The sequence below is a fragment of the Ctenopharyngodon idella genome, chromosome 21 (assembly GCF_019924925.1).
Source record: "Ctenopharyngodon idella isolate HZGC_01 chromosome 21, HZGC01, whole genome shotgun sequence".
Lineage (NCBI taxonomy): Eukaryota > Metazoa > Chordata > Actinopteri > Cypriniformes > Xenocyprididae > Ctenopharyngodon > Ctenopharyngodon idella.
In genome coordinates this window covers 18,334,599-18,390,450 of record NC_067240.1, presented here as the reverse complement: position 1 = coordinate 18,390,450, position 55,852 = coordinate 18,334,599, and the positions used below count along the sequence as shown (strand labels likewise).

The window sequence follows — 55,852 nt, the reverse complement described above, 5'->3', positions numbered from 1 at the left end:
TATGCGAATGTGAGTGCATTGCCAGGTAGTTGATGAATCGCAGGTGTTCCATATATGAGATGAGCCGTTTGAAAGTAGCCATGTATTCTGGAGTTTTCTTTTAAGTTTCTGTTGAAAAAGTGCTTGGTTTGTGTGGTTGCAATCAAGATGTAGGCTGTATCCAAAATAGCCCCTTATAGAGTGCTACAGTGATGACACATTTTTGTTGGCCAGACCAGAAGTTAGCATCACCCTGGTTGATTTTTCCATTGGATTGTAGATAATTGCAGAAAATGAGCTCTGTGACCAACAAAAATACATGATAATCTTCACAAATGAACAACTTTTATGAATTTTGAAAACTAAATACAGTTGCCAGAAGTAAAAAGCTAGGCTATAAATGAACTACACCATGGTCAAATGACTTCAGTGTCACCACCACTAAGCTTCCGACAACTCTTTCAGTCTTTATTTAAAAAGCTTTTTCCCTGAATGTTTGAGTAAGAATAGTCTGCAAGAGCGCAAGGTTTGTGAAAGCAGACTAGTGAGTATATGACTTTTACTCTTCATGGTGACGTATAACGTCTCTGACATCCACTGTTGTCCCATTTAGCCATTTGTTAAAAAATCTTTTTCAAGACAAGTAAAAGCTTTTTAAAAAATCACAAATGGGTATTATTGCTGTATTTTATGTCACAGAATAAAAATTGAAAATAACTTGAGCTTGTCTTAACCTCAGACCTTATTTCAGGCATTTAACTAAAAAAACCTATTGACTTCAGAACAATGGAACCGAAATAGTGATAAATATCACTGTTCCCTACATTATTCCACTAATATAGTCAACTATAAATGAAAATGAGTGAGTGAATTCGTGCAGGAATGTATTCTCTAGCGTCTAGCCGTTGAGTGTGCATTGGCTGTGAGTGCACTTGATAATGTTCAATACTTTGGTTTTGGACATCACTAAAAACGACTGTCTCCTCAAATAGTGCACCATATAAGGGTATAGGGGGCGATTTTGGACACAACCATAGTCATCGCCTTGGTATCTTACGTGCACTTTTTGCCAGATGTTGAATAAATGGTATCATTTCCATACAGAAACATACTGCTGTATTTTACTTTAATCCAAACAGCCATACCTTACCATACCTGAATGAGGCATTACAAGTCATGTAGAAACAAATCGAACTTTTAAGGTGAAATCCAAAATGTTTGGGGACGAGACAAATGTACGAAAAGTGACCTGTACACATTTCTCCAAGACTCAAGAAATTGAGATGCCATCCGCTGTGGCACAATCAACATTGACAGTGGTTGATTCGAAACACTATTCAGGCAATGTGCATACAAAACCGTGGCTTGGTTTAGACATTATAAACATTGATTCAAGTGTGCACAATTACAACAATCACTTTTCCAAACGGGGGGGAAGGGGAGGGGCTTGACATCATGACAACTTTTGCATTCCACTGCAATTCACTGTACACTGTCATTCCGTTTGCATCAGCCAGTGACATCATCAAAGAGGGCTGCCTAAAAACACTAAATTTTGACACTTAGAAATTAAAGGTAACATGTAAAATGACGGAGGACTGTTATGTCGCTGGATGGAGGGAGTATGTTACAAACACACGGGCTAAGGGTTAAAATGCCACATGAACATCTTCAGTCTCTTTGAGCCATCTGAACCATTTTTCATGTCTGCCTTGCCATTTTTGGTTTTGGATTGGTTGATGTTTTTCCTCGGGCGTATGTATCAGTTCAACATGCTCCTCAGTGCTACATGAAGTGCATCTGGAAAAAAGGCATCTTATTATCACAAGTCACAAGCAGAGGTACGTATAGAAAAAGGATTTAAAGGGATAGCTCACCCAAAAATGAAAATTACCCCATGATTTACTCACCCTCAAGCCATCCAAGGTGTATATGACTTTCTTCTTTCAGACGAATACAATCGGAGATATATTTAAAAATATCCTGGCTTTTCAAAGCTTTATAATGGTAGTGAATGGGGGGCCCGATTTTGAAGCCAAAAAAAGTGCATCCATCCATCATAAAAGTACTCCACGTTGCTCCGAGGAGTTAATAAAGGCCTTCTGAAGTGAAGCAATGGGTTTTTGTAAGAAAAATGTCCATATTCAAAACTTTATAATCTGAAATAACTAGCTTCCAGCTAACGACTGTACGCATACTGCGCAAGTTGACTTGCACCACAAGAGTAACCCCTGATGCGATGTATAATGTAGGATGTAGGAGTAGCGCAAGCTTAGACGTCTCTTGCTGTTCAAATAAATAGGGCTGTGCAACAAACTGAAGCTTCTCTTATTTCAAAATCATCCAACATTTTAAAGGGGTGCTTGATTATGATTTCACTTTTTTAACTATAGTTTGTGTGTAATGTTGCTGTTTGAGCATAAACAACATCTGCAAAGTGACGACGCTCAAAGTTCAATGCAAAGGGAGATATTTTCTACAACAAATGGCTGGTAGGAACTACAACAAGCTTCTTCCCAGGTTAGTGACATCACTAACCCTAAAATTTACATAAACCCTGCCCCAGGGAACACACAACAAAGGGGGTGAGGCCACGTTGGGCTGCTTTAGAGAAGAGGAAGAGTTGTTGTAGTATAGTGTTGTTGCCATGCTGTAATTTTACACCGGACTGCTTCACAAACGAGGGTCAATTCAACGCTAGATTTGCAGAAAAGATTAACATGACGCACATGCTAGTCGATAAGTTGAATCAACTCCACAGCAACTACATAAATTTATCCACTAACCGTTCAGAAAAGTCCAGTTGCATTCTTAAAGTTGTAACTTCTTCAGACTCCAGTTTGAACAATATAAGGCTGAACACCGTTACTGACAATCGTCATTTTGGCTGTGTGAGATTCTCCAGCTTTGTTGTTGTTGAGCAACTGAAGTGCAAGCTGTTAAAGCTCCGCCCTCTTCTGGAATGCAGGCTGGGAGCAGCAGCTCATTTGCATTTAAAGGGACACACACAAAAACGGCATGTTTTTGCTCACACCCAAATAGGGGCAAATTTGTCAAGCTATAATAAATGATCTGTGGGGTATTTTGAGCTTCACAGACACATTCTGGGGACACCAGAGACTTATATTACATATTGTAAAAGGGGCATTATAGGTCCCCATTGAAATTTCTAGTTTTAGACTTCTAATTCGTGACCGGTGTTTGCTCTATCCTCTGCAGCTTTCGCGTTCGTCATTATGTCATGCATCAGGTCAGGGGTTACTCTTCCACCACAAACTGATGTGTATGGCTGTTTGTCGGAAGCTAGTTATTTTAGATTATAAAGTTTTAAATATGGATATTTTTCTTACAAAAACCCATCACTTTGCTTCAGAAGGCCTTTATTAACCTCCCCGGAGCCGTGTGGAGTACTTTTACGATGGATGGATGCACTTTTTTCAGGCCCCCCATTCACTGCCATTATAAAACTTGGAAGAGCAAGGATATTTTTAAATATATCTCCGATTGTGTTCATCTGACAGAAGATAATCATATACACCTAGGATGAGACAATTTTTGAAAGAACTAACCCTTTAATGTAATCAGTTAGGACACTTTTGGGCAGGAGTACCTGAGCTCCAGGGATTGGGGTGAAAGGATTGGTGGTGCGGAGGATGGGCTGGTTATATATCACAGGCTGGGGGGCCATCAAGGGCATTGACCCCATCTGCCCCACAGGAGGAGGAATCTACAGAGAAATAGAAAGTTCAGCATTAGTGTTATACTTGTGGAGATTTTTTGGTCAGTAATATTTTTTCCTTTTCCATTCTTTCCAGAGGCTTCATGATAATCACGATATAGCTTAACATACTACAACAACTACTACTAATGATTATTCATATTTACATCAGCAAATGTGTCGCTAAATTATTTAAATATTAATTTAAAATCTCAGAAATGTTTCTTAAGCAGCAAATCATCATATTAGAAAAATTTCTAGATCATGTGACACTGAAGACTGTAGTAACGATGCTGAACATTCAGCTTTGCCGTCACAGGAATAAATGAGATTTTATTTAAAATTAAACAGTTTAAATTACAATATTTCACAATTTTGCTATTTTTTACTGTATATTTGATCAAATAAATGCAGACATTTAAAAACCGAACCCATACTTCTGATCAGTAGTGTATAAAATAGTTATGAAAATATATTGAACCCCGAACATTAAGATGCCAAGATTATCAAGCTGACATGATGATGGTGCATTCAACTTTTCAAGCACCAACGCAGGCCTCAGCCAATCAGATCGTCTTATGCAAATACCCTTGTGCAGAGCTAGCCAAATGCGTTCATGCAACACCAGCAAGTAATGTGATTGGCTGTTGTCACTATGACGGTCGCGTCAGCACCAAGCTTCAGACACACTCTCCATCTCCGACTCCCCATGTTAATGCAGTGTAAACACTTACCATCCCATACACAGGCACTTGGGGGGTTGTCATCGGAAATGCAACCGGAGCTGGTGCCTGAGACAGAAAAACATCAGAATTAAGTGTGCAGAAATATTTGTAATTAGTTTATATTGATAGTTCTTTGAATTTAGTTGATTCAATCATGTTTATGTACAAGCAGGACTTACATAGCCAGTATAAATCATTCCATTCTGTATCATTACAAAAACATGCAGAAGAGAGAAAGACAAAGACATTACTGACAATCACAGAAATTATTTTGTGTTGTATGTAGTGCACAGGCCACGTCGCTTGGATTTGGAATTGCGTTCATATTGTATTCAAACATATTGAATGAAAGAAGCTGACTGAAATTTTCTAACAGGCGCATGCCTTGAGCAATGAGTCAATTTCCATACCATCTGTGGCATCGGTATGGGAGCAGGGGCCAGGTGTGTGTGGCTCCAGGGTGCCGTCCCATTCATGGCTTTAGACTGCCAGTGGGAACCTCCAGTTGCTTTCTTTTCCAAATGAGTCCATTGAACTTCTGGCCTAAAACAAAACACGTATTCATACATCAAACTGTTACAGCTGTACTTCACATTGCAATAATGATTGTTAATGTTATCAATAAACCTAAAATATCATACACTTGCATGGTAAAAGCCTTACTTTTTGGCTGGGGGTCCTCCAAAATGTAAATCTATGAAAAATAATACACATGCATTATGAGTACAGGTATCACGGTCTGTAGTTTAATGTTTAATTGCCATAGAAACAAAGAAATGAGACGACTGAAAGACTCACTGCCCACAAGATTGGCCAAGGACGAATCCAGATCGTTAGTAAGTAATTTTCCTCCATTGTAGAGCTGTGTGCCTTGACTTTGGACCTGCGAGGAGAGGGTGGGCTTCAAAAGTCCTCCTACGGGAAAGCCAATCTGGAAGATAAAAAAGAGGAAACAAGGCAATTATTTTTCAATATCAAAGCTGACAAAATTCCAGCTCAATATGCAGAGACAAATTTAAAGGGTTGGGTATCAATTTCTCAGTTCAGATTTCGGTTTGATTTGATGCAATGTAGGAAGTATTTCAGACTGATTTAAACCGATAACTCGTCTTTTTTAACTATTCATTAAAAAAACGCATATGACTATAAGAGTCGTTCGGATTTGAAATGGGGCTAAACTGTTCGCACTGTAAGCTTTGATTCACTGATAAGAACTGGTTCATAAGAGTCATTTATCCATGAATCAGACTACACTGGTCATGCTGTATGTTTTTGATTCACTAAAAAGAACTTGTTCATAAGAGTCATTTGTTCATGAATTGGACCACACCGGTTGCGCTGTGTTTTTGATTCATTAAAAAGAACTTGTTCATAAGAGTCATTTGTTCATGAATCAGACTACACTGACTTGATGTCATTTCTAGTGAAAAATTACTATTGTAGTAATTAAATATTCACTTAGTTATCATCAAAGCCTGCACTATTTTGCTGTAGATCATTAAACCGCTACACTGCCTCAGAAGTCTGTCCGAAATCAGTTTCGTGAGGTGCCTTCATGCGCAAATGCTGCCTGCAAAGTCTGGTAGGGCAGCAAGGTAACAAGTCAGCTGCCTAGGTTTTCGAATGCAGCCATAGTTTTTGATTCACTAAAAAGAACTGGTTCATAAGAGTCATTTGTTAGAGAATCAAACTACACTGTCGCACTGTGTTTTTGATTCAATAAAAGAACTGGTTCATAATGGTTCATGTTTTTGGGGTGAAAGAATCTGTTTGAAATCAAGTATTTTTGCAATTAGTTTGATGTTGCTACAAGTCCAAAAATTACACAGTTAATGAGCTCATTATAAAAATATGTAAAATACTCACTCGGTTGAGTCCCAAACAAGTGGAGAATGTGCCATAAAATAAAGAATTTAAAAAGAGAAAGATTAAAATTGTTTTAAAGAAGAATGCCAAAACACCCAGAATATAGAAATAGTAAAATGGACAGTTTCGGCCCAGTTTATTTACCTCCCCAGCTGTTGTTAGTGGCTGGCAGGGTGGTTGTCTGAGTAGGAGTACTGGAATTGTGTTGGAGATCAAAATGGTCATTGGTGAAGTTGTGCACACTGTTCAGAATATTGGGGAAAGTACAATTAAGCCTTGTAAAGGGCACACAATTACTTCTGCAACTACTTTTAACTCATTTGTCTTTAGATAAATTAGTTTGCTAACTGAATAAATGCAAATATAGTATAATACAGAGCGATTGTATTTCATATAGAAGTGCCACTCCAGAAAAAAGGCCTCATGTACCCGTTTGTGATGGTTAGATCAGGTGGACTGGACAGAAGCTCGGTGGCACCGCTGCTGGTGCAGCTACTGTTGGCACTGCCCACAGACTGCCCGCTGGGGGATACTGTTGGGGTCTGCAAGCCAATGTCTTTGAGCTGAACAGACTGAAGAACAGAAATAACAGCATAAACCGACAACATTGATGCCGACAGTTTCAGAGAACACGTAATTGATTGGATGAACATATGCGAAAAGGTAGGATTTTAGAAATACATTTCATGCTGTTGTGAAGTCTGCGGTCATTAGCAATTTGACAGAGAAATGATGTGACAAATAAATTAGATTTCTTACCTTTGCAGGCTGTAGTCTGTCACCCTCCACCTCCCTAAGAATGCAAAAAGAGAATGATTTACTGGAACGTCTGATTGCAGCGGATACACAAACAAACAAATCAATTGTGCTATTTAGGCACGTTTCAGTGGGTACATTTTGAGGATCTGTGAAAACTTTACTGTAGGGACCACAATCGCCATGACAACATTGATTATGAGCAAAACTGTCATGCCCATTCAAACTGGCACCTGATTGTTGAGCCAAGTAGATTTTGAATGCAACTTTAAAAAAAGTTGATAAATTTGAATGATTATTGTAAGTAATAAAGAGTGCTTGTCTAAAATTCTGTGGCAGAATTTCTGTCATGACAACTCTTGGAGTGTTTGGCACGGCAATGAATATGACAATGTTGATATGTTTGGTCTTGGCGGAATAGATTTTGGTCATCATTTGTTGAAATAAACACAATAAATTTGGTGTCTGTCCGCTGAATGTGACCCTCCGATTCTCCTCTGTGGCAATATGGGAAAGTGAATATTTACAAAGACAACATTAAAACTACAGTTACTTTTACAGCCAAAGACTTCTGTCAGCTTGTTGAACACATTTTTTTATTTGGACATTTTCTACTATATGATGGCTGAAGCAGGAGCGCGTGACACTGTTTTCACGGTAACCAGATCAACATTGTGAACGGAATTCAACAAAACTCAAGTGAAAACACCAAATGATCATGCAATGGGATAAAAAAGCTTTTCTTCCCTGCAAACGATACCATGAAGAATGTGAATATTTAACCAAGTCAAAAGAAAAAAAAGGGTAAGCAGATATCCATATTAATTTCAGTAAATTTAAAAGTAAACGTAAAAGATAAAAGCTCCTTGTGGTTTCTCGGCTTGAGCAACCATAAATGACGCAAAACATAAGAGTTTTGAGTTTGTGATAGTGAATCCTATATTGAAAAATCACTTCCTGCCCTACAGCTGCATTTCGCGCCACAGCAATGACGTCATGTGCTAACAACCTATTACCCTTAGCAGATCTATACAGGTGGAGCTTGGTACAGCAAATGCTGACCAAGTATTTGCAGGTTGAGCAGCGAGCTCATTGGCTACTGATACAGCAGGAACCAATCAGCCGTGCACTATAGAGAATGATGTGATTGCAAGCAGATTGAGTTAAAAACCTATCAACCTGCGCCATCTAGAGTTCCATGAATTACATCTTCAATTTCTGATTAAAAATTTATTTTAAGATTTGTTTCTGTCTAAAATGTCTGTGGTGCTTTAATGTGGCCAGAGATTTAATTGGGAGATTTCACATATTCATTATTAACTATGACTTTTCCCTCAATAAACTCCTAATTTACTGCTTATTAATAGTTAGTAAGGTAGTTGTTAAGTTTAGGTATTGGGTAGGATTAAGAATGTAGAATAAGGTTATGTAGAATAAGGCATTAATATGTGCTTAATAAGTACTAATAAACAGCCAATATTCTAGTAATATGCAAGCTAATACGCAACTAGTTAAAAGACCCTAAAATAAAGTGTTACCAATTTTCTAAAGTTACACAAGTAGCATAAACTTTATTATTTCTTTTCTTTCTTTTTAAAAAAGCAGTAAAGCAATTTTATTTTAAGAAATAATTAAAATCATAAAAAAGAAAGGACCTTTTTAGACCCTCATGACTATGTGTCAAGGTCTGTAAATGTTAAAACTATATATATATATAAAAGATATATATATAAGATATTTTGACATCTTTATAAAAAGGCAAGTTTGGTTCATGTCAAATGGAGTACGCCAATATTAATAAATAAAATAAAATAATTAAGATGTGTAAACTGAAGTGTATTCAAGGTGTAAGGAAAGTATTTTTACACAACTTATACTAAAAGCAGTAGTTTTCAAAGAGGGGGGTTTAAGATGACTTAAAATAATTTCAATTTCAATTTTAAGTATGATTTCTAGACCTGGAAAAGTCATGTAAATTAATAAAATCTTAAGATTCCGCTGGCATTTTTATAATGAATATACATTTTTTCTAGTTGTGCTATAGGTAGAAATTTTTAAAATATTGTTGAAAATGAGAGACCATGTAATCAAAAAGATTTAGAAACACTGATTTAGAGTGATTAAAGGTGGAGTCAGAAGAATTTCAATAACACTGTTTGGAAGTTTGGAACCAACAACAAACGCGTAACTAATCAGCATTAGGGGGCGTATGAGGCACAAAGAGGCGAGGAGAGAGAACAAGAAAGAGGGAGATTTGAAAAAAAGAGAAAAAAAAACTGCAGAACGAGAGATAGGATACAATACAAAAGCTCAAAAGAATATCACTGGAATGAAGGTTTATGACTGGGCAAGCGCTTTAGGACCGCATTTATATTAGAAAAGCTTTCCTGCACTGGAGAGAACTAAGCGGGAAGGCCTGAAAACAGATGCTTTCACAGTTGAGTAAAACTGGGTTTTAATGGGCTATATGCACGGAGCGTTCTTTAGAACTTCCGCATTAATATAAGCCAGCTCGAAAACTTCCGGTGAGATGTCATTTGCTGGTGTGTTGAGCATCAGTAGTGTAATACTTAGTTTATAATCAGAATATAGTCACTTAAATAGTCAGGCATAGCATTAATTTAGTTATTCAAACGTAAGACGGCATAAAAAATAAATAAATAAAGATGTACCTCATTGTTCCTCCTCGGCTAAATTCAATTCGACCATCAGTTTTCACACTTTTATGTGAAAAAAGCTTAAAAAATTAAATATTTATTGTGCACTTTAGTTAGATTAACTGAATAAAATGTGTTTTTACAAGTGTGCTGAAATCATTGATCTTGTGCTGCACTGACTGACAGCTGCTGTGATTACAAAGGGAAAGCGCAGTGCTCGCTTTCTGTCATGAATCACAAGAAAAGTTATTGTTTTTCGTAAGATTTTTTGAGTATTTCATACTTCACATTGACAAAATGTATTTTTAAACCTATTTATTTTATAATGTTTAATATTTAGTCAAAAACAAAGTGAAAAACGATTAGAGGAAATGGCTGATATATGCGCAAATAAATGCTACTTTGTCGCCACCTGCTGGTTAAAGTGGTAATTATTGTCTTTTTTTATTTTTAAATAAGTGTTTTCTATCAAATGTTGAATTTCCTACATTTTGAAACGTTCGGTTTTACAATGAGGACAATCTCAGAAGGATGAACAAATAATGTTTGTGGTCATCACATTAAAAATAACATTTGAAGTGCTGGGGTGTCTAATTACAGACATGGCGTTTTTAAACGGTCCCAATAGCTTTGTCTTTATTGCAATCAATAAAACTGGTTTATTGTAAAATTAGGTAAATGTGATAAGTGCATTAAAATATAAATACAACATTAAAAAGTCAACCATTGATGGTTTTGTGTCGATGTACAGCGACTACGGAATGAACAGCTAACAGTTCACCGGAAATGCCCGAGCTGGCTTAACGACAACCAGGAAGTAACCGTGCATATAGCCCATTGTCTGGAGCTGCTGTGCTTTTGGCGGCTAACACCGTGTCTACACCGGACGCGAGTGGCACAACGCGACGCGTCAAAAGACATTTGAACCCATTATAATCAGTGATATTCTTTACTGGATGCGGCGCGACGCGACAAATTTCCGACAGTAAACGGATTCCCCGTTCTATTTCTGACGTAGTCCAAGTGCTTTCCAACGGTCGTCTTCTCACGATCAGTGTAATGTTAGACAGCTTTTAGCTGTTGCGGCGCGATAAAATTTCGTCTGGTGTAGACACGGTGTAACAACGAACACTTGTTTGTATTTACTCTTGTGTACTGTACGTTCATTTTTTGTGCTTCCTTGTCGTACGTTCATCAACTGCGCTTTATTTTTCGTGAAGCATTTTGTTGCGTGTCAGCTGTGATAAACAGACACTTGCATTGCATGTGTAACAGTGGCCAGATATCAGAGAACGCGGTGTTTAGCGTCATTATTAGTGCACTCGCCTGCCAGCAGCGATCGGGCCGGGGTTCAAGACCGACTCGGAGCAGGGAGGTTAGGATTGGAGGGTAAGTTTTGTTGACGGAGCAATGAAGAGAGGGGTGGGTTTCTCATTTTCATCATTCCTTACATTTGTATTTGTCATTGATCTTTATACTGAATCCCAGCATATATTCAAGTACCTGCTGACAGTAGAGACTTCTTTCATTTTCTTGCCCTCCAGAGAAGCCAGATGTTGTTCCAGAGCTTCTAAGAGACTGCTGGGAGCCTGGTGGTGAGGTCAAGAAGGGATGAGGCAACACAGGTTTTAGGCAACAATAAAATAGTTAAAAGTAGCAGCAAAAAATGATCAAAACAAAACACACACACTCAAACATTTGCACCATACTTCTGTCTATGAATCGTAAAACAAGGAATTGATGCATAAACTACATGTATATTCTACTGTTCTATCTTTTATTCTTTCTCTCACACACTCATACCTTCACACACACAAAGGCTGCGTAACTAAGAGAACCTAATAGTGGTTATGAGACTCTGAAAACAAAGGGGAAACACAACAGAAGTAATTCAAGTGAAAAGGGTTTAAGCTTAAAAGCTACACATGCAAAACAATATCTGTTTCCCATGCATGTTCTCTGACAGGCCGTTTTAGACCCGCGAGGTCAACTGAGATCACTTGAGAAGAATTAATACTATGAAAAACAGAAAGCAGACTGACCTACAAGGAGATTGTTCTAATCATGCACAGGATATAAACACACATACTGCACAGGTATCAAACAGCGGAACCTGCTAATCTTTGGATTCCACTTGGATTTCTTGGAAATAAATCAGGGGGAAAATTATAGCTATGCCGCTTTTAGTGCTGATTGCAGTGTCTGCATCGACATTTTGATAGAATCCGAAACACTTGGAAGCCAAAGCAGGTTAACCAAAGAAAGGCAAACACTGAGTGAGACCAGAACACACTGCCAGTATTTTATGCTTGTATTGCACTTTCGTCCAAAAAGAGCAACGTCAATTGAATCGAAATGCCGGCCGAAAGGATTCGGCACGCAGGCACGTGCGTCTGTTCTTATACAACGTTTGCCTTTGGGCCACGAGCTGTGTCCGGTGTGCATGCCAATTCAGAGGAGGAAATTTCATGAATAACAAAAGAGCAGATTTCTCAGACGTGTATTTGAAGGAAGACACAATAGAGGGAGCGTTCTACTGAGAAATCTGAAACATATGCAACGAAACAACACACTATTAAAGGAGAGATAAACAAGGAAGAGAAGTTAAGACAAGGGTACTACAGGAGCAGGAGTATACAAAAGGCCGTGATTGATATCTATCTTACAGACAAGAAAAGGCACTTAAATAGGACTTATGAAATAAGCCTAATCAATGGTGCTAATGATAGAGTACTTGAGAACAGAACGCAGGCCTTCTGAATACTGCTTCAGCTTAAGTAAACAAGGCACTCCTTCCAATAAAATGTTTTGTTGACATGGTTGAAGTACCACTTTGTAGTGTGCCAGCCCAACACCTTCAGGAGTCCCTGTCCAATGTAAATGAAAATGTCAAATATGCCAAATGGTGGCAAACTGAAGGGGGACGTCAATGCCCGGCACCCCGGCAGAATTGTTAAGAGACGCGGGAAAAGCAGGTCTATATTTGGCAGCGCTGCTGACTATAAAACTTCATGAGGTGCCAGGCAGAATTTAGTCCCCAGCTCCAGTTTTAAGGCATTCTTTTTATTTGTGCACATTCACTGTTCTTCCCAAGAAGCTATCCAAGCAGAATACCCTACCAGTACAGAGATATATGGCAAAGGTGAGTGCTTACATGTTAGGAGATGTCTTTATTTAGCGAGCCCATGCCCGCAACGTCAGACTGGCCACGTACAGCGTGGCAGAGATCATCGCACAAGCACCGTTTAGCCATATATCAATCAGTGTAAAAGCCACCGTTTCGCTGTCTCTGGCAAACAACAGACCGGAACTCATTCATTTCCAATGGAAAATCGCACGGGAGCTACATGTGCCAACTTTTTGGACCGGATTTGAGCTTCGGTTTCAACTTCTGCGATTAGACTGTATGCGACGGCTGTTGTGTATTCCAATCAAACTATGAGCGCGACGTTATACTGAAACTTTAAACTTCTATACTCTGCAGAATTAAGTACTATTTTATAATTGTTAAACATTGATAAGCACTGGAACAACGTTTGTCGATAAACAGTTATTCATTCCAACCATGGTGATGGTGTTGCGCTCGTGCGAAATGCGACAGTCGTGCGCGAGTGCCAGAGACGGTGAAAACGCGGCTTTTTGGAAGTACAAGCAGTCAAATTTCTCATGGGTATATGCCAGTAAGAAATAGTGGCTTGAGGGGCAAGCACTAGCTTTAATGAGACCTTAACTGACTTGTCATTACTGATCAAATGTGGCTATAATCAAGGCAATGGCTATCAGAGATAGCACCTGTAAAAATTCACATAGACTATAGCTATAGGTACCCATTTACCTCTGGCGACAACAGAAAATGCAAAACAGCACATCTGATTCCTTGGGAGTGCGCGGGTATGGAGTAAGTTTCTTGAGGCCCCTATCCTAAAAGTCTGATAGATGAGGGGGAAATCAAAAGAAATCAGGGCTGGGGATGATGGTCTATGGGGTGAGGCGTGAATGAGAGATCAGGGTGAAGCCACATGAGAGAAACTGAGATGAAATGCACCACTAACCTGTGAGAGATCTGGGATGTCAACCTGATCAATTCCAACTTGCTGTGACACAAAAGAAAAGGAAGGGAGGGAGAACGGAAAACAAAACGTGAAACCAAACGGTAAAAAGAGAAAACCGAGGCACGTGGAGAAGGGAGAAAGAAGAATTAAGAAAAAGAGCCATTACTCCATGCAGTGTATGAGAACCAAAAAAGAGAGCATGGACGACTGGATGTACACACACACACAGACATTGAGGTTCTGGAGGTGGCGTAATGATGAGTGAGAAGACACTTGTAGGTCAATGGTGAGATATTTACATGGCTAGGTGAGAAACATCCAAAAGAAACACACAACTAATGTTGACTTTGGAAAAAAGACAAGAAAAACAAATGGCATACACACATTGTTATACAAAGAAAGAAATGTGCTCTTAAAGTCAACTTTAGTCAGTTTTTGGATAGCACTTCACCCTTTTCCTGAAGAGTCATATTATTCAGCCAGAAAGCAAAAAAAATAAAGGATTTAAATAAAAGAAAGAAGAGAAGAAACCAAACAAAAAACTCAAGAAGGATGTGCTTAGCATTTTTCCCCATTGTATGCCTCCATACACATCAAAATAATGGGCTTTACAGACAAAAGTAAACAGCTAAATTCCAACCATCACACTGGCACAGTTGTCAAAAATATCAGGTGCCCGGTATTCATTCATCTCTACAGCTTTATCTTTGCAGCTTATCTTATCTTGTCATTAATGCAATTGTTCATCCAAAAGTTCCTGGGGGCCAAATTGACAACTGTGCCTGTATCCAAACTGCAAAACAAAGGTTCAGCTCAACGTTTGCACATTAAAGGACTGTCGTTGCAGTCGTGTCATAGCTCTGTTCTTGCTGTTGTTGAGAGGGACAGATAGATAGAGAGACTTTCTGCTAAGGCATGCAGTGCAGGCACCAGAACAGGCAGCATGAGGGGGGACCTCCGATACAGGTTCTTGGACCAAAAGGCAAGAGGGACACTTAGCAAAAAAGGGCCTGAATAAGATGAGCCCAACCATCCCATGCATAGATTAGATCTGGAGATGTTTTACCTCTGCCACCTTGAGAAACTCTGAGAGCTTGGTCATCCTGATAAGAAACCTCTTGTATATTTCCAGCGCCTCTTTGCATTGATTCTTCTTCATATTAAAATATTTCTCTTTGAAGTGAAGAAAAAAGTCCATTTAGCAAGTTACATTTCTCTTTGAAGTACAGAAGATATTTTTAAAACATATAATATATTCATATATACTTTTGCGCTGCACACTCACATGAGTACACAAACTACTGAATTACTGAAATCACACGGAAACAAAGGATCTTTGCTCTGAGGTGAATGTATTACCTAGCAGATTAATGACACCCTCATTGTAAGCAGCAAAGATGCGGATAGAGTCCTTGAAGAGCAGCGTGAAGGCACAGTTGATCACCCCATTGGTCAGTTCATTAGAGCTGGCCTACAGGGAAGCACAAAATCACAAATGTAATCAAAACATGAGCCTTTAAATGCCAGCTTGCTGTTTCTCTGCATTCCTACTAGGCGTCTATAAATCATCAAGCGATATCAAGCTTCCAAACTCCTGCTGTTGGTACAAAAGCCACATCTGAAGCGCCATAAGGATTGTATCTCAGTAGCTGTAAGGTTTTGATCCCAGTTGCACAAATTTGTGTTTTCTCTAGCAGGGGTTTTATAAAACCACACTGGTATACATTCAGGCAAGAGTCAACATAATGCAGGGATTCTAATTCTTCGGAGTGTCTATTTACACTAAGAGCAGTAGCGAGTAAGGCTCAAAGACCTGGCTTTTAACGTGTGTTCGAATCCGCCTTTTGCAGAGCTTACATTTATTTTTAATAAAAATGAAAATAATGTTCTAAAAGTGGAAATAAACTGCGAACGAGTGTTTAATAATATTAAAAGTGTTTATTAGCTAGGGTTAGGGGAAGGTGTAGGGAGGGTTTTTATTCTCCCAATAAGGCAGCATCCATTTAATAATTTTAATAAATATAATCATTTATACTCTATGATATTATTGCATCCTATTAATGTACAGAAACACTGAGGTGCAAATAGTATCTGCCAATATAAAGTATGGATAGCATATAATTACTATTTACTCTTATTGCAAAGAACTGATACTTTTACATGGTGTAAATAGAATCTATCGATATTTTCACCTAGTGTAAATAGCATATTGCTAAGAAAATGCTGCTATTTTCACTTAGTGTAAATAGCATCTACAGTTATTTGGACTTAGTGTAAATAGCATCTATCGCTAAGAAAATATGCTATTTTCACTTAGTGTAAACAGCCACTGCCTTAATTCTTTTCACAACAGGAATGTTTTTCATAAATGTCAGGTCAGGGAAGATTGTCTTTTCATGTGTTTTACATCTTGAAATTTATCAATTTTCTTTTTTTTATATTTGAATTTAATTAATATTTTAATATTAATTATTAATTGTATTTTTGTAAATATATGTAATACTATATTATACACACTACCGTTCAAAAGTTTGGGGTTGGTAATTTTTTTGTTTTGTCTCTTAAGTCTCTTCTGCTCATCAAGGCTGCATTTACTGTAGCAAAAATACAGTAAACAGTAATATTGTGAACTATTATTACAATTAAAAATAACTGTTTTCTATATTTATATATTTTAAAATGCCATTTATTCATGTGATGGTAAAGCTGAATTTTCAGCATCATTACTCCAGTCTTCAGGGTCACATGATCCTTCAGAAATCATTCTAATATGATGAATTGCTGCTCAAGAAACATTTCTTATTATCAATGTTCAAAACAGTTGTGCTGCTTAATATTTTTGTGGAAATCATGATACATTTTTTCAAGATTCTTTGATGAACAGTAAATTCAAAAGAACAGAATTAATTTGAAATATAGATATAGATATATTTTGTAACATTATAAATGTCTTTAGTGTCACTTTTGAGCAATTTAATGCTTTCTTGCGGGGTAAAATTATTAACTTCATAAAAATATATACAGTACTTCGCAAAAGTCTTAGGACGCCACCACCAGCTTTGTTGTTTTAGCAATGTTTTAATTACCATCGATATTTATTTTTTGGTCTTTATTATGATACAAACAGAACATACAAGAAAATATGTACACAAAATGTAAAAAAAAATTCAGAACAAAATGGCTTCTTTAAGCAAAAAATCTGTATTTAGTGTGACCTTCTGGACTTTTTTTTCTCAAAGAAGAAAATCTGAGAAACTTCTCATCATATTTTGAAAGTTTTCTTGGCCTTCCAGTCCTTATCCATTTCATTTAGGTTTAAGAGAGCCAGGTTCCTGCTATTGCTCAAGTGTAAGAGGAGGTCACTAAATACTTGCCACTTTAGCCTATAGAAGTCGTTTTTTTTCTGTTTTTTTGTTTTTTAATACTGCATAAAAAATTTCCTGCATTTTCTGGTTATATTCTAATAAAGGGACTGAGAAATAATTACATATGGTCATTATACCATTGCAAAACAACATCTAATGGTGGCCTAAGACTTTTGCACAGTACTGTATATATATTATAAAAAAAACTCTTTACAGCTAAAACATCTATAATAGGCTGTTTGATGACAATATTCCCATTGTGACATGTTACCCCATGACACTTTGACAACATGCACTGCAATTGGGAATATATGTGTTTATTTATCAGGAAAAATTAGAAAAATTACAGCCTTTTTAAATGTAGCGTGTAAAACTGCAGAAAGGGAAGAGCAGATGTGAGACAGAAGAACCGGTCCTGAAGATAGTAATCAGATGTTTCTTTAGTCATAACTACACTATTCTACCTACAATAATACTGATAAAATGTTCAATGTTCACTTTTAGATGCAGAAATTGAAACATTATGTATTCTGTACCTCAAAGTCCAGAAGAGCATCCAGCTGATTCTGAATGATAGGTAGAGTCTTCATCAGCTTTTCTATGCTCATAGTGCGCATCACTCCATCAGTCCTGTGCAGAGCATATTGATGGAGGTTGTGAGGTTACACATAGTTGAAACTGAACGGTGTGACCAGTGACCACAACTGTACACCTTTTCCTGCCATTTCAAATGTTGCCATTTGTCCTATTTGTCTCATTATGGAATATTTCCCCTGCAGAGCAGATGTCTCACCCTCTCTTCATCTTGGTGAAATCAACTGCGACGAGTCTGTAGGACAGAGCCCTCTCAGTCAGATACCTGCTGTAACGTCTAATGTAGATGGACATATCGTAACCTAGAAGAGACAATGCTTTAGACATACAGCGTAAATCTAAAAAAACTACATCTAAAGTATTAACCATAAAACATACCTTGTAATGCGCCTTTATCTACGAAGTTATTCAAGTTAAAGAGTGTGCTTCTTGATGCAAGGTACTGGATAAACCTCTGGATGATGAAATGTAAGATACATACAAGCAAGTGCAGGGTGATCAATAAAGCAAACTTAGCAGAATAATAACAATAAATACCTTACGAAAGAATATAAAAACAAGAAATGTTATGTTTCACAGCTACCCGAAAGATTTAATACTTCAAAAATCTGACAGAACGGTCCTGGCAAGTACTGTTACATTGATTTTGTGACATACTACGGTCCACTGAGAAACTGACAAGAACAAGAAGAATTCAAGCAGCGACTCTTACCTCATTGCCGTACATCATAAGGTGGTGTGTAGTAATGAGAGCTTTAAAGACCACCACCCAGCTTTGATTTGCTGTCCTCTCAAACAATGTGTCAGCCAAGTGAGGTATATTCACGTTCAGCTCATTGGTGCAGTGCATTAGATCTGTGCAAAACAGGGCAGGAACAATGACTGTACATGATCCAGGACTGTTATATTGTGGCTGAATAAGTATGTGGGCCTACTTATTAGATAATATACACTACCAGTTCAAAAGTTTGGAGTCAAAAACATTTTTTTTTTAAAATTAATACTTACATTATTCAGCAAGGACGCATTAAATTGATCAAAAGGTACAGTAAAGACTTTTCTGATTAACACAATCGGAGTTATATTAATAAATATCCTGATGCGTCCAAGCTTTATAATGGCAGTGAATAGGACCAACGAGTATGAAGCTAAAGAGAGTGCATCCATCCATTATAAATGTACTCCACACAGCTTCGGGGCGTTAATAAAGGCCTTCTGAAGCGAAGTGATGTGTTTGTGTAAGAAAAATATCCATATTTAACAAGTTATGAAGTAAAATATCTAGCTTCTGCCAGACTGCCTTCCGTATTCAACTTACGAAGAAAGTGTAACGCCTCTCGCAGTTCAAAACGTTTATGCTACATCCTACACCTTTCATATACAACTTACGGAAAAAGCTTAACTGACGTCTTTCTAAGTTGAATACGGAAGACGGTCTGGTGGAAGCTAGATATTTTATTTCATAACTTGTTAAATATGGATATTTTTATTATACAAATGCATTGCTTCGCTTCAGAAGTCCCTTATCATAACCCCCTGGAGCCGTGTGGAGTATGTTTATGATGGATGGAAGCACTTTCTTCAGCTTCATACTCTTTGTTTCCCGTTCACTGCCATTTTAAAGCTTGGACGCGTCAGGATATTTATTAATATAACTCCGATTGTGTTCATCAAAAAGAAGAAAGTCATATACACCTAGGATGGCTTGAGGGTGAGTAAAGCTTGGGGTACTTTTCATTTTAAAGTGAACTAATCCTTTAAGCAGCACAACTGTTTTCAACACTGATTATATTAAGAACTGTTTCTTGAGAAGCAAATCAGCATATCAGAATGATTTCTGAACGATCATGTGACACTTAAGACTGGAGTAATGATGCTGAACAATCAGCTTTGATAAATTACATTTTACAATATATTCAAACAAAAATAATAATATTTTTTACTGTATTTTTGATCAGATAAATGCAGCCTTGGTGAGCAGAAGAGACTTCAAAAAACGTTAAGAAATCTTACCGCCCCCAAACTTTTTAAAGAAAAACAAACATAAAATATATATTATGCATTTGAAAAACAATAAATATGGAACAGGTTTGGCTATTTCATCTACTCCCATTACTAACAGGTGCATAAAATCAAGTCTTCCAATTTAATTAAACGTTTTTAGTAGAATCAGGTGTACCAATGCCTCCATAAATGTGAAATCCATAAAGAAATTATTTATCAGTGAGTCTTGTGAATAGCCTACACAAAGCCCAGATCTGAACACCTTTCAGATGAATTGGAAAGCTGACTACGATTCAGAGATGCTCTTCTGGGAGCAAATCCATGCATTCATGTATGTTCCAACATCAAGTGTAAAGCCTTCCTAGAAGGATGGGAGCAGTTAGAGAGGACTAACTCACTATTAACACCAAATCAAATGTTCATTAAACAGGTAGTTTTGCTCAGGTGTCCACCTACTTAGTAGTTAATCTAGATGTTAGGAAAACATTTTTTATTCTATAGCTGGAACCAACAAATTTGCCAAATATATACACTCTAAAAAATGCTGGGTTAAAAACGGACAAACCCAGCAATTGGGTTGTTTTAACCCAGTGGTTGGGTTAAATGTTTGCCCAACGTACTGGGTAGTTTTATTTAACCCAACTTTTGTTTAAAAATTACTTTATGGCTGGCTTAAAATGAACCCAAAATAGGTTGGAAATTAAAAATCAGACACATAATTACTAGAGGCAACAACAATAATCAAAAGGTGAACATTTATTAATAAGCTATTTATTGTTTAATTATTCTTCTTTAAACTTATTAATAAATGTTAATTTATTAAACATATTATTAAACATACTTTGGGTTCATTTTAAGCAAGCAATACAGCAATTTTTAAACAATAGTTGAGTTAAATAAAACTACCCAGCAGGTTGGGTGAACATTTAAACGCTGGGTTTGTCCATTTTCAACCCAACTTGAAAATTGTTTTTAGCCCAGCATTTTTAGAGTGTAAAGACATGTATACCTACAATATTCATCTGTTGTCTACTTCAGTGGTTCATAATTATATGAAGGTAAACTGCCAGAAATGTGATGTTCCATTGCAATAGAACAATCTGTAGTGATGCTGGTCTGCTATCTAACATGACATTGCTTGAATAGCAGTTACTCAAAAGTTACACTTGATTTCTCCCTAATTAACTGATAATAAAACCTGTGTCACTGAATGCTAGCACATATTCAGTGAACACCTGCTACCTTTATTACTTTGAAGGAGCCTGGCAGTTTATTAGATCTGCAGGCTGCTTTCTTTATGTCCCCCACAGGACATCTGCTCTGGACTCATTAACTGACAGCTTAATTGATAACCCGTTCCATTAATCAACTACACTTAAGTTATTATTAGTGAACTGAAAAAACTCGTTTTGACCTGTAAAGGAAGGTGCACCATCACATTTTATACGATGTGTCTATTCTGACACATACAATCGATGGTGGGGATGATTCAAGAAACTCACACCCGACCACAAATGCCAAGATTAGCAATAGATTTCAGAATCAAATCTATCTCCGTCATTGTGACTCATATAGGCTATAAATACCTACAATTTCATTTTTGCATTTAACAAATAAAAGACAAATTTAACAAATATGTTCAGAAAAAACAGATTAAGGTTAAAGTGATGCAATATGAAACACCTAAGCTCCAAACATCACTGCATTGATACTGCTGTCACCTTCAATGACTCAGACTAGGATAGCAAACAGTAAGTCAACAATGGAGAAATACAAACAGCAACAACAACACCATTAAAAACAAAAATAAAGGTTCAAGTCACGAGCAATTTGCACCTAGCATTGTGTACGCAAGCTAACGTTCATCATGCTATGCCCTTGACATTGTATGTTTCCCATATGGAATCAGCCAATAAAATGATTTGTACACGTTGTCCACATAAGAGTCGGCATAATTTGTTTAATAAGCATCTAGTTGTGATGTAACATGCGTAGAATCGAACTGAATTAAATGTATTTCGAAATAAATAAATAAATAAATAAAAACGGTCATGAGGTCCCTGTCGTATGCAAATTGGTCAGTGTGTCAATCAAGCATTCTAATCAGCATTACGCCCGTTCGGGACTGTGAACGTGCCAACGGTGACCTTCAGTTAATTGATGAAATGATCTCTATAATGGCTGTCAAGAAATAGGCTAATTTACTGTAATCATAGGTTAGGTTGTAAATAACAGCAAATGATCGGCCAGCAAAGAGTGAATCTAAATGGAAGCCGAAGCACAGTGCAAAACACAACGGGTGCGTTTTTTTCCCTCCTTTAACCTACAATCAAGGTGCTTCTTCTTGGGCGCGCTGACTTCGTGCGTAGTGGCCTTGCACACGGCTTTGCTGATGGCAGATCCGGTCATGCTGTGCTGAGCCGCGGCGATCCGGTCCGTGATGGACTGTCCCGACATATTACGATTTTCAATAAATCGTCTCTCAAACAGATCTATTCACTGCAGGGGTGTGTGGGAGCCCGCTCCGTGGGTTTACTCGGTCTTGCGGAGAGCGCTACCCTGATACGAACCGGACACGGGCGAGGATGCTCTGACATCCAGATAACGGCAATCACCGCGCGCTCAAATGATGACAATATAATGACAGATCGTTATTTAAATAGGCCTACCCGTTCAGCACGCGCAAAAAGGACACTACGTTACTCGCTAGCCTCCGGTGTTGCCGGTTAACCATGTAACTGCTGTTTGAACGAAGCTAACTACGATCTCAGCGAACGAAAATAAGCCAAACCGGAGCGTTATCGACGTCTAGCCGCGGAAAATCTCGCCCTGATTCACTGCATGCGCGAAGTCGGTGCATCACGGAATTTGATACCAAGCATCATTTTCCAAATTCCTTCAGCGCTCTTTCGCGTTTTATAAATAGACGCGCTAGTGAGAATATTAAACGTTATATGGATATTATCCCAGTCAAACAGTTGCAGCAGTGGTCCTAAATGTGAAAATTCAGCATCTCGTCGATGACATCTTTGATGAAGCAACAATTCCAATTTCCTATAGTTAACAGTCGGACGCTCCGCGCAAAATGGCAGTATCAGAATCAGGTGACTGGAGAGGGGGGCGATTGGCCTGTGTCAGAATATCTGGGGTGGGCACCTTAAGGTGGAATTTCCGCACTGCTTTAAACCCCCTCTGTACATACATAAGAATGCATCAGACGGCCATTTCAGAGCTTTAATGGTGCGTCTTGCTTCTTTTCATTGCACAACCCTGAATTGCGCAGGACTACAATAACATATTCAAGAGCTTACATGGAGGAAAATACTGCATGGTTTATTTTTAATGCATTCCTACATACTGGAGCTGTGGAAGTATTAAGCCATTTTGTGTGCACATAATCTTATTTAACTGAATCAGAAGCCACTTTTTAATAAATATTACATGCGTACAAAGTGTCCACACACAACACATTAAGAAATGCATATTTGACCTAGACTTGAGTCATAAAATAGCTGGCTAAAATCGCAGAGCATTCACCTGTAAACAGAACACTGATGAGTGAAATCGTTCAAATTGAACACAGTGTCTAATTATGTGAGATTTCACGCTACATATAATCAGCACAATCCTTCTTCACAGTCTCCGCCATTTTGTTGCAATTCTTGTCTCTTGAAAATCAATCTCATTGTTTTGGGTACCATCAAATGGCTGAGTCCTTTTAAATCTATAACAAACTGCTTTATGTTTTCATTTCTTTCTCACTGACTTTCATCGTCCTGTATTTAAAATTTGGAACACGCCGTGCATCTGCCTCGGACCCGTTCTTTGGTGTTGTTGTTGTACCCGGGGAGGGCCACCACATCTGGGTCTGTGTTGTTGATGATGTTCTCCTCATGGGCTAAAATGTGATCCACCAGACATTTAGCTGCCGCCTCAATGTTTGTGTTCTCCTTCAGTGGGCAGAAAATGAAACACAAAGAATATGGGTGTCATTCAGACAATAAGAGCACAAAGCATAACCCTAAATTATAGTCACGTGCATGAAACATATACATCACCATTCAAAAGTGAAAATTTTCAGCATCATTACTCCAGTCTTCAGTGTCACATGATCCTTCAGAAATCATTCTAATATGCTGAAGAAACTTCAACGTATGTTAAAAATATTTTTGTGAAAACTGATACTTCTTTGCAGGATTATTGCTTAATATAAATTTATTTGAAAAAATGTTTTGTAAGATTACGCTTTTTTAAAATGTATTTACTGTCACTTTTGATCAGTTTAATGCATCCTTGCTTAATAAAAGTATTCATTTTCTTAAAAACAAATCTTACTGACCCCAAACTAATGAAATGTAAAAGTATGTGAATGAAAGTGTAAGTCCCAATTGTAATTCAAATATTAATGCATATAACTGGATTTGCCATTCATGTAATACTATGACAATGCATACCTCGTGCCATTTTTTCACTTAAATTTAATAAAGCACATGCACATTTGGCCAGTCCATGTGTAAAGAAAGCACTGTCTATACAGCTCAGATCATGTGACATTTACTCGAGGATGTATGGCATAACTTATAATGCAACTCTAAAGGCCCATTCACACCAAGAACAATAACTATAAAGATAATGAATCCGATAAACATTTACACGCTAAAGAAAAATGGTTTTAAACAGTACCAAATTAGGGTTCTTCGGCTTAGAACCCTTTTTGGTGCTAAATAGAACCCTTTTCATAAGGTTCCATACAGGACCATGCTTTGAAAATGCTATAGGACCTCAATAGTGTGATAAAGGTGATTGGTAGGAAACCAGTTACAATTTGAAAGTTAAAATTTGTAGACATTTTAAGAATGAAATCATTTACCTGTTTTGAGAGTGTGTTGACAGTCTAAGTAATTGAATGGCTAAGCTCCAGAAAACCAGTAATGATGTGGCTTTGACAGTTACAGATTTGAAAAAGGTGGGAAAAAAGAACCCTAAACTCTAACACAAAGAACCATTTCAGCATGTAAATGGTTCTAAATAGAACTACATGTAAAGAACTTTCAAAGAACTATCTTTTTTTAGAGTGTAGTTCTAAAGATTGTTCTAAATATTAATGATAACGGCACAGAGAAACAATATTGTTGGATGATTTTTTCCCAGAAAATGAATGAAAAAACATGACAGCCAATCAGAATCCATCCTGCTTTAAGAGCTTGAGAGCAGCAGAGGACATAACTGAAGCGTGTGCTTGGATAAACAGAATATATCGTCCGCTGGTGTGGACACGAAAATAGTTATCGTTATAGTTATCGTTCTTGGTGTGAACGGGCCTTAATCCAGTTTATGGATGAAAATACATATAGGCAAAGCAGTTGTAAACTGCCTGGTAGAATTTGAAATAGCATTAACAAGCTAAAAAAAAAAAAAAGAATTATGTAAAAATCAAAAGTGCACACTCATAACGTGATTAAAGTTGATCCAGAGTTAAAATGTTTCAGACATTAGGGTGTTAAGCCACTTATTCCAGGAACCACTTTATAGCCCCATCTGCCTTATGCACATCATTCCCCTTTCACACACAACTGTGTAACTCATTAAAGTGGGCCTGTAGATGGTAAACAAAGCCTTCCTGCTAATGAGCACAATGCATTCTTGCTGTATTTGTTCTAAATGCAAACACACACACAGACCCTGATTCTGTATCTCTACATCTGTGAAAATAGAGCAGAACCAATGGATCATCATGAACACAACATCCATGAAACTACTAAGTAGTTTTTTTTCTTTTACTCATATAGTATCTTGCAAAAAATACCCCTCACCTTTGCAGAGGTCTCAAACCAGCCCACAAATCCATTCTCTTTGCAGAATGTATCAAGCTTTGGAATCTGGGAGCGTAGCCCCTCACGTGATTGGTCAGACTTGTTGGCTAGAAGCACAGCTGGGACAGGTTTGCCATTGCTGAGAGTGACCTTTATGTCCAGGTCGTCTTTCCATTTCAGCACCGCATCAAATGTGGAGGCTCTGGTCACGTCAAATACTATGAGGGCTCCCACGGCCTCCCGATAGTAAACCCTTGTCATGTTCCCATAGCGCTCCTGTCCTATGACAAATATGGGATGGCAAAGTGAAGTTTAAACATCACTCAGACATAAATAGCATTGTGCTTTTAATAATTGAGTGTGTTATTCTTAATAATAAATCCTACAATATAGTCAAAGAACCAATGTATTTATCTGCACTGTGTGTGTGTGTGTGTGTGTGTGTGTGTGTGTGTGTGTGTGTGTGTGTGTGTGTGTGTGTTTATGGCCTCAAACTCTCATGTGACTTTAGCACGAGTATGAGACTATAGCTGAGATTAACACAAGACACATTCCTTCACATTCACACAAGGGAAACCAGTGGGAAAAGATTTCAGGGAGGCAATAGCAAACTTGTAATGATTTATCATACTACACTCAAAATAACTTGTCTAATATAGAATATCTATTACTTAAATGCTTTTTTGACCAGCACACTAAATATTGTAAATTATTTAACATCTTAAATTCAGCATCTTATAAACTAAAAGAACGCCAGTCGGATAAAAAATATTATGAACATTAAACATATTAATGACATACCTGCTATGTCCCATAACTGCAGCCGGACCACCGTCTGATTGTCCCAGTGAAGGACTTTAAGAGCAAAATCCACTCCAATAGTCGCGCGATAATGTTGAGAAAATATTTGATGAACGTATCGCTTGATTATTGAAGTTTTTCCAACTCCGAGGTCTCCGATGACTAGAACTTTGAACAAATGTTCTTTCTGCATGATGACTTAAAAAACAGCAAATAAACACCCGGATCATAAACGCACTGACCTACTTTTTGTACAGTTTGTAGCACATGAGTAGTCTTATGTATCACAGCTTATCCATTGATCATTGTTGAAGGATTACAGTTTGTAAGAGGCACGCGCTCTTAAAAAGTTTATATAATAATGCTCAAAAGTTAGGTCAAACAGCTGTCATGTTACTTCGAAACGGTGCTCTTCCTTTTTACTAGGCTAAACACAAGCACAGGTTGTGTGTTACACGCTTTACCTTCCCATTTAGTTCCACATATGAGAAAGAAAACAAAGTGAACGTATTTAAAAAAAAACAAACAAAAAAAAACAAATAGAAATGTATAATAATTAAAGTGTTTTTCTCCAAAGAACAGAACTGGTAAAAGCCATAGATGAACTCAGCTTCTTCTTCAGATACTGTCAAGTATAGAGTGATGATGGAAAGCCACGCCCATTAACTCACGCGGCGTCAGAGCCACGCCCCGTCTAAAAATGTTTTGATTAAAATTTAAAGGGTTAGTTCACCCAAAAATGAAATTTCTGTCATTAAGTACTCACCCTCATGTCGTCCCAAACCCGTAAGACCTTTGTTTGTCTTCAGAACACAAATTAAGATATTTTTGATGAAATCCGAGAGGTACTAAAGACCGTCGATGAGACTACAGGTTCAACCTTAATATTATGAATCGACTAGAATACTTTTTGTGGGAATTTGTTGAGTAAAGTCATTATTTTTGTTTTGTTTTTGCACACAAAAAATATTCTCGTCGCATCATAATATTAAGGTTGAACCACTGTAGTCACGTTGATGGCTTTAACAATGTCTTTAGTACCTTTCTGGACCTCAAAAGGTGCAATGTGGTTGCTGCCTATTTGTGGATCAGATACCCTCAGATTTCATCAAAAATACCTTAAATTGTGTTCCGAAGATGAACGAAGGTCTTACGGGTTTGGGATGACGTGAAGGTGAGTACTTAATGATAGAAATTTCATTTTTGGGTGACCTAACCCTTTAAGATAACATTTTTTAGCACTTTGTGGGAAAGAGAAGTAGTAATAATAATGTCTTTTATACATTTTATATTTTAAAGATATACCAGATGTGGGGATTGCAACACTTTCCAAAGTACCCATGAAGGATACTTAATAATAATATTTTGATTATATGTAAGTTTTTATTTACATAACTGTATATTTGTTAAATTTGCTCCAAATGTGTGGCATTTAAAAATTATTTGAAAGTTTTTTTTTTATTTAATGTATGTTATAATCTATCTATCTATCTATCTATCTATCTATCTATCTTATCTTCGAAGTTTGTTTTTAACAATGGTAATGCCTGTTTGTTATTTAAAGAGGTTTGCACACTCACATAAACTGTTTTTTATTATTATTATTATTATTATTATTATTGTTTTAGTGTAAACCCTACAAAATGTTTACGCATTTGGTTATGCATTTGCAATTAAAATGTTTCTCTTTACTTTCAACTGAAATTAAAATGCATACAATGAAATGAGGTGGAAGCAGCTGGTGATGGGAGCTGGCATATTAATTATTTTGAACAAGTACATGGAAGCGACAGCAGAGATTTGAGACACCACCAATAATGCGTCGCTCTAGCAGTTATTACGGTAATGGTACTGATGAGGGATGAGTCAGGCTATATGATGCTGATGATACTGCCATTTCATCAGCACATTTTCACAAACATCTCTTTATCCATAATCATGAGATTTACAATATGAATTTACAAAGAATTTACGGGCATTCTGAAAGTAATAGGTCTTAATGCAAAAGCCCCAGACGATTATGGGCATTCGTTTGGTCATTTAGTGCATATTCAAAGCGCGACTAGTTGCACATTTATCCTCACAAACACTCGGGTGTGCTTCGATGCCTGGCTGGGGAACGTCACGGTGTTATACGCTTTCTGACTGAAAGACAGCGAAGAATATGGGGCTTGCCATCCGCAGACATTGAGAAGCATAACCAAGGTAATAACTACACAAAAGAGATAATAATATCCATTCATAGAGCGATTTCTCTAAACAAGAGCGATGCTCTACTCATAGGCCTGCAAGCATCTACTATGCTTTAGCTAGCCTGAGGGACTCGTTTATCCAGAGACACGATGTTGTTATGAAATGTATTATCGTTCAGTTACTAAAGATGTTGTCTCAAACTATTTATTATTAATAATGAAATCATATTAATTATTATCAAAATGTAATTTAAAAAAAAAAACTCAGGTCTGATACTTAACCACTGAAAATTCATATAGGCTCGGCCTTCTCAAAAATAATTTTATTACATTTCGATCAATTTGACCTCAAATATATGACAATTTGCAAAAATCTTTCCGATGTATAAATGTATTTGATACTTTGGACTTCCATACAAATTAATGGTCTCGCATCATATATGTAATAAGGTAATTATATATAACACCTATTTGAATGATACTCGTCCATTTAAAGAAGGAGGCTCAGCTGTTAGTCTATTATGATCTGATCCTCAAAAATGACTTTCATAATAATAATAATGTCTTTGAGTTGAATAAAACACAAAAATTATAATTCAAGGATAAGAAAATTTTGACAGAATTTTCATTTTTGGGTGAACTATTCCTCTAAGCACATGGTTAGGTTTACTCAGAAAAAAAATACTGTAATTTTGTCTGACAACATACTGTTATTCCTTGACAGATATATAATAAGATATGGAAGCTATATGGCTGTACCAGTTTCGGCTGATTGTCATTGGCGACTCTACGGTGGGGAAGTCTTGTTTGATCAGACGCTTCACAGAAGGACGTTTTGCACAGGTGTCTGATCCTACTGTTGGCGTAGACTTCTTCTCCCGTCTGGTGGAGATTGAACCAGGCAAACGCATCAAGCTTCAGATCTGGGACACGGCAGGCCAAGAGAGATTCAGGTACATCTGGTGATATTGGATCACATCGCTACATAGCTATCGCAGCTACATGCACTTCCTAATTCTTTAAAGAATTCAAAATGGAGTGATGGCTTTTAGTCGATGTTTGTTAGACATTTATATGCTAGTGTACATCTAAACATTGGCAAAAATAATTTTTATTGGATAAATGCATGTAAAATTTACAGTCTTCCTCTTTCAGGGAAAAATATTGATGACTCATCCTGCACTAAACAAAATTTTGACCAATCAAATGCTCTCACAAATCAGAATGCCCCTCCCCCTGCAACCAACCTGCTAACTAAAAACTATTGGCTATTTTTAAAAGGCAAAAGCTCTTTATGTCCTGTCCCAACTCCCTTTTTCAATAGGAAACATTCTATTGCTTAAGAAGAAAGTTAATTTTGGGATTTTAAGTTTTTGATTAAAAAAAACACCCCAAAATGTTGGAATGGCTGATGGCCTTACATATCTCTCTCTCTCTCTCGCTCTCTCTCTTTCTATATATATATATATATATATATATGTGTGTGTGTGTGTGTGTTTGTGTGTGTTTTTATTGATATGTTTCAAATTTCTCTTTGAAAATATCCCTTAGTGAGCAATAAAGATATCAATTTTGATTGTAATGATTAAAAGAAAATAATAGTAGCTGTAACCATAATACAGTCTTTTTGTGGTTCAGTACCAATTGCAGTTATGCATTTATTAATCAGTATTTTGTCTAACAAATCCATATGTAAGTTTATGCTTCTTATTACACTTTTTTTTACTCTTTTAAATACAAGAACTAAATAGATAAATACAGGATGAAACACTTGATACACAAAGTAATTTTGTTCCCAGTTTGGAATTTATTTATTTTTTTACTCCTTAAACTGTCATCTCTTTCATCACTTTTCTTTTCATAACCTTTATTCACTCTTTTGTAGTTAGCAAAAATCCCATACTAGATCTGGGGCCTCATTTATAAAATTGTAGGATTTAATCCTAAAATCAATGGATTTCATCCTACGTCAAAAGTGAGGAACAAATCAGGATATATAAAGGCTAAAAAATGACATGAAAATGTCCTTATGTGTACGCCGTATGCATTAATGGGCTTATGTATGTTTAGTTCTGTTCAGTTTGATTATGTTTTGGGGGCCGTTTACACGACACTGTTTTTGACTAAAAACTGGAAACTTTTTATGAGTTTTGGGGGATCATTTTGACAGCATTGTCGTCTGTACATGAATAAAATGCAAAGGAAAAACTTTTCCATATTTAGTACATTGTTGTTGTGTAAAATACCCTTAGTTTGGTTTTCCTTGTTCCCCTTTGCCTGTGTTCTAGTTCCTTGTTAATTTTCATAATCTGTTGTCATAGTTTAGTTACTCACCTGTTTCAGTTTCTGTTGATTAGCTTCCCCTGTCCTGAGTTTGGTTCTGTTTTTGTCTGGTATTGTCTTGTATTGTTTATGTACGAGATGTTACGCTATCCTGTGTTACTCCTGTGCTTGTATTGTGTATTTGGATTAAAAGACTGCTGCTAATCCCTTCTTCTGTTCAACGTTGCCTTGAATGTGACATGTTCACATTGCTCTTGAATTTAGGGTTTATTTATAAAGCGAATTTTAAAGTGTGATGCAATTAGGAACATTTTTTGTGTATTTTTTGGATGTTTTATAAATCGTTCATAGGAAGATTTTGGAAACTGTCTTATTTAGGATCGTTCTACTCAAATCTTTATAAAGAGGCCCCTCTTCTCAGAGGAAAAATATATTCCACTCATTCTGCCCATAAACATAATTTCTCCGATTGTAAACAAAGATTCGTTAGTCTTCCCATCATGTGTATTTCATATACTATTCCAAACCAGTCACTAATTTCTGGAATTTGAGGCTGTAACCATTTTTCTGTAATATCTTTCTTACAGGTTATCTGCAGAATTCTATGAAAGCTTGTTTCCGCCACGGAATAAAACAATTTAAAAGATAATTGCAACTTTTTATCTCACAATACTGACTTCTTTTCTCAGAATTACAACATTATATGCAATTCTGAGAAAAAAAGTCAGAATTGTGAGATAAAAAGTAGTTTATTCTGTGATGGAAACAGGCTTCCATAGAATTCCCATTAAGTGTTTATGTACTAGGTTAATATTATTTAATAAATCAATTTATACTTTTGTATATGCTTATGCACAGCCGTTAATTCATTTTTTTTTTCCTGTTGTAATGTACAACGTGTTCCTCCACCTGTCTGATATCGTCTGCTCTTCTCCTCTGTATGTGATCTAGATCTATCACAAGGGCTTATTATCGTAATTCAGTGGGTGGCCTTTTGCTTTTCGACATCACCAACCGGCGCTCCTTCCAAAATGTCCACGAGTGGCTGGAGGAAGCGCGCAGTCACGTGCAGCCTCACAGCATCGTCTTCTTACTGGTCGGCCACAAGTGTGACCTGGAGCAGCAGCGGCAGGTGAGCCAGCAGGAGGCAGAGAAACTGGCAGCCGCTTACGGCATGCGCTACGTGGAGACCTCGGCCCGTGATGCCATAAACGTAGAGAGGGCTTTCACGGAGCTGACGCGCGACATCTTCGAGCTGGTCAAATGTGGTGACATCACCATCCAGGAGGGCTGGGAGGGTGTCAAGAGCGGTTTCGTGCCCAACGTGGTGCATTCATCCGAGGAGGTGACCAAGAGTGACCGCCGCTGCCTCTGTTGATCAAGTGACTCCTGTCGGCGTATCATGCTCCTTCACTGCAAAACCAGTACCGTCGTTCTCCCTTAGCTTGACATTCCCACTACTGCAACCCCACAAATACTCTCATCCTCTCAATCAATGTTTTCTGCTTTCATAGTTACTTCCAATAAAGTTCTCTTAAAAGTCAGTTCAAATAATGACTTCAAGATAAGCAAATGTGAATTAACTGGAGCTTTGGCGAGTCTTCTCAGTCCACCTTGGAAGATGGAACTTGGGGAACTGAGTTGTGAGAACTGTTTGAGTAAAAGATTGCAGAAACACACAGATCCTTTGGAGCAAAGACGGACCCAATATTTACACCAAACGTTTAGACGGTAATGATGGATCATTTGAGAGCATGTACAGGAGTACCACACCAATCCAAACATCACATTGGACTAAATAGCCCCTAATGTGTTCACTAAAGATACTCATTAATAATAATTTTCTGTAATTCCTTTTTTTTTTTTTTTTTTTTTTAATAATGTTATTCATCAATGATGCATTAAATTGATCAAAAGTCACAGTAAAGACATTTATAATGTTAAAATAGATTTCTATTTAAAAAAAAAAATGCTGTTCTTTTGAACATTCGATTCATCAGAGAATCCTGAAAAACTGCATCATGGTTTCCACAAAAATATTAAGCAGCACAACTGTTTTCAACATTGATAATAATAAAAACTGTTTCTTGAGCAGCAAATCATCATATTAGAATGATTTCTGAAGAATTATGTGAGTAATGATGCTGAAAATTCAGCTTTGCCATCACAGTAATAAATTACAGTTTAAAATATATTAAAACAGAAAACAGTTATTTTAAATTGTAATAGTATTTCACAATTTTTTGATCAATTAAATGCAGCCTTGAGATACTTACTGACCCCAAACTTGAATGGTAGTATATTGGTTGTTTATTTGGGGCCTCTGATTTCAAAAATTAAAGTGTTAGTTCACTCAAAAATTAAATTTCTGTCATTAATTACTCACCCTCATGTCGTTCAACATCCGTAAGACCTTCGTTCATCTTCAGAACACAAATTAAGATATTTTTGATGAAATCTGAGAGGTTTTTTTTTATCCCCCATAGAAAGCAACATAAAAATAACAACTTTATTCAACAATTTCGTCTCTCCCGTCATTCTCCTACACTGTTTTCAGCGCTTCCGTGTTTACATCCAAACGCCGACTCAGTATTGGCCGCCGCTGTTGACGTGAGCACCATGACACATGCGTGTGATGCTGACGCAGGAGCCGGCAAATACTGATGTTGTACACAAAAGAAAACATTAAGGTTGAACCACTGTAGTAACGCTGACTATTTTAATGATGTCTTTACTACTTCTCTGGACCTTGAATATGGTAATTATGTTGCTTTCTATGGGGGATAAAAATCTATTCTATCGGATTTCATCAAAAATATCTTAATTTGTGGTTGTGAAGATGAACAAAGTTCTTACGGGTGTGGAACGACATGAGGGTGAGTAATTAATGACAGAAATTTCATTTTTGGGTGAACTAACCCTTTAAACAGTAGGGGGAGAAATTCTGTTCCTTATCGTCAAACCTTATTGCCTGACAAGGAGATTTCGCCTGCAGAGGTCATAACAATCACAGGGAATGTGAAAGTTCTTTGTTTCCTTCAGGATGTACCCTCGTGATTTTTAAAGCATTAAATGATTCAATGCGTAAAGTTAAAGACCAAATCAAATTAAAGCATTTTGAATGGCTACATTCAAATCTCTGAGATCATCTATAAACCTTCCAGAAAACATGCAATTATAGAGAGCCACATTTAGGTTTCCCGCCTTTTTCTCATTTAAAATGGGTCATGGTATCCTTAGACACTTTTCCAGGGACTTTACCAACATACTTCTTTGTAAAGCACTGATAAATCATATCCGAATTTTTTCTGGTTAGGTTCTTCCTAATGAAGTTCACTCTTTCATAACTGTTGCCTGTCACTTGAGGTTAGTAGCTGCTGAGAAAATGTACATTTTTTGACTTACAGACTAATACAATGTCATTTAGCCAACTGAAATGACTATTAACTGTGTATTTATTGATCCTGTGGGAGAGATGAACTATCAATAAAATGTGTGACACAAAAGATTTTGTGTCTAAAAATGATTTCCTTTTGCTTTAAAGCCACAACGAACAGCCTCAGTTGTTTTGTGAAACATTTTATTTTTTAAAAAAAAGAAAAACATACAACAGAATCTTTATAATACAGCTCATTTTCTTTGTACATGGCGTGAATATTTACAGTTTAAAAAAAAACAAGGACAAATAAAATATATATATTCATATACTGATAAACAAACACATGTAACAGGTGGATCTCAAAGGCAAATGACTTGGTATATGTTGATATCTACCAACCATCTTTGAGGTACATTTGAAACTTCAGGCACTGATCTACAGGAAACGTATGTCTCCAAATTGAATCAAAACTGTAATGCCTGGGATCAGACAACAATGCGTCATCGGACACGTTTACATGCTAAACTTTACATGTCTGGTACAGTACATGTAAACAAAACCATTTTCAGTTGATTGCGAAACACAAATATAATAGTAAAGCTATACAAAAATATGCTTCTAATCAAGTCAGAATGTTAATATAATAAAGACAAAAATGCGTTTACAAATAATAGTGGTTTTAAACAACTATTCTATTATTCTGTCATGTAGACACCTCCATTGCTCTCTGATTATCTGAATACATTTAGGTTACACAAACTTTTTTTTTGCACAACCAACCAAAAACGGCTGAAAAAAAGGAGCTGAATTTCAGCATCCAGAATGGATAAAATATGCATACTATAAAATATCAAAAAAGTATGATAGGTGCACAAGATGATTGACAAGTTTGATTGAGCAACAGTAAACTAGTATTCCACTACATTACAAATTCTCTACAATAAAGAACAAAAATAGATAAAAGGTACATGAGCTCAACAGCCAAGCTGCCAAGAACAAGTTTCAATGGAAACCAAAAAAAAAAAAAAAGACAAGAAAATATGGTGAAAAACAGTGACACTTATTTCTCAAGTATATATCTACACCTTCAGATATGAAAGGCCTGTTTCTTTAGGTCTTCAGTCAAGTTTAGGTTTAACCCTTGACCTGTGAGTTAGACTAACATTACTAACAAAGTTAGCACAGTAACAGTTTCTGCTCAAATATTACAGCTAATACTGTTGAAAATAAAAGATTATGGGATGTCCTTCAAACAATATAAGTAGTTTTCATAATCTTTCAAGTCATGGCGGTTTCTATCAATGTACTAGTTGGTAAGGATAACCGTAGATACACTAACATTCAAAAGTTTGGAGATTTTTAAATGTTTTTGAAAGAAGTTTCTTATGCTCATAAAGGCCGCATTTATTTGATCAAAAATACAGTAAATTGTGAAATATTATTATAAGAATTCAATTCTATTTGAATATATTTTACTCCTGTGACACAAAGCTGAATTTTCAGCATCATTACTCCAGTCTTCAGCATCACATGATCCTCCAGAATTCATTTTAATATGCTGATTTGATCCTCAAGAAACATTTTTATTTATGTTGAAAACAATTTTTTTGCAGAATAAAAGTATTCATTTCTTCTTCTTCTTCTTAAAAAGTAATAATCATACGGACCCCAAACTTTTGAACGGCAGTGCAAGTAGTTTTGGCAGAAACAGCAGTTATCAAGGAACTTTTCATAAGCATTGTCTGGAAATACAATAACTGTTATACAGTTTGCTTAAGTAAAATCATCAAGTTTAAGGAAGTTGGATGGATGGGTAAACTATACATGTTCATATAAAACAGTTTTTCCCCAAAAATAATTTAGTATTTTGTAAAACTAAACATTTTATGGTGCAACCTTGTATGGTCCATTCAAAACTCTCACACACACTTTAAAAAAAACTATCATTTTATACCACAACAATATACCCAATATCATTATCCCAAAATGCAGCGGGGCTAATACCTCACTGTCATTCTTAGGAAATGGAAACATTTTTCCTATCCATGCACTCTTTTAGTCATCTCTCACACACATGGGATTTTAGCCAAGCCAAAATGTCTAAAAGCTTTTCAGTTTTTTTCAGTTTCAATTCTTCAATTATTCTGTCTGACAGTAACCAACAACCACCAATACTGTCTCACGGTATTGCCATTTTCACATTCTGCACGGTGAACACTAGGGGTCCCTGTTGTAATTCACAACCTCATGCTGAAAAACCAGGAGGCAGAAGGAGACCATTTTGGATTCAGAATCCAAATGCACAAACAACGCGCTTGGAGCTCAATGACGAAAACAAAATACCCTGTACACAGTCAGTTCATTGTCCGCCAGACAATATGGCCATTACAGTACTAGTGATTACAGCAGCAGCCACAGGGACATTTAAACCAGCATCTACAGTACTGAAAGGCCAAAGCTGCACGATGACCTCTAATGGAAAACTCTTAGGTTGAGGAACCTGATCATTTTGAGAGGATGAGAAATCCTTTTTTTTTTTTCCCAATTGAGATGTTTGGGGCAGTCTCTTCAATAAATGAGCCGTGATTTTCACATCAAATCTGCAGACTTAAAACGAAAATATGTAGGGCAATATGCCCGTCGTTCTCTCTTCCTATCAGGGAGAAATGCCCTCTACTTCACTCTCCTCACCGCCTAGATATATGGGGCTTTTGTTCTGAAGGGGTGGCTCGTATTTTCGGAGGGAGCTGTTCATGGCCTCGGTGCTGTTCCGGATACCATAGCCGAAGTAGATTGCGAAACCTGGGAATGGACACGAGAGAAGAAATGGGAGGTTTGGAATGAAGGAAACAAACAGGGCGCTATCGCAGCCACAAGCTAAATGAACAGATGTACTCACCAATGCCCATCCACACAGTGAAGCGGCACCAGGTGGCCGCGTCCAGCTGCATCATGAGATAGATGTTGACAAAGATACTGAATAGAGGCAGCCAAGGTAACAGAGGCACCTGCACACAGGAAGATTAAGATTTAAAGGGATACTTCACCCAAAGTTTAAAATTCCATCAATTAATCACCGTCATGTGGTTCCAAACCCATAAGACCTTTGTTCATCTTCAAAACACAAATGAAGATTGATCAGCTAATGTACATAGAGCACTCAAATATGGTAAAAGGACGCTCAACCGTACTTGCTTGATGCACGAGAACCAATGAGGTTTATTCTCGCGTGTCAAGCAAGTACGGTTGAGCGTCCTGTTACCATTCTTGTTCTGTGTATGTTGGCTGAGACTGTTTATATGTGAATAAAAGCCTAAATTAAATCTGATCACCATATAAAGCGATCGTGTCTCTTCAGAAGACTAGATTAATATGGATTTATTTTACAATATCTTTATGAACACTTTGAACTAGGGTTGCTCAATTATGGCAAAAATCATAATCACGATTATTTTAGTCAGTATTAAAATCACGATTATTTAATACGATTATTGGTGGGTGATTTGATCAGTCTTATTTCATGATATGAGTAATTTTACATATCACTGAAATTTCACAATTATTGATACTTCAACAAAAACTAATACTAGGTTAACTAATGTAAGTAAATGTCCTCAAAACAGTTACAGAAGACAAGTAAACACTCAGCAATACAATAAGAACAAAGTAACTAATTACAAACAAAAACAATACAACAGAAAAAATATACAAATTAAATAAACAGTGCTTTAGGTTTTCAGGGAGATGCACTAACAGTAGTATTCAGAGCCTACAACAGAAATTTAATAAAGTAATCAAATGTAAAATAACACTGCTGTATACATTAAATATAGACTAATCCTTATTAAAACTACAAAAGTTATTCATTCAAGAGCAGTGAGTGATTTTACCTTTGTCTTTTGTTGTTTGATTAACATTAATGACTGCAGCAGGTTTATTAGGCTGTTGTCACTTTAAGAGCTGCACAGATCCAATATACTGTTACACACGCATTTTCTTTCTCAACTGTTTACATTTATTTAATACATAACCGACTGTGTTTACATCAAAACGGCATTTTGACATTGTTGCGTGTATGCTATTTGACTGCTGAAATCATGATGCTTCTGAGCTTTATGAATCTTTTGTTTCGAATTAGTGATTCAGATCTCCTATCAAACGGCTAAACTGCTGAAATCACGTGACTTTGGTGCTCCGATCCACTGATTCGATTCGTAAAGCTCCGAAGCAGTGTTTTGAAATTGGCCCATCACTATATATTGTTGAAAAGTCATTATTTTGTTTTTTTGGCACACAAAAAGTATTCTTGTCGCTTTATAATATTAAGGTAGAACCACTGAACTCACATGAACTGTTTTAAATATGCGCAATTAGAACGCAAATACTCAGACTTAAAGGGTTAGTTCACCCAAAAATGACCCCATTTACTACCATAGTAGGAAAAATAAATACTATGGTAGTCAATGGGGGGTGAGATCTGTTTGGTTAAAAACATTCTTCCAAATATCTTCCTTTGTGTTCAGCTGAACAAAGAAATTCATACAGGTTTTGAATGACATGAGGGTGAATAAATGCTGACAGAACCCTCATTTTTGAGTGAACTCTCCCTTTAAGTCTGAGTATTTGTGTTCTAATTGCGCATTTCCTTTTACATCACTTCAGTGCTTACGTTCAAGCCTGGGCAAAGATTTATAGCATAATAAAAAGGCAAATTCAATAACGAGGACATCTGGTACCTTGAAGGTGAGAGCTTCCTTGCTCTCAGGCTGCCTACAGATCACAATGACACACAGGATGCACAGCAGGACCAGAATGACACACGTCGTCACCCACACAATCTCGAGATTCACGATGGCTTCCAGACGCAGAGCCAAAACCGCACACAGTATGGTGATCAGCACAGCTACGCAGACAAGAGGATATTGGAATTAGTCCATAATCAGCTGATTCCTGATCAGCCAAATCATTGCCAACTACAGCACTGAATCAGATAAATACAAATAATACAGACATGAATGTAGATCCGAGTCTATGTAGAGTGTAAATACACTACCATTTTCCATCATTTAATACTCACTCAAGTTAATATTTAAAAACACTTATTTAATAACACTTAAATGTAATCTTTAGCAAATCTCAAAATGAATATCCATCATACTGTAATGTTGTGATGCTTCAATCCCATTGTAGCACATAAAATGACTGGTTTTAAGTTTTTAAAGTTTTATTTTAATTATTTTTATTTAGACAAACTCCCTAACTCACACATTTATAGTTCACATTTTTTTTTAATTTTTGGGTCAACTATCCCTTTAAAATTAGCTAGATTTATCAAAAAAGTGACAAGCAAAATCTTTACTCACAGATAACAGCAGTTGTGCCATAGACAATAGTTCCCGACATTTCTGTTGGCGAGTCCTTGGAAGGAACCAGGAGGAGTTTCAGAGAGAATTTCTCTTTGCGGGGATTGTCATCCAGATCTATGCCATATTCATCTCCACTGTCTCCACATACGGCCACTTTCTCGCCACCGACCAGTTCCACCAGTTTCTCTGTCTGACTGGAAGAGCTCAGGTTGCCTGGCTGATATCTAGAGGCGTAAAGATTGGCAGTGAGTCAAACTACATACTTGACCTGCAGCAAAAAATGCAGCATTGTTAATCATTTTACATAGTAACATTCAAATGTTTGAAATCGGTAAGATTTTTTTGAAAGAAAGAAATACTTTTATTCAGCAAGAATGCATTAAACTGATCAAGTGACAGTAAAGACATTTATAAGGTTACAAAAGATTTCTATTTCAAATAAATGCTGTTCTTTTGAACTTTCTATTCATCCACAGTTATACCAAAAATATTAAGCAGCACAACTGTTTTCAACATTGAAAATAATAAGAAAAGATTCCGGAGCACCAAATCAGCATATTAGAATGATTTCTGCTGAAAATTCAGCTTTTATCACAAGAATAAATTGCATTTTAAAATAGAAAAGAGTTATTTTAAATTGTAATAATATTTTCACAATAATACTGTTTTTACTGTATTTTTGATTAGCTAAATCCTGTTTTGGTGAGCGTAAGAGACTTCTCTGACCCCAAACTTTTGAACAGTAATGTATGAAAAATTAGCCAATCGTAACATATAGGAGTCTTAACCATGCCAAAAACATTTTTAGAGTGGAAAATAGTCATGTAAAATTAAATTATGACAGATTTGGATTTAACATTGTATATTCGCGGGGAAAAAAGTTTACAATATGACCTCTCTAAAATATGTAGGCAGTAGATAGTAGTAGACCCAGTGTTTAGTATTTGAGGTGAAGGTTTTAACATACCTGAGAATGAGGACACACACGGCGACCAGAGAGTATGCAAGCAATGTCCCTATAGACATGAGGTCAACCAATGCAGCCAAATCAAACAGAAATGCCATGAGAGCTAAAAGAAGACAAAACAAACAAATTTGAAATCTTATCAAGCTATAATATATCAAATCTTACATAACATCACCAACTTTAAGAGGTCAAACGCCACATCCTAACCAGATGTAATAAATTGCTACCAAGTAAATCTGAGTTTTTAATCAGTAGCAGCCACAACAACAACTCGGTCACTTGTTTGTTTTCATTTCTGTAGCGTTGCACTGGATGGCCCTGCCCACAATGAAATCTCATTGGTCCAAAATCCACAAAACTATATATGAAGGGTTAGTTCACCCAAACATGAAATTTCTGTCATTAATTACTCACCCTCATGTTATTCCAAACCCGCAAGATCTTCGTTCATCTTCAGAACACAAATTAAGATTTTTTTGATGAAATCCAAGTGTTTTTTTATCCTCAGAAGAAAGCAACAACAAAACAAAAATAACGACTTTATTCAACAAATTCGTCTTCACCCTGTCTGTCTCCGCTATTTCCGTTGCAGCGCTTCCCAGTTCTACGTCAGAACGCTGACTCATTATTGGCTGCACGACACATGCGTGTAATGCTGACGCAGGACCCGGCCAATACTGAGCCGGCTTTCTGACGTAAACACGGAAGCGCTGAACTGCGTTCACTGCATCAACTGCGTAGGAGACTGACAGCGTAGAGAAGAAATTGTTGAATAAAGCCGTTATTTTTGTTTTGTTTTTGCGCACAAAAAGTATTCTCTTCGCTTCATAACATTAAGGTTGAACCACTGCAGTCACGTTGACTATAATAACAATGTCTTTAATATCTTTCTGGATCTTAAATGATGGTAATTACATTGCTTTCTATGGAGGATAAAAAAAATCTTGGATTTCATCAAAAAAAGTCTTAATTTGTTTTTCTGAAGATGAACGAAGGTCTCATGGGTTTGGAACAACATGAGGATGAGTAATTAATGACAGAAATTTCATTTTTGGATGAACTAACCCTTTAAATAAACAAGTATGTTCTGATTGGCTGATGTTGTGCCGTATTTGACAAAAATTATGGGACGCAAAGTTAGGACATTCTGTAACACAAACAAACAAAGAACATCGCTCACATGCCACGATTCCAGACACAACAGTCGCCAGCAGTGGAGTTTTGGTTCTCTTGTTCATCCTGGAAAGGAAACGGAAGAGCAGCCCGTCCTCTGCCATAGCGTATATCACTCGAGGCATGGGGAACATGGAGCCCAACAAACTACGATAAAAAAAAACAAAAACACACAGATTCAGATAAATAGAAAATATTGAACAAAAACATTACTAGACACAGTAAAGCCCTTGATTTACCTTGTCGAGAGGGCACAGAGTGAACCCACAGCTACAATATAGCGTGCCGGTGCCCAGCCCACGTAACTGAAGGCCTCGGGCAGGGGACTCTGGGTGTTGAGTTTGTAATAGGGCATCATGAGCGTAAGAGCAGCTGACACACCGAAGTAAGCAAAGAAGCAAATAAGCAGAGAGGCTACAATGCCCACGGGGATGGAACGCATCGGGTTCTTGGCTTCTTCACCTACCGGAAAAAATAAGGTTAAAGTGACCCACATACATTTATGACTCACCACGCAGATGGTTTTAGAACAAACAAAAACAAAATGTTCAGCAATCAGTATTTGTGCTCTGTAACTGTGACATTTATGATACGTACTTGTTGTAGCAATGCAATCAAAGCCAACAAAGGCGTAGAAACAGGTGGCTGCGCCAGATAAGATGCCACTGAAGCCGAACGGAGCGAAACCTCCACTTCCAAATGTGCTTTCTACCCGTCTGTGAGAGCAGAAGAGATTTGTCAAATCTTGCAGAAGAAAATCACATTACTCACCTCACAACTTTAAGAGATCCTCATTTGCTCCACTTTAAAAGCAGCTTGTAGCTGAAACGTTGAGCTGGATTTTGTCATGGCAAACTTACTCTGGTTCGGTGATATTTGTATCATTGACAAAGTCTTCATATGTGAGGTTCCAGTTTGCTGTGTTGCCCTTGACAAAGCCAGAAATGATGACAAAGCCCAGCACAATCAGGTTGATCCCAGTGAAGATCTTGTTCACCAGAGCAGACTCACTTACACCAAAAGCAAGCAGTCCTGAGGAGTAAATCACACATCAAAATCAGAAATCTCTTATTTAATAATATACATTTCAGTGTGTTCTTCACTCACATGTATAGAGGGATATAGATATATACTAATTAAACTATTATTTAGTGATATAAATGATCATCAGGCCACCATTATTATTATAATAATGCAATGGGGGAATATTTGTAGGTCCTGATAATGCCAAATGTCTTATGTTACCAGTAAAAAGTGGCCTACATTATTTTAAATATATCTAGTCAGTGACAGAGTGAAACATATTCATCTAAAATAAATCTGTGTTTCAGTGTTAGAATCATTTATATTTTTATTCTGGTGTCACCATTGTCCTGTGCATTGGGTTACCAGCACCAAGTCCAAACCTATTCATTTCCACTCCCAATGTAATACCAAATTTAGCATTTTAAACAACAGTACATTATTTGTTATCCTTTTACCATATGTCTTGGAGTATCACAATAATATCGTATCGTGAGTTCAGTATCGTGATATGTATCGAATTGTGACATGAGGGTATTGTCACAACCCTATTATATACCTCATTTAAATGATAATTTCTATTTTAAAATTTCTCACCAGTCAGTAGCAGGATGAGAATGAGGGCAAATAGGTCCGGATATTCTGCAAGAACCTTCCCAGGAACCTTCATAGCCATGGATGCCCTGAAGAAGTTAGAGATCTTCTGCTCGATTAAGTTATCGAACGTAGAGCTCCAAGCTCGCCCCACACTAGCTGTACCTGAAAACAAGAACCAGCTTTTGTAATTCAGTTACAGTGGATTTCTTTAAAATGATCATCAACTAGTAGAGTAAACTTACCTATAACATAAGAGAGGATGAGGTTCCAACCAGTGATGAAGGCCCAGATTTCTCCTACTGTTACATAGCTGTACAAGTAAGCAGACCCTGTCTTAGGGACTCGTGCACCGAATTCTGCATAGCACAGTCCAGCCAGCATGGAGGAAAGTGCAGCCACAAGGAAGCATAAGACGATAGCAGGACCAGCCTTCTCTCTCGCAACCTCCCCAGCCAGAACATACACTCCAGCTCCAAGTGTGGAGCCCACCCCGAGCGCCACCAGATCTAGAGTGGACAGACACCGAGCAAACCGTGTTTCCTCACCAGAGCAGTCCAGAGCACGACGGCGCAGCAGCGCGTGTCCAAAAGAGACCATTTTGTCCACCATGGTTAATGCAAAATGAGTTGACAAATCTGGTGAGGTACTTGATTGTGCTGGTTCCCAGAAGCGCTCTGTTACTTATATGTCTGGAAGAGCACATAAAACAGGAAGGAAGAATTAGACACATTTGGGTGTGTGAGAGTAATTGCACAAGCCAGTATGCCTAGGTTTGATGTAACCGGTCTAGTCAGGACAGGTCTATTTTTTTCTTTTTTTTTCCAGCCTAACTTAACATTGTGTTCATCACACCTTATTACCAGTGAATGTGCCATTTTGTGATTCTCCGAATTCCTAACCGCATAAGTTGCCCAGAATTTTCAGAGGAGTTCTGTGTCCCAACTCTCCAGATTTCTGCCCTCTAATTAAATAGTCGGTTACAGCCGGATATAAAAATGGAATCTATTATACACTGATCCAGTAAAGAAGTATTCCTAAACGAAAGGTCAGGCAACAAACATGATATGAATGTGGAAGTTTCGTCTACAACCAAATCTGTATCTGATATGACAAAACAAAACAACAAAAGTGAACAATAATAACACACTAAAATAACACACTACCATTCAAAAATTTGGGATCAGTAAGAAGTCTCTTATGCTCACCATTCATCATGTGAAATATTATTACATACAGAAACATTTCTTATTATTATCAATGTTGATAACGGTTGTGCTGTGTTTGTGGAAAATGTGATACATTTTTTAGGATTCTATAAACAAAGTTCAAAAGAGCAGCATTTATTTAAAATGTACTGAGCCCCGCACATGTCATGCAGGAAAAAAAGTAAATTATGCGCACAATTTACTAATTCGTTCCCTCGATTTACAAAATCATGCTCACGATTTACTAATTTGTTCCCTCGATTTACTAAATCATGCTCACGATTTACTAATTCGTTCCCTTGATTTATTAAATCATGCTCACAATCTACTCATTCGTTCCCTTGATTTATTAAATCATGCTCACAATCTACTCATTCGTTCCCTCGATTTGCTAAATATTGTGCACAATTTACTAATTCGTTCCCTCGATTTACTAAATGATGCTCACGATTTACTAATTCGTTCCCTCGATTTACTAAATCATGCTCACGATTTACTAATTCCTTCCCTCGATTTACTAAATCATGCTCACGATTTACTAATTCCTTCCCTCGATTTGCTAAATTGTGTGCACAATTTACTAATTCCTTCCCTCGATTTACTAAATCATGCTCACGATTTACAAATTCGCTCCCTCGATTTGCTAAATCGTGCGCACAATTTACTAATTCGTTCCCTCAATTTACTAAATCATGCTCACGATTTACTAATTCGTTCCCTCCATTTGCTAAATATTGTGCACAATTTACTAATTCATTCCCTCGATTTACTAAATCATGCTCACGATTTACGAATTCGCTCCCTCGATTTGCTAAATCGCTCGCACAATTTACTAATTCGTTCCCTCGATTTACTAAATCATGCTCACGATTTACGAATTCGCTCCCTCGATTTGCTAAATCGCTCGCACAATTTACTAATTTGTTCCCTCGATTTACTAAATCATGCTCACGATTTACAAATTCGCTCCCTCGATTTGCTAAATCGCTCGCACAATTTACTAATTCGTTCCCTCAATTTACTAAATCATGCTCACGATTTACTAATTCGTTCCCTCCATTTGCTAAATATTGTGCACAATTTACTAATTCATTCCCTCGATTTACTAAATCATGCTCACGATTTACGAATTCGCTCCCTCGATTTGCTAAATCGCTCGCACAATTTACTAATTCGTTCCCTCGATTTACTAAATCATGCTCACAATTTACGAATTCGCTCCCTCGATTTGCTAAATCGTGCGCACAATTTACTAATTCGATCCCTCGATTTACTAAATCATGCTCATGATTTACTAATTCGTTCCCTCAATTTACTAAATCATGCTCATGATTTACTAATTCGTTCCCTCGATTTACTAAATCATGCTCATGATTTACTAATTCGTTCCCTCGATTTACTAAATCATGCTCATGATTTACTAATTCGATCCCTCGATTTACTAAATCATGCTCATGATTTACGAATTCGCTCCCTCAATTTGCTAAATCATGCACACATTTTACTAATTCGTTTCCATCGATTTACTAAACAATGCTCATGATTTACTAATTTGTTCCCTCGATTTGGTAAATCGTGCGCACAATTTACTAATTCGTTCCATCGATTTGCTAAATGATGCTCACGATTTACTAATTCGTTCCCTCGATTTACTAAATGATTTAGCCTACTATTTTTTTCCTGCATGTAATATGCGGGGCTCATTACATGATATATTGTAATATTATAAATATCCTCACTGTTACTTTTAAATCAATTTAATGCATACTTGCTGAATAAATGTGTTAATTTCTTGACAGGATATTTTTAAATATAACTCTGATTGTGTTTGACTGAAAGAAGAAAGTCATATACACCAAGGATGGCTTGAGGGTGAGTAAATTATGGGGTAATTTTCATTTTTGGGTGAACTATCCCTTTAAATTGTCATTGTATTCTTTAGACTTCAGCTTGACTACACAAAAACCTGCTGTAGCTCAATTATAACTGCACATGTAAACTGACTGTTGCACTCTCCCAACAAAATCCACAATGTTCTGTGTGAACCCTTCAGTATCTTATTGGCCCGCTCAACTCCTTATCGGAGTTGTCTGATTCCAAAGCACTCCTGCTAGCTCATCAGGTTACATGGTCGTGTCATGTCATGTCTGAGCCAGCAGTAGTACTGTAGTACACTGTTGATGTTTCATGCAGTTCTTTACCTACGTCATCATTCTTACTGGTGACGTTTACAGTGATGTCTAACAGAAATGATTTGGAAACACAAGCACAAACAAGGTCACAACTAAGCCTTGAGTTGCAGCAACAGCTATCAAAACCAAATGCTGATGCAATGACAGTGAAGAAAGTTTGAACATGGAGTGCTCTGTTGATTCAATCTTTATACATTTCACACAAACTGCCATGACGATTCGACTTCCCATCCCACGGCGGAGATCTATTACTTAACACTTATAAAAAAAACTTGTCATAAAAACAACAAAACTAGAACAATGAAATTGCTAAAAATGGCTTCATGAAAGTTGTGGAAATGCTCGCAAAGAACCCCATGTCCTGGATCAAAGACAGGTTTGACAAAGAGGACAGAGGAGGGGGAAAACAAAAACATCCCTGTAATTCACTGTACAATAGAGGGGCTGAAATAGACTCTTTTTATCTGTAAGGTGGTTTGTTTCACTTGGCACAGCAGCTGGCAAGATTCTTAGCGGGTTGAATCGAGCTCAGTCCGGGCAAGAGCTCAGAACTTTAAGCCACTGTTGTGGTCTTACACAAAGCACACAATGGCTGCTTTCTTTCACAATTCACTGCTTTTTGTAATCATGAAATGAATACGCATATACAACATATTTAATGTGGCACTGATATATCTAGCAGTTGAGAAAGTCTGGAATTATGTCTTTCTTTGTGCCAAGTTGGAGCGTTGACCAGTTCTGGAGATTATAGAGTGCACCGCTATCAGTTGCCTTGAAAATGTTTCCTACCAGGAGATTCTTTTTGGGCCGTACAGTGCACACACATCTATGATAGGCCACAGCGAGGGCGGCTGTACTAATCTCTTTCTTGTGGTCTCCACGAGGATGGCTGGGTGACACGTAGGCGAAATTAAATCTGTAAGGCTTTTGATCTGGCCATGAGAAATTCATGAATGCCAAGACGTCTGTTATCCAGTGGAAACTGGCACACCAAGGAGACCTACACATTTTACTGTAACATTTCTGTTTAGCTACACTTGACTTGCGTGAATGAAATATAAGAATCTTTCCATAATCTAGTTTAAAACACATGTGGTAAGTTCTTAAAAATGTCCTTTTTGTTTGCAGGTTTTATACGTTTTTTTCATACCATTTTTAAGAAACATTGAAACTTAAATGTCATTTGGTGCAACCATCAAATATATATATATATATATATATATATATATATTTATCTTACCAGTGTTATTTCAGTATTGTTTATATATGATTATAGTATTTATGAACATTTTCCGTTCGTTTTGAGCTTATTATTTTGAAAAAAGTATGTATTTTTATAAGTATAATGAATTTTTAATTTATAAGTTGCACCACATGACATTGATTTGATGGACAAACGTTTTACAAATATTAATAAGTCGTTCATTTTTTTTTTCTCTCTCTCTCTCTCTCTCTCATATATATATATATATATATATATATTATTTCTTCTAGAAATAATAAGATTATGCTAAACTACTTCGTAAAGTAGGCTAGTAGCAAAAACGTTGATCAATGAATGCACAGGCTTAGACGTGAAGGAACCGCGCTCATTATGTCTATTAAGGGTTTATATAACCCATATGAGTGTGAGATGCTACTGTTTTGAAGTGACTCACTGGGCTTTTCTCAAAATAAATACCTCAATAGATACTAAGAGGCTTACATAAAGACCCGCCAACCGGTTAACCTTCTTAACAGGAGAGTGAGGACTTTACATTAGGTGTTGTTATTGTTTTGGTTCTCTTTTACGCAGAACGGATTTTGTACTGCTGCTAATCAGTAAATGAGTTTGCCCAACATCTGAACTTTCAAGCAAACCCCACTAACCCCATATTCAAGGTTTAATCAGTACAGTTTCCCTAAAACAATTAAATTCGGCAATTACATACTCTAAACCATTTGTGACATGACCGAAGTTATGTTTGACCCTTTGAGAGACATCAAAATCCTATTCAGTCTTATTACTGTTACTCCTCATGACAGGATTTGCTAAATCTTGGTAGGAACATTCATTCCCAGGCTCAAATATCTTACTAAAGAATCAGTATTACTTCTTGATCATTCTAACAGCCCTTATATTTGATTTAGCAGGCAGATAAGAACTACAAGCATGAAATGATATCTGTGGGTAAATGGACATTTCATAGTCTGCATGCAGTGCATATAAACACAGAAAGGGAATATATATCTTCTCACACCAAACAACGAGATATGCAGTTGAGGAAGGAGATACTACGAAACTGTTGAAGGATCCACAGGACACTGGCGCCATATTACAAGCAGAAACCAGCATGAAAACTTCATTCTTCAAAAACTCAAGTGTTCATGGTTATGAAACAAACTTATTCAGGCCTCAGGGTGGCACATGCCGCTGTGAATGAACCTGGCAACCTCTCAAATAGCTGGATTAATGCCATCACACAGCCCCCTTTAACAGGGCTCCACAGACTGTGCAAATTACCAGCCAGAGATGCTTCATCATACTGAACAAGCTTGAGGTTTTTCACTATTATGAACGTAATCGTTAACTGACAATTACCAATTTGTTCTAGAAGTCATGGATGATGCAATTATAATGAAGTGTACATCACTCTGCTGAACAAATTGCCTTATATCAGCAGGGGTGCAAAACTCAATTTGTGGAGAGCCACAGCCCTGCAGCGTTTAGTTCCAATACACATACCTGTAGTTTTCAAATAAGCCTGAAGGACTTGATGAGCTGGATCAAATGTGTTTAATTAGGGTTGAAGCTAAACTCTGCAGGGCTGTGGCCCTCCAGGAACTGAGTTTTGCACCCCTGTCATTCAGTCTCATGCTCTCTTATTTGTCAGTGTTTGCAAAGGGACACATTTCTGTTTAGCCAAAGAGAGCAGAAATTTCTAAAAACCCAACGTCATTACACCACCATCCATTAAACAGGAAACAATGAAGTATCCTATATATTTAATTTATTAAATAATAATTATTTATATTATATTCATAGGATTTATTAAAATAATGTATTATTTGCATATTTGCAAACTTTAATTCTCAAGTGGCCAATACATAGTAGTAGTAGTAGTAGTATTATTATTATTATTAATTGTATACATTTTCTGTTGTAGCAGTCTAAAAAAGTTGTTTAAAAGCTGTGTAAAAATAAAACATGTGATGCAAATTAGACCAGCAAGAAACGACTATCATGTTCCAAAATACAGCAAGTATCTTAAGATAAATTTAGCGGGGTACAATAGATATAAGATTATTTTAATAGAAAGCCTATATTAGATATAATACATGGCAACGCAAACAAAATACAATAAACGTCACGGGATGATTCAGGTACCCTTCTGACGTAATATTCAAACAGCATAATTTAGGTGTATGATCTGGCCAGTCTGAACTGGTACCAGTCTGTTCTGGGCTGATGCAACTATTACAACAGATACAACTTCCGGGCAGTGACGTCGTAGGTCCACACAGAACGTGCGTGTTTATGAGCGGGAACTCGCGTGCCGTGAATGAATGAAACAAAACACGACGTTTTGCGAAACAAATCTAAAATACAACAAATGTAGGGAACAAAAGCGAGTCGTACGATAAATTTAAATAGACATTTGAATTATATTTAAATTAGTGACTTTCGTTCTTCCCAGATCCATTGGCTCTGGTTCTTCCCTGAGAGCTACGGCATACATATGTTTTACTTCTCCGAATAATAATAATGCTGTAAAATAACAGAATAAGTGACGGGCTAATAGTTGTGACCAGCATCATTTGGGGTATGTCAATAAATGTCATCTTATAATAAGAAATACAATAAATCATGATAAATAAAATGCACCGTGTGTAGGATACACGAATATTTGCAACAATAGTAAACAGTATTCGCAAACATAATGGCATGCATTTCGTAGTAGCTATATGAATAAATTGCGGATTATATTGGCATTTGATACACATACATTATTTGTTCCTTTTTCTGCTGACAAAAGTGCACTAGTCCAATATACATTATATATATATATAATGTGTATATATATATATATATATAATGTGTATATATATATATATATATATATAATAAATACATTTTTTTTTTTATCATTATACGTCTAATAGATGCATGCAAATATTGCAGGCTCGCGTTAATATCAGGGCTGTAGGTTAATTTGTGATTTGTGAATATGATTACATGAACGAGTTGGATTGCATCAGATATTTTACCGTATAGTGCAATAAAGGAACCATTCTGCATCGTGGAGTCAAGATGGACTGAAACGATCTTATTAGTTATATTAAAACCAGATGTCTAATAAATTCAAAAGAATGAAAAGTAGAAATGTTACCTCTTGGTTTCTGATGTGAAGGTGCCGATAACTTCGGTTTGTTGTATTTACCTTGTCTGGCTGTGTGCGAGTGATCACTGCTCATCCTCTCCTTCTCTGACTAGTTTTGACGCTGACCAATAGTCATCGATGACGTAAGTATAAACAAACCGTGGCATCCATCCGCCGAAGTAACCAATCAGCTTTGAGGGTGTTGCCATGTCACGTAAGATGTCCCGCCTCAACGTGAAAAATGTATAGTATTTTAGTAAATGATTAATTTTCGTATCGACAAATCTACGTAAAACACGCAAAACCATTAGAACTCAACAAATACAACTAGTAAATAAAGACCTTATTAAAAAGTACGATTTTGTAGCTACTTTAAGTTCAAGCGTGGGATTAAAATTAAGTATCTAGCCAGAACATACTTAAGTAAGTTAAAGTAAAGCAGTTTTTACATTTAAGTATTGATGAAATATAAGTAGGCCTGCTGATAAAAACAAGGGACAGACAAGATTTTCTTAGTAACTTTCATCTTTTTCTCAGTGTCTAAAAGTGGACTAAAAGTCCCTGTCAAGGGCTTTTCGATCTCTTAGATGCACAAACCATGAATATATATATATATATATATATACTGTGAAATATGTTGATTAGCCTATAAATATGTGTAAAATGTTATTTGTTTCTATTATGTTACATTGTTATGTTTTATTTATGCTCACTAATACTGTATTGTTAGATATATATTTTTTATCTTAATCATTATTTATTTATTTTTACATTGTTTTTCTCTAAACTACTCTTTTGTGGCTTCCTGCTCCAGGCCACACCCTGAAACTTGTCACCTGAAAATGTAAAACAGCTTTAAAACAACTATAAAATCAGATTAGATTAAATTCAACTTTATTGTCAGAGCCACTGACTCTGCACAATGATAAGTTTAATCTAATCTTAGATGATTTTATAGTTGTTTCAAAGCTGCGGCTGAATTTATTTGACATTTTACAGGTGAAGGGTTTCAGGGTGTGTCCCAGTCTGAGAATAATTTATGGACTGTTTAAACTAGACATTAACCAGAAAAACACCAAAAGGAGAATTACTTCAGTACTTGAACATATCCTCATTGGTGTACAAAACTGAAAGAGCATGCAGTATCAAATCAACTTTGTGTGCACTATTAGATAAGTATTTATTTCCACAACTATATTTATTTACTTATGTTTATTTACAGAATGTGTCTCAGTGTCTTTATTTATTGGGTAAAGAGTATTGGGCAGAGAAAAAGGGCTTACCAGTCGGTTTCAACATGTTGATACTGTCTTAGCCCAGCAGGTTTAATATGGTATGCGCATTAGCTTTGCTGTTAAATAAAATAAACTTTAATGTGGGATCTCTTTCTGTGGCGTAGTGTGCGAGGAGGTTCTGCTAGTGTTATAAAATAAATCTCCTCCCGTCGGCCTTGGTAAAGTTCAGATTGTTCGCCTAAGCAGGGGGCCCATTATCCGCAGAAACATAGACTTAATCTGAAACTTTTCCAAGAAATGAACTTGGACCTTGCGGTCACAACCGCTTTTTTTAGAAAAGAAAGGGCAGCTGAATTGAATGTGCATATTCAACAAACTAAGGAAACATGTGGAACTATACCTTTTATTAAATGTATTATAATAAACATTGTCAGTTTTGTTGGTTCCCGTCCAGACAAAATGTCTGGTGCATATCCTCAATTCTTGTTTAATCTTTTTCCATCCCGTCAAGTTGACTGAACCATCATAAAACAATGGTAACCTGTGGAAACCAGGTCACAGCCTTGCATTCTGTGATCTCATCCACTGCAGTTTCAGAGTTAACAAAGCACTTGTAATCTCACTTCTGTCCATTTGGCTGCTCCTTTTAGCATGTTTTCATAGAGAGGGTTAAAGTCTGTGCATCAAAGAAAGCCTTGTGGTCTTTGACATCCGTGGATATGTTGTGTCAGTTTGTGTAGGCATCAAAAATATCCCATTTAGCTTCCACTTCACAGACTAAAGCGTCAATCATGCGTTATGCGCAAACTCATTTCCGAAACTACTGCTCCTACATTTACGTAGTCAGATATAGTCTATTAAAGTGAATGGCAAGTGAATATTTATCCCTTTGTTTGTGAGAATGGGCGATAGCCCTCTTTTTACACAGTATGAACAAAATGACTTTAAATAAAGCTTTTGTGAAATCATTAAATTATAGCCTAATTTCTCAAGTTCTTCAATAGGCTTTTACAATCAAACACTATTATACATGCTAATTACAGTTTACAGTGAAAATAAAATCATTTTTGAGCTTGTTTGTCCATGTGACACACCGCCGATTAGACTCAACTATTAGCATATCCAAAAGTATCCATGATCTAAATGAGGAACATATTAATCCTCTTAACACGCCTCTTCTTGCAGTTGTAAGAACTAATGGTGTCAGTTTATCCACATTCAAGCAGCGCTTACACAGCTTACATGACAGGCTCATTCAGGTAGACTTTACCTGCCCGCCAACACTTTCCCTCCCCCATGTCTAATCCAGGCTGATCAGAGCAATTCACACAAGGGAAAACGGGCCTGAAAACACAATTGTAATCAATATTCTACTGAATGGAATGGTCTTAAAATAAACTGGGCACACCCAGTAAAGATTTCTGTGATTGTAGTTCATTAGCACGATACAGCCAGTCAAAAGTTTGGAATTATTATGATCTTTTTTAATGTTTTTAAAAGAAATCTCTTGCTCAACAAGGCTGCATTTATGTGATCCCATCAAAAATGGTCATAATTTAGAAATAAAAGGCATTTTTTCTACCCTGATTTTAGCCCTCTTATTTGAACGCTCTGTTTTAAGGGGCGCGTCTGCTGTGAGACTTCCGTGTAAACGCCCACTGCTGTGATTGGCTAACATCTCTGCAATATGAAATAGCTACTATTACTCTCTCGAGGTTAACTAATTGTGAAAAGTGTTGATTATAGCATTACACTCAAATCTATGGCATTATACACTGCCTGGCCAAAAAAAGTTGCTGTTTGGATTTTAATAGGCAAATACTTAAGCGTCTATGGATGGATCATTATTACAGTGATTATTGTTTTTTTTTAGCATCTTATATGTTTGGCAACGGTTCTTTTAACCCTTAAAGATGGAGTGTGTAGCTTTTCATTTCTTAAACAACCATGTATTAAGATGTATCATGGCCATATTCCAGGATGACAATGTCAAGATTCATCAGGCTCAAACTGTGAAAGAATTGTTGGGAGGGAGCATGAAGAATCATTTTCACAAATGAATCACTGACCTTAAAGGGTTAGTTCACCCAAAAATGAAAATAATGTCATTTATTACTCACCCTCATGACGTTCCACACCCGTAAGACCTTCATTCATCTTCGGAACACAAATGAAGATATTTTTGTTAAAATCCGATGGCTCAGTGAGGCCTCCATAGCCAGCAATGACATTTCCTCTCTCAAGATCCATTAATGTACTAAAAACATATTTAAATCAGTTCATGTGAGTACAGTGGTTCAATATTAATATTATAAAGCGACAAGAATATTTTTGGTGCGCCAAAAAAACAAAATAACGACTTATTTAGTGATGGCCGATTTCAAAACACTGCTTCAGGAAGCTTCGGGGCATAATGAATCAGCGTATCGAATCATGATTCGGATCGCGTGTCAAACCGCCAAACTGCTGAAATCACGTGACTTTGGCGCTCTGAACCGCTGATTCGACACGCTGATTCATAACGCTCCGAAGCTTCCTGAAGCAGTGTTTTGAAATCGGCCATCACTATATAAGTCGTTTTTGGTGCACCAAAAATATTCTCGTCGCTTAATAATATTAATATTGAACCACTGTACTCACATGAACTGATTTAAATATGTTTTTAGTACCTTTATGGATCTTGAGAGAGGAAATGTCATTGCTCCCTATACAGGCCTCACTGAGTCATCAGATTTCAACAAAAATATCTCAATTTGCGTTCTGAAGATTTACGAAGGTCTTACAGGTGTGGAACGGCATGAGCGTGAGTAATAAATGACAGAATTTTCATTTTTGGGTGAACTAACCCTTTAACCTCAGCATAAGTTTTTGGGATGTGCTGGAGGAGACTTTACAGAGTGCTCACCTCTTGCATTGTCAATACAAGATCTTGACCAAAAAATGATGTACCTCTCGATGGAAATAAATGTTGTGATGTTATTTCCATCAAGAGGTGCATCAGTTTTTGGTCAAGATCTTGTATTGACAATGCAAGAGGTGAGCACTCTGTAAAGTCTACTCCAGCACATCCCAAAGACTTTCAATGAAATTAAGACTCAGAGGTGCCAATTCATGTGTGAAAATGATTCTTCATGCTCTCTGAACCATTCTTTCACAATTTTACCCTGGTGAATCTTGACATTGTCATCCTGGAATATGGCCATGATGTGTCTTCCTACATTGTTGTTTAAGAAATGAAAAGCTACACACTCCATCTTTAAGGGTTAAAAGAACCGTTGCCAAATATAAAACATGCTAAAAACATAATAATCACTGTAATAATGATCCATTCATAGATTCTTAACTATTTGCCTATTAAAATCCAAACAGCAACTTTTTTTTTTTTTTTTTGGCCGGGCAGTGTATTTAGATCGTGGCATGAAAGGTTGCAGTGATGAGCATTGTAGCCGATCACAGACATGTTGTTGAGTGCATGAAAGCAGTGATCTCGTCATTCTAACTCAATTTCTGCACACTAACAAATGCTTTCATCATCACTAACATTGCAAA

The 55,852-nt window shown here is 36.9% G+C and overlaps 4 protein-coding genes across 6 annotated transcripts; 1 reads left to right on the top strand and 3 right to left on the bottom strand.

Annotated features, from left to right (window-relative positions):
- Positions 1–1,088: 1,088 nt before the first annotated feature.
- Positions 1,089–22,815, bottom strand: LOC127504050 (phosphatidylinositol-binding clathrin assembly protein-like). Of its 2 annotated transcripts, XM_051878375.1 has the most exons (19): positions 22,044–22,815; positions 18,425–18,567; positions 18,091–18,166; positions 17,912–18,014; positions 17,655–17,748; positions 15,113–15,224; positions 14,820–14,926; positions 13,754–13,795; positions 11,205–11,290; positions 7,048–7,081; positions 6,718–6,860; positions 6,433–6,530; positions 5,221–5,337; positions 5,086–5,116; positions 4,833–4,965; positions 4,602–4,625; positions 4,432–4,488; positions 3,590–3,706; positions 1,089–1,779 (listed from the first exon to the last, which is right to left on the bottom strand). In XM_051878375.1, the coding sequence occupies exons 1-19, from the start codon at positions 22,171–22,173 to the stop codon at positions 1,765–1,767; spliced, it is 1,662 nt and encodes a 553-aa protein (XP_051734335.1). In that variant the 5' UTR covers positions 22,174–22,815; the 3' UTR covers positions 1,089–1,764. The 2 variants fall into 2 exon arrangements, with proteins under 2 accessions (XP_051734335.1, XP_051734336.1); XM_051878376.1 differs by lacking the exon at positions 13,754–13,795.
- A 213-nt stretch (positions 22,816–23,028) lies between these two features.
- On the bottom strand, positions 23,029–27,044 carry rab38c (RAB38c, member of RAS oncogene family). Its single transcript, XM_051877915.1, has 3 exons — positions 26,331–27,044; positions 25,530–25,810; positions 23,029–23,666 (listed from the first exon to the last, which is right to left on the bottom strand). Exons 1-3 carry the CDS (start codon positions 26,521–26,523, stop codon positions 23,499–23,501), a joined length of 642 nt encoding a protein of 213 aa, XP_051733875.1. The 5' UTR covers positions 26,524–27,044; the 3' UTR covers positions 23,029–23,498.
- A 2,176-nt stretch (positions 27,045–29,220) lies between these two features.
- Positions 29,221–34,329, top strand: rab39ba (RAB39B, member RAS oncogene family a). Its single transcript, XM_051877451.1, has 2 exons — positions 29,221–29,475; positions 31,757–34,329. Exons 1-2 carry the CDS (start codon positions 29,261–29,263, stop codon positions 32,181–32,183), a joined length of 642 nt encoding a protein of 213 aa, XP_051733411.1. The 5' UTR covers positions 29,221–29,260; the 3' UTR covers positions 32,184–34,329.
- A 39-nt stretch (positions 34,330–34,368) lies between these two features.
- Positions 34,369–51,242, bottom strand: slc7a3a (solute carrier family 7 member 3a). Of its 2 annotated transcripts, none has more exons than XM_051877450.1 (12): positions 51,129–51,242; positions 43,553–43,999; positions 43,311–43,472; positions 42,551–42,722; positions 42,288–42,406; positions 41,930–42,152; positions 41,698–41,837; positions 40,518–40,620; positions 39,548–39,774; positions 38,921–39,087; positions 37,084–37,192; positions 34,369–36,986 (listed from the first exon to the last, which is right to left on the bottom strand). In XM_051877450.1, the coding sequence occupies exons 2-12, from the start codon at positions 43,917–43,919 to the stop codon at positions 36,841–36,843; spliced, it is 1,935 nt and encodes a 644-aa protein (XP_051733410.1). In that variant the 5' UTR covers positions 43,920–43,999; positions 51,129–51,242; the 3' UTR covers positions 34,369–36,840. The 2 variants fall into 2 exon arrangements, with proteins under 2 accessions (XP_051733410.1, XP_051733409.1); XM_051877449.1 differs by having other exon boundaries at positions 51,078–51,218.
- Positions 51,243–55,852: the final 4,610 nt, after the last annotated feature.

Bases quoted from the DNA above. Each gene is read 5' to 3' on its own strand.
- LOC127504050 (XM_051878375.1), bottom strand. From the start codon at position 22,173: ATGTCGGGACAGTCCATCACGGACCGGATCGCCGCGGCTCAGCACAGC. The intron at 4,626-4,832 runs GTATGGAAATTG...GTAATGATACAG, and splicing joins CCATACCGATGCCACAGATG to AATGGAATGATTTATACTGG. The intron at 4,489-4,601 runs GTAAGTCCTGCT...TTTCTGTCTCAG, and splicing joins GAATGATTTATACTGGCTAT to GCACCAGCTCCGGTTGCATT.
- rab38c (XM_051877915.1), bottom strand. From the start codon at position 26,523: ATGCAGAAAGAACATTTGTTCAAAGTTCTAGTCATCGGAGACCTCGGA. The intron at 25,811-26,330 runs GTATGTCATTAA...TATTTGTCATAG, and splicing joins GCAGTTATGGGACATAGCAG to GACAGGAGCGCTATGGGAAC. The intron at 23,667-25,529 runs GTGAGGGGTATT...TGCCCACTGAAG, and splicing joins GGTTTGAGACCTCTGCAAAG to GAGAACACAAACATTGAGGC.
- rab39ba (XM_051877451.1), top strand. From the start codon at position 29,261: ATGGAAGCTATATGGCTGTACCAGTTTCGGCTGATTGTCATTGGCGAC. The intron at 29,476-31,756 runs GTACATCTGGTG...TATGTGATCTAG, and splicing joins GCAGGCCAAGAGAGATTCAG to ATCTATCACAAGGGCTTATT.
- slc7a3a (XM_051877450.1), bottom strand. From the start codon at position 43,919: ATGGTGGACAAAATGGTCTCTTTTGGACACGCGCTGCTGCGCCGTCGT. The intron at 42,723-43,310 runs GTGAGAAATTTT...TTTACTCCTCAG, and splicing joins TCTCATCCTGCTACTGACTG to GACTGCTTGCTTTTGGTGTA. The intron at 41,838-41,929 runs GTAAATCAAGGG...TTTTTATCGTAG, and splicing joins CTCTGTGCCCTCTCGACAAG to TTTGTTGGGCTCCATGTTCC.